A 71,268-nucleotide genomic window follows, 5' to 3' on the forward strand; every position below is an offset into this window, starting at 1 on the left:
CGCTTATGGGCTTCCTTGGCAACCAATACAAGTGCACTTGCGAGGAACCCACTACGCTATAAATCATTGTAATTTTACTGAGACCCCGAGGAAATGGATCATGCGCTTATGGGCTTCCTTGGCAACGAATACAAGTGCACTTGCGAGGAACCCACTACGCTATAAATCATCGTAATTTTTGAGAAGTAGAGAAGCAGGCACTATGCCATTTTTCGTCATTCTACGGAGAGCAGTGGTACCTGCTAAACGCATGTCAGGCATTATGCGCATTTTGTTGGCGCTGTGCCTGATGACGATGAAGAATTATGGCGGAGCCCTTTGTAATGGGTTGGAAGCATTCAACAACCCACTCGTTGCGCTATTCGCATTGTGTGACGCCTGGTTACAGAATTCGCGTTGTGCGACGCTTCGTTCTTATTTTACTCTTCTACGACGCTATATTGGATATGTTAATGTGGTTCCTTCTCGACGTGAAGCCTGTATAGGACCTTTTTGCAAAGCAGTTTCAAGCACCGGCATGGCTCAGAGGTTGAATACTGGGCTCCCACGCAGAGGGCCCAGGTTCGAACCTCGTTCCATCCTGGAATGTTTTTCTTGTTTCGTTTTTTTTCTTATTTCGAGCGATAGTGGTTACGGACACCGGCAGCGGCGGCGGCGGCGGCGGCCAACTACGGCACCAAAAACGGCCGCTGAAATGATCTCATAACAGCTTTCGCTGTAAAAGAACCTTGCGTGTATCAAGACACGTAATAAAATGCTGCTTGTTCGTTTCTGTTTGATTCATGAAAAAAAGAACCTATTTGGCATTGCCATGGGGTACGGCGTGCGTGGTTCAAAAGTTCCGTTTTCGCCGAACTGCGCTTCGCCCGGCGCTCTGCTTCGTTCACGTGGTCGCGTCTCAGTGGCAGTTTCGGTATCGCGTGCTGCCGCGTATGTTTTGCACGCTCGTGAAAGTTGCTTGACAGAAAGTTCGACAAAATACCGCATGCATGTGATGTTGCCGGATGCCCGAATGGTGCACGCCGCCAGTGCACGCCGCCACGCAGTAAAGGCTTTCAGGCGGGTGATTTGAAGTGCGCTAACGCGATGCGGACCACTAAAACATGATTTTATTTCAAAATAAGCACTTCGTTGGCATAAAAGAAGCACTACGAGGTTTCTGGACCGCTATTTCAACAATCAACGTCGACTTAATATTTGCCTTTAGTGTCCCTTTGAAAAAAAATTACACCATCTCCCATTCAAGGGAACCATGAGGAGATGCGAAGCAGCACTGGGGGCGCACACCAAGATTCCGTTACGTTCACTCGGCGTTTCCGTTAGTGTGTGAGGTTCGTATTTATTGTTTGCGTTATCAATACGTTGTGTTTGTGCGTTGCTTTCCGTTAGCGCCGAGTGAACGAGTGGCGCCGACGTTGACGTTACAACTCATCTGAACGGTAGCGAAGAGAGAATGACGGAAGCCTAGCGATCGTACGCGCTTACATACACATGAAATGGGGAGGGAGAGGAGAGAGTGGGTTACAGGCTGTATCTGGCTGCGGTGCGGCTGCATCACGTGGGAGGAGAGGCTGCGCCGCCGCTTCAGCGCGGAGGAGGAGAGGAGAGAAGGCGACCGAACACGTGCGTAAAAGAGGAGAGTGGGAGAGAGAGTAGGCGATTGCGCAGTGGAGCGCAGACGCCACCACCGACGACGAACACAGCCCCGAGCAAAAGCTGCTTCGCACCTAAAAGAAATTGAGGGTGTGCCACGTGCTCAAGAACTGCTCAAGTTTGAACGCCGCAAGATCAATAGAGAGAGACCATGAAAAGGAAAGGCACAGCGGTCAACCAAACGCGCGTCCGGTTTGCTGCCCTGCACTATGGAAAGGTAATGGGAGAGAAAAAAACTCACAGGGTACCTTGTGTACTCGCCTAAGACGACTAGAAGGCGAAAGCCATCTTCTTTTTCATCTTATTCGATGAGAAGGAACAGAAGACGGCTTTCGCCTTCGAGTACACAAGGTACGCTGTGAGATTTTTCTCTCCCATGTCGATGAGAAGAAAAATAAGACCCGATCCGAAAAATTCTGTACCTAACGTGGTTCTGCGCTGCCTCAAAGATAGGAGACCTTGCAAGCTTTCTGCACCCCACCTGGCTTTGCTCGGCCTCCGTGATCGGCCCACTTTTACCAAGCAATGATGTCATCATGTGACGTCAATATATGTGTCGTCACAGACTTTGGAGATCTGTGACGTCATGATGATGTAATAATGATTTTTTCCATCGCTCATGTTGTGTCCGACGCCGCTGTACGCCGACGGTCAATTTCCGCGTTTGATAAAGTATCTACAGCTTTCGCCTTAAAAGAAAAAAAAAACATGGCTGATCCCTCCGTCATAAGAATCGGTATAACACGAAAGTGAAGCGTGTCTTCGCAGTAGTGTTTATTGTGCAAGGATAGATGAAAGCTTGTAAATGTCCATTGGTGTTTTCCAGCTATACCACCATTTGACGTGGATGCACCTACGTTGAGGCCTAGTGGCATATCTCCATTGTGATGAATAACACCTATGATCATGATATAACTGTTGTGGTATCTCAAATCTTTCACATATACCTGGACATATCGTATCGTGAATCCCGCGCAAGAATGACATCAACAAGCACATAATACACACTGGTAATCGACAGGCACTTCTTCAAAGTGTCGTCAATTAAGCAGAGAAACAGCACGGTGTGATCCCGCGAGTAATAGGGTAGCCTGCGCCTGTGCTCATGCATACACTACCAAACTGTGCTTCAGCAGCACGGAAGGCAGAGGTTCGTAGCTTGAGCCGCGAACGCACGCAGGCCTTCCACGTCCCACAAGCCTCTGTCTCGCTCCGCCAAGGCACGGCATTCGCCTGTCGACATTGTTGCCTTTCTGCAGCGCTTACTGCAGCAGTTTTATTAAGCGGTGCTATCGCACTCGAAGTACTCGGCGGCAAAACACCGTTGGTGAATGTGGACGCTGCACTACTCCGACAACGAGCCGTCACACGCTAACACGAAGCGACAGGCAAAGAACGTAGCTGCGTCAAGGAAGCCGACTCCCCAATGCAAGCGCGGTCATTGTTTTAAGGCGAAATCCTTTATTGATACTTGTGGAGTCCGTCCGTGCCCTGGAATGGTGCCAGCTGTGTCCTCTCTTCAGCACACTCTCTGAGCAATCACGTGATGGCACAGCGGCGCATAGCAAGAGTTACGCGTTGCTTTTGCCTACGCGCGTTGCGCAACTGTTGCGCAACGTGGCGGCGGCGTCCGTCCGTGAACGCTCAATAGTTGCGTTTTGCTCCTTCCAACGCGCTTGCTTATTCTCCATAAGAGCACGTCCGTCGATTGAAGAGTATGTAGCACTGCGCCCGCGGTCCCACACCCCCGTGGATATTAAAATCAGTTTCGTAGCAAAGGCGAAGCAGTGAATGCGAAACCAACAAACTGTAATGTTATACGAAGTCAAATCTGCAGCTAACTCTTTTGGATCCGATCTCGCGTAGCTCTTCATAACGCTCTTTTGAGAGAATACGGCACCTCCGGTTTTCGCGCTGTTTGTCTTCTCGACGCGACGCGGTGAGAGCACAGCACGTATACAAGGCGCGTACTGATGTCTGTCGAGAGATAGCGCTCGCTAGAGTTCGCGACTGCGCTATTACGAGCAAAGTTCACAGTTACTCATCGAGCGGCTCAGCCCACCCCCGTCACCGGCGCCCCTCCACGCTTCTTCGCCCGACGAAGGACTGCAGGGGCGTTTTTGCTTTCTTTGAGCAGCCATCGAAGGCAGGCCTCCCACGTGGGTAGATGTTACCGCATGCGCCCTTCGCGCTACGTAGAAGACCGACTGGCGCTCTTTGGCCTTAGATGCCCTTGCGCCAATAAAACGTAATAATAATAATAATAATAATAATAATAATAATAATAATAATAATAATAATAATAATAATAATAATAATAATAATAATAATAATAATAATAATAACTTGCTTCATCTCTGCTTCGGATATGTTCATCCCCCTGCACTCGCGCGCTTTCACTAGCGCGTAGAACATACGATGTGCGAGGCGATTATTGATTTGGACTTGACACGAAACATGACGGCGATGGCATAAATCCGTCGAAAGTGTCCACACAATTGCTATCGCAATAAAACTGCGGGATGTGTGGAGTAAGTGCCAGACCGCGCTCTCTTTCTTTCCTGATTTACTTGTATTCCGAGCAATGCACTGCTTCTCTATCTTTTTCTACTTCGTATCTGTTACTCTCGCCATTTTCGATGCATTGTGTGTACTTACTATATATTCTTCTTTCTCGTTGTGGGGATAAACTAGACATTTTCTTGAAAAAAATTTCAACAGCGTGGAAATAAACACGAATGCACGAAAAAAGAGCTGAGATGAACTACCAACTCCCCCAAACACTCACCTTAATCGGTTAGACATTGTCGCAAAGAATATGGGTCTGTCTCATTCACCATGGCTCTGCGAAGTCGTGACCCGTAGTACTTCGCGGCTCTGCCGAAGTATTTGTGGGGCCATGAACTACAACGAGACGCACCCCAAGATGGAAACTACCGGCACGACCAATCAACATGAGGTCTTGGCGGTTTCCATCAGACTACCACCTTACTGGGGTCGCAAACCTCCAGCCATGTTTCTTCAGGGAATGTCAAAATTTGTGCTTTCTGGCATGCACACGGAACCACGCGAGTACCATCGCGTTTTGGCACTGTCACCTGACATCTCATTGTTTCGGTATTGTCACCGGTCCGGAAAGCAGGTACCCGACCTGCTTTCGGACAGATGGCGCAGAAGCCGATCAGGACAGAAATAATGCGTACTATGTAGTGTATGTCTCTCGTGAGCTTGTCTACAAGCGTTATGACCCCTTCAAACGCACCACAGTAAGCAGCCAAAACCGCAGTGGCCATTGCCATAGCAGAAACCCTCATGGCCCTCACCGCCAGTCGGCCAGCAGCCAAAGCCATTACCACCAGTGGTCCAGGAGCCAGTGCCCTTACCGCCAATGGGCCAGCAGCCGAAGCCATTACCGCCAGTGAGCCAACAGCCAAAGCCCTCACCACCATTGTTCCAACAGCCACAGCCCACACCGCCACTGTTTTAACAGCGAAAGCCCTCACCGCCATTGTTCCAACAGCCAAAGCCAACGCAGCCAGTGTTCCAATAGCCAAAGCTCTCCCCGCCGTTGTTCTAACATCCAAAGCCCTCACCATCGTTCGTTCCCAATGGCAGGAAACTCAGGGTTACCACCGCTCATTACGATACCACTAACAGCGCAGCACCAGCAACCGGAATCGCCTTCTAAAGTTCCGCGTAAATATAGACATAATTTCATTCCACAATACCAGCAACACACACTGAGGCAAATAAATTTTATATCAAGAAATCTTCATTAGTTTAGTAAATAATGCACTCTCCACAGACTACGCCAAAGTATCGGATATTTTTTTGTTTCAGCGTGTCTATTGCACACGAAGAATGACGTATCGCCTCAGCTTCCTGGGCCAGAAAACTTAAATGCAATCGACCAATAATGTTGCGCTTCGTCATCAAGGTTGAGATAACGGCAAAAGCAAATGAAAATATCACAAAAAGGCGGCAAAAGTGATAACGTTTACTACTTTTTCTGTCGCGTGTTTAAGCGAAAGAATGCGATCCATAAGAAATCCTTCTATCCTTCTACTTATCGCAACGTAGGTCGAATTCAGCTGCCTTTTTTGGAGAAAGGAAGCGACCAACTGAATGGGTTACATTTCAAGGATGTCGTTACTATTATTGTCTTTATGTTGATGTTTTCCATGTTCCTTAATGATGCATAAAACCTCCGATCAGGAAGCACTCAGTAAACATTTTTCTATGGAGAAACAGCTTTAGTACACCGGATGTCGTCGGCCAAAAAGAAAATAAAACGCGGTTACTATACATTGATAATCGAATGGATGATCAAAGACTGTTAATTCCGTCTACGCCGGTATATATGCCTGCCGTTCCCATGTGGAAAAATGGATCTGCGGTTGGAGTCATACAAGGCCATGAGAGGCAAACAATGCGAGTGTTTACTTATGTAGTGTATGTCTCTCGTTACCTTCTCTACAAGCGCTATGACCTGTTCCAACGCATCAAAGTTATTTCCTGAAAAATCGTACATTTAGATATTTATAGAGCTTCTACGTGACAGAGTCGCCTTGTAGGGAGTACCTCCGACGTTGCGCTTGATGTAGCGTTAAGGGTAGCGAAACTGCCGAGTGAGACTTAGGGAGGAGGGCGGACCTGTAGTGAGACGACATTCCTGAGCAGGTTTTTAGAGAACAGAAGAGCTGTATTTCTAACGCTCAGATCCCCTCGATCGAGATGTGTATGAACGGTGATTCATGCGTGCATTTGCGCTGCGGGTGTTTCGGTTAAAACTAATGTGGTGTTCCTATTCCGAAGTATTGCTTTGTTTTCGATCACGTACGAGATATTGGAAGTGGGGTACAATATTAGTAATGGAACGATTTGTTCCCTTACGGTGCCATTTCTCCATGGCTGCGAAAAAGTGCCTATTGCATATCCAATTTCTTTGTGACTGGGTAGGTCATTCGAACGCCCATTAAATAAAACTCTTGGCATAATTGGTGAAATAAAGGCATACCATCTCTAATGGGCTTAAACTTGTCCTATCACTCCATAGATTTGGTCTCTGAAAGCAAGCATACGGGATAACAGAAAACAGGTTCACTCGACAGCATGTGAGCATGCAGTTCTCTCTCGACTGCGGATCAGTTTAAGGGACCACCCTGTTGTCTCATGTCTCGCGCTGGCGTCACGCAGGTATCACGTTTGATACACATAAGCTGTACGTTTCGAACGCCAGCGCGCGCTTTCCCGTAGATGCCAGCTTCGCCGAAGGGCTATTTGGTCTGTCCGAGCCATCCAAGTGGCGGTGAAACGCCAGTATCGGGAATCAGACCCATGTATAGGGAAAAGAGAGGCGGAGGCGAAAGATCACCGCCGGAAGTTACACGCACGGCACTCGGAGCAGCAAGAAATAGGAAAACTGAAGAAAAGAGACCGTAGAACATGAAATAAGTAATCGCTAAACAAATGAAATAATCACAAGAAAAGAACAGGAAAGAGCGCGCTATAGGGGGTCCACGAAGCCAAATTTGAGGGTCCGCGACACCCATCCTCGAAAAAAAAAAAAAAAAAAAACACGCGTTTTTTTTTGGAGGCACACTACGTGCCGTGGCAGCAACCCCATTCTAAATTTTGGTATGCTTCGCCGCACAGCAGCTTTGCATTGCGGCGGAGCTTATTTATGTTCCCCCTTCTCCATGAGGTTTCTGTACAGCTTTTGTTGCAGTTTTCTACAACACATGCACGCGAGTATACTCTTTGTAGGCTTCCATATTTGAAGCGTAAACATAGCTATAAACAGGTTGAATGTTGCTGCAGACCGCACAACATATTGAAAACGCTGTTGAGATCGAATTGGCGTGATACTTTAGTTTTGCACATTCTTTGACAAGGAAAAACAAAATGCACCTATTTGACGCTGCATGTTGAGTAACTTTATGACCCCCCCCCCCTTTTTTTTTCTCATTACGTCCACAGGCCGACAATGGGTCCACCAAAATATTCATTAGTGAGAGGCGTAGATGTGGTTTGCTGACGCATCCCCTAAGAACTCCGCGTCTGAGGAAAACTTGAGCACAGAACGAATTTACGATATTATTTAGGACACGTATAATAAATATTGTGGGAGAAACACAAATGCGTTATTTAATGTCTGTAGGTGACGCTAATGCACCACTAAAAACGAAAACTAGAGTAAAAGAATACCGTGAAAGCTAGCGCGTTAGCTTAGCTAGTTTTTCATAGTAATTAAAATACCCGGCTTTTTCATTCAGTTTTGCCTTTCTTCGCTCTGTCTTTACCTCTTGATGGACATCTGCATAGTTGTGTCAGAAAATGGAATTAAGTTGCCACTGTTGGCGGGAAGCGCATGACGCCGTTTTTTCTTGGTCCTACAGTCTCGTTTTCCTCTGCAATACTCAATGCAGCATTATCATGAGGCCGCCACCGACGTCGATTAAGACCGATGCACACTTAATCAGCACTAACGTTTCCAAGATGTATTGGAAAAAAAAAAAGATCCCACGCACATGTAGTTTTCTCCGTTGAATGCCGACGTGATGGCCGCAGAACGCACTTTTTCTCTTTCCGTGAAAATTTTCTCTCTGACCTCGTTTAAGACACTGATTTGTCAAATGTGCCTAAACTAGTGCCATAGCAACCGAAGCTGAAAATATCTTGCCGAGTCACCGCCTTGGTGTGCATGACTTCAACCTTCTCTTATACCTTTGAAAGCTCTGCGTTACTCACGGCGGCGCCCTACATAACCAAAGATACAAATTTGCTCTGGCAAAATGGCTTAACAGTTAGTGACTCATAAAGCCGTTGTCACAATAAGTGAATGATTTACAGGCACTGCAGTATGTGAACTTGCGCAACGTGAACTTCAGTGGTGACAGGAGAGTGCGAACGGTACACTTGTATATAAAAGAGCACCGACACGTACCGGTTGACACGAGGCGTGCGCGCGGAATGTGAAACAATGACACGCAAATTCTTCATTATTGTGCTTATCGTCGCAGTAGCCTGTGTGACTTCTCCGTCTCCTCGTGGACGTGCAGGACGCCAGCGTGAGTGACGTTTCGAAGCTCATTACTGCCGAGACGTTGAAAAGGAAACGAGAACTGGTGCTCCTGCGAGAATCTATGACTGTGATTGAAGTTCTGTGACATTTTAAGCGGAATCGTGTGCCTTAGTACTAATATTTACATCATAAATATCCAACAATACAGCGTAAGAGTACTGACATTCGGGAAATTTATTAAGCACGATATTAGGAAAACCGGGAAAGACTCAAGAACGATAACTTACAGGAATCCATGGCAGACAGGTGAGTTCAGCGGTTGTCCAGTAGCTTGTTCCATTTTTCACCTTTGCCAGTTTGGCAATGTTCTCTAACATGAAACATTAACGCATGTTGCTGGACTAGTTGCTGTATGATTATTTGCAAAAACTGTCGCGCACAGCAAAGTTCGAGCGAGAAGTGAGGCCACATTTAAAAGCGTAAATATCTATGACTAAGGCATATGTCAACGACATGGAAAGACGGGCGAGCGCGCTTGGTCATGTTGCTTCTTTCATTCGTCTTCTGTCGCTGCTCTAGAAATCTTCCATATGGGAATATAGATCGTAATCAGAGCTTGGATTTCAATTTTCCTGTTTCCTCTTATTTTTTTGTCTTTTGTCTCAAATACCAATGTGAAGATAATGTCGTTCAACCTTAAATATTCGGTAGTAATCCAGGGGCGCTGTAATCTGAGAATATGGTGATGAATTCGAAGAGCGCTGAATTCTGGGACACCATTGAAAACTCCTTGCATGGCACATGCAACAGCAGGCAAGTTGGAGCATGCAAGAAAATTTGTCTTCCATGATTAACGTTATCATGTAATTGCTAAAAGTTTATCTGAGAGAATATTTTCCGAGAATGTGAAAATGACAGGTATCTTTATTTTACACAAAAAAGGTCGTAGGAAAGCTGCTTTCATGAACACTGCACATCTTTTTTGGGTAAGACAGCCTTGACAGTCCTGATGGTATGAATGTTGCTTTGATTTTCATGCATTGTGAGGAAAAGTTCGTTTCGATTCTCTGGCTTGTCGCTGTTTAATAGATGGCAGCACATGACGACTAACACAGCCGCAGTCTGAGTTATAGAGTACTTTAGCAAAGGAAACATGACATGTTCACGGCTAGGTTATAATTCATAATAAATCATATTCTGGTCATTATTGGTCAAAGTCCAGTAAAATGGCATGGTACGGAAGATGCTAACGAGATCGACTTGACCGACACGACTCCGCAGGTGATCGCGGTTGGGAGAGTGCCCAAGGTGGAGGCGATGACCTAGTGCAAGAAGAGCAGTTGGTTGAGCAGCAACAGCTGCTGCCGGATGAGCAGCCACACCAGTGGCAACAGCAACAGCAGGTGGTTCATCAGACATTGATTGATTAGTGGGGTTTTTTGGCGCAAGGGCCATGGGTGGCCAAAGAGCGCCATGTCTATTATGTGGTGTTAGCGATGACCAGTGATACGATGATAGGGTGTATTGTGGCTGCAGAGGCCTAAAATCACGCGCTATAAAGAAGCGTAAAAAATGTGTATACAGTCTAAAATTATGGCCGTGACAAGTGGTGTGATCTATGGTTGTGGGATAAATGACGAGTGATCATGGTATTTACAAGTGAAAAACGGGATAAGATCACGAGTGCCTCCTCAAGGCCTTTGGTCCCAAAGGCCGGGAGGCAGGTGCTTCCTTTGATGGAAACCGTAGCAGCAGCCTCAATCATGAGGCCGCGCTACGGAGCGCCTGGAAAAATAACGTTGAAATTATGTACACTTTTTAAAAATTCAAAGAGGGACTGATATTTAAAGAGGGGTTCTCTGCCAATGAACATAGTAGGATGAAGACGGTACTGCAGGTATACAGATGAAAAATGCTTTTTTCTGAGAGCGTCTAGTTCCCTGCATTGCAGTAAGGTGTGGAGTACAGTGAGGGGGTCGCCACAATGGTCACACACAGGTGGATCGCCTCCGGACAAAATGTATGAATGTGTACTGTATGTGTGGCCAATCCTAAGTCTGCAGAGTGTAACTTCTGTGTGGCGTGATTTTGATACTGGCGGCCAGTTACCTATTTGCGCCTTGATAACGTGCAGTTTATTTTGTGTGTGCCTATCCCATGTGCTCTGCCAAAAGGCCCTGAGCTTTCTTTTGAGGAATGGTTTTAAGTCTATCGGAGGGATAGCTACAGATGTATTGGGACTGTTTTCGTGGGCGGATGCTGCTAGCTGATCCGCCCACACGTTGCCTTGTATCTCGCGGTGCCCTGGCACCCAGCACACTACGACGTGTTGTTTAAGTGAGTAGATCGTGCATAAAATAGAGTAGAGCGAGACAAGGACCGGATTTGTGTGTTTTGTCATAGTTTTTAAAGCTTTCACTACACTTAATGAATCCGTGTATATCACTGCCTTTTGTAGTTTTAACTGTTTTATGTGTTTAACTGCCGCAAGTATCGCGTAGGCTTCTGCCGTGAAGATACTGGAATCAGGGTGCAGAATACCGGAATCGGAAAAGGATGGACCAACGGCTGCGTACGACACAGAAGTGTTAGACTTTGAGGCATCTGTAAAGAACTCAGGGTGTGGGTACTTGTATTGTAATTCAAGGAAGTGTGTACGGATATGTGCATGTGGCGCATGCTTGGTAACTTCGACGAAAGAAACATCGCAATCTATAGCTGCCACTGCCACGGCGGGGAGATAGGCAGCGGGAGCCATTAGACAGTGTTCGAGAAGTGGCCACACCCATTTCTTCAGCTAGGCTCCTCACACGAAGTGAGTACGGCTGTCTCATCGAAGGACGGTTGTGAAAAAGTCCAGAAGCAGACAACTCATTGATTGTAGTGTGTGAGGGGTGTTCGTTGTTTGCGTTCCCTTCAGGAAATATACAAAAGATAGTGTAAGATCTCTGGAGGTGTAGCGACCACTCGTTCGATTCGACGTAGAGGCTTTCCACGGGGCTGGTGCGAAAGGCGCCCGTAGATAGCCGAATGCCTAGATGGTGGACAGGGTCAAGCATTTTTAGGGCGCTTGGTGTCGCAGGACTGGTAGATTATTGCCCCGTAGTCTAGGCGAGTGCGTATGAGGCTTTTATACAAATTTATCAGACATTTCTTGTCACTGCCCCACGCAGTGCGTGACAATACTTTTAGAACATTCATTGTTTTTATGCTCTTGTGTTTTATGTACTTGATGTGTGTTATAAAGGAGGGTTTCGTGTCTAGGATAAGCCCTAGGAACTTGTGCTCCGTTTTTGCCGACAGACGCTGTCCATGTAGGCCAATGTCTGGATCGGGATGGAGGCCTCTCTTTCGGGAGAATAAGACGCAAGTACTTTTTTGTGCATTCAGTGTAAAGCCATTTTCGTCTGCCCATCTAGAGATCTTGTTTAAACCTAGCTGGACCTGCCGCTCACACATCGAGAGGTTGCACGATTTAAAGCCGACCTGTACATCATCGACATATGTGCAATAAAACATATTCCGTGGGATGCAAATACGCAAGGAATTCATTTTGATTATAAAGAGTGTACAGCTAAGTACACCACCCTGTGGCACTCCGGTTTCTTGAAGGAATGGTCTTGATAGAACATTTCCTACTCGGACACGGAACGTACGATCCGACAAGTAGCTCTCTATTTAGCATTCTACCACGTACACCAAGGTGGGACAGGTCTCTTAGTATTCCGAAGCGCCATGTTGTGTCGTAAGCCTTTTCCATATCGAGTAACACAGAAAGAACTGCTTGTGGGCGAATGCGTCACGGATTTGTGCCTCGATACGTAACAGGTGGTCGGTGGTGGTTCTACCCTCGCGAAATCCGCACTGGTATGGGTCAAGTAGATTGTTTGTTTCCAGGAAATGCATAAGTCGGCGGTTTATCATCTTTTCGAAAAGTTTACACAGGCAGCTTGTAAGTGCGATGGCCTGTAACTCGCAACGGAGGATGGATCCTTGCCCTGCTTAAGAATGGGAACGACGATCGCCTCTTTCCAAGACGAGGGGATCTCGCCGGAAAACCAGATGGCATTGTACAAGGAAAGTAAGGTTTTTTGCGTTTCGGCAGGTAGGTTTTCAGCATGTCATATACCACACGGTCGGAGCCTGGGGCGGAACTACTGCAGCAGGTTAGCGATGCCTGCAGCTCAGCTAAGGAGAAAGCTCTGTTGTACGCATCGTATTTTGTGGATTTGCGCTCTAACTTCTGTTTTTCTATTGTTGTCTTGTAGCGTTGGAAAGCCTCGGAATAGTGCGACGAGCTGGACACTTGTTCGAAATGTGCGCCTAGAAAGTTTGCTTGGTCTTCTAAGCTGTCGCCTTGTGTGTTTACTAGAGGCAGTGAATGTGTTTGTCGTCCTTGTACCCTACTAATCATGTTCCAGAGTTTGCCTTCTTGTGTGTATGAATTGATGCCTGATAGAAATTTTTGCCAACTCTCTCTTCTAGCCTGTCGGCGCGTTCTCCTGCCTTGAGACTTGATAATCTTAAAATTTGTAAGGTTCTCCGCTGTCGGGGAGTCGCGAAGCAAATTCCATGCTTTGTTTTGTTTCTTGCGCGCATTTCTGCAATCACTGTTCCACCATGGAACTCGTCGTTTTCCAGAGTATCCACTTGATTGTGGAATACATTTGGTTGCGGCATCAATCAGAAATGATGTAAAGTATTCTAGAGCTGCGTCTATGCTTAAGGAAGACATGTCCGTCCAACTTAACAGTGTAACTTTCCGAAACTGTTCCCAATCGGCCTTCTTAATCTGCCATTTTGGAACATGATGGGGACATTCATTTGTAATTGGTGTGTTCAGAAGTATTGGAAAGTGGTCACTTCCATAAGGATTATTGATAACTTTCCATTTAATTAGGGGCTGAAGTGATGGAGACGCTATGCTGAGATCTATGAACGAGTATGTTCTGTTTGCAAGGCAATAATATGTTGGTTGTTTTTTACTCAGGAGACATGCGCCAGAAGAGAAAAGGAACTGTTCAATCAGACGACCTCGCGCATCGCAGCGAGAGTCACCCCATAGACTGTTGTGTGCATTCAAGTCTCCAAGGACCAGAAATGGTTCTGGAAGTTGGTCTATTAAGGACTCGAATTTTGGAGCTGGCACTGCGGGGGTATGTAAAGTGAGCAGATCGTGATCAGTTTGTTGAATAGGACGGCTCGAACAGCCACTGCCTCAAGGGATGTTTGGAGTGGTAAGTGGGTACATGCAATTCCTTGGTTAACTATAACGGCTACGCCACCAGATGACGCCACAGCATCATCCCGGTCCTTTCGGAATATGACATATTGGCGTAGAAAATTCGTGTTTTTGGATTTTAAATGTGTTTCTTGCACACACAGCACTTTTGGTGAGTGTTCATGTAGCAGCTCTTGGATATCGTCGAGGTTTCTTAGTAGACCTCTGACGTTCCATTGTATACTTTGTGTATCCATTTTGAGTGTAAGTTAGTGCTGTGTGTACTGAAAGAACTATTACCTTAGGTCACAGAGCCCTTTCCAGGCCCTGTGATGCGGGCTTTTTCTTTTTTGGCGCGCTCCAACGAGCCGCGCCGCTCTTTCGGCGCCTGAGACGCCGTTGGGCTTGCCGTTGTGTCCATCACCTCGGCAGAGGCGCTGGATGCCCGGTCGCGGCTCACGCGGACGGGTGTCAGTGTTTTGGGGCTTTCTGCCTGAACAGAAGGCCCTGGGCCTGCAGATCCGGAGGCCTGCATGCCCTTTGGTTGCGGAGCAGTACGGGCTGCTTCCGCTGAGGGGGCAGTTGGCGCTACCGCCCGTCCACTGTGCGTGGTACGTGCGGCCGCCGCGAACCTTTGTGACACTGCCCCCTTGTGTGCCACGTCCGCGAATGAAGTTCCCTGTGGAAAAGAAAGGCGTTTTCGCGCCTCCCTAAAGGAGATGTTTTCCGTTACCTTGAGTGTTATTATTTCTTTTTCTTTTTTCCATGCGGGACAACTACGAGAGTAGGCTGCGTGCCCACCTTCGCAGTTTGCACAACGGGGAACTTCTACACAGTCGTCTGCAGGGTGATCGTGCGAACTACATTTGGCACAGGTTTGACGGCCGCGGCAGCTCTGAGAGCCGTGACCGAAACGCTGGCACTTAAAGCAACGCCGCGGGTTTGGGATGTAAGGTCTGACCTTAAGCTTCAGGTAGCCTGTTTCAAGATATTCTGGAAGGGCGCTTGTGGAAAATGTTATAATCAGGTGTTTTCTCGGGATTTCTTTGTCGTCACGTCTGATTTAATTCGCTGCACGTGCGTTACATGATGTTCATTCCAGCCCTCAAGGAGCTCACTCTCAGTCAAGTCCAACAGGTCTTGGTCAGATACTACACCTCGGGAACTGTTGAGGGATCGGTGTGGTGTAATAGAGACAGGGGTGCTTCCAAAAGAGGCAAGTTTTGAAAGTTTTTCATACTGGGTCTTACTTTGAACTTCTAGCAAAGGTCCCCACTAGCCATTCTTGTAGCCTTATAGCCTTGACCGAGTGTGTCGGTGAGGCATTTCGATACAAGAAAAGGAGAGATCGTTCTTGCGTTCTTTTCTAGTGTTTCGCAGTGGATTACGTGGAACTGTGGAAAATTTTCTGTGGGTTTGAACAAGGCATTGAAAGTCTCTTCGGTGCGCCCTCTCTTTGTGAGACGGCGATCATTCAGTGGAGGAAATGAGGTTGAGGCCATAGATTATGTATAGTTTCGGCAGCCATGCCAGCCGCCCACCATGGAGCCCAACATGGGGACGCGACAATACTTATATTGCTATAAAGTATTTCTACGCCAGCTGTACACAGCTACTATAACCAAATATAATGTGCCCAAGAGAGGGCACATACACAAGGTTAACCCTCGCCGCCAAGAAAAACGGAAGTAAATTGAAGAGAGGAGAAGACAGGAAAGATTAAAAAGTAATAGAGAAAGACGAAGATGTGGGGAGAGAAATAGATAGGAAAAGGCGACTGCCGATTTCCTCTGGGTGGGTCAGCCCATGGGTGCCGTCTACGTGAAGCCGGGGCCAAAGGGGTGTGTTGTCTCTGCTGGGGGGCCTTAAAGGTCCAATCACCCAGCGTCGGCTCAACCGCCAGGATCCCCTTTTCCCCGGACACGGCAAAGCCACGCACGGCTAGGCGTGGGAGGGGGTCGAAACCCCCCTGTTAGCTCGGGTCCGTGGTGTCGCTACACACCAAACGCCTGCTTGCGCAGACGCCCCTGCGGGGGGTTCATCAGACACCACAGCAACCTTTGCCGCAATTGAGGCAGCAGCTAGTTCAGCAAGAACAAACGCATATACAGCAAGAACTACAGCCGCCACAGCGGCAACAGTCTTTACCCTCACTGATTGCACGGCCGAATAGGCAAAAACCATTTCAGTCACCAGGAATGCAGCAAGATCAGCGTCAACTAGGGTCACAAAAGCCACTGCAAGCTAGACTCAGTCCAGAGATAGGGCTACCACAGCATTCACAGAGTCCACTGTCGCAACCAGAGCCGCAGCAAATACAGCAGAGGCCCCCGCGCAGTCAGAAGTTAAAGCGCCATTTGGAACAGCAGCAACAGCTACATCAGGAGCAGCAACTCCAGCCGCTGGAATGGCCACGTTCACAGAAACCAGAACTGCAGCAGCAGCAGCACAAGCTGCACAGGCAGCCCCAGCAACCCCTGCCCTCGAACGAGCCATCAGAGCAGTCGCAGCAGCCGCAGCCACAACAGCAACAACCACCACTGAGTCCATTGCAGGTTCAATTCGATATTCCAAACAAGCCAAAATGGCAACATCATGACTGGCAACATCAGGAGTCGTTACTATCGCAAAAGCCATCGCAAAATATATTACACAAGCCATCACAGCTTTCGCAGTCGCGACAGCAACCCTAGCTGCCCCAGCTATACCCATCCGTGAAGCCACTGACAATGTCGCGCAAGCCAGGTCTACAGATAGTGCAAACACAAGACGTAGAGCGGCTGCGAAAGCCATTACGAAAACCAACACAGCAGCTGGAACAGCAGCAACGTCTCCAGCAAGAGCAGCCACAGCTACTGCAGAAACCAGAGCTGCATCACCAGGAGCAGCTTTCGCCTCCTCGGAAGCCAAAGCAGGAACTCCTGCAGTCTCATCACCAGTGACAGCAGCAATATTTGCCACCGCAGGAGCCGTAGGTACACCCTAACCAATCACAGCAGCAGCTACAAATCGCCCAACAGACGCAGTCGCTGTTGCCGCAAAGCGCAGTGCCACATTTACAACAGCCGAAACTGCAGGAGCAGCAGCAACAGCAACGACTGTCACCAAATCGCAACACAGTGCAGCTATCACAAAAATTGGATCTGTAGCGACGGCAGCAGCAGGCGCGACTACAACAGTCACAGCAGTCATCGCAACGAACTGAGAAGAAACAAGCGTTATCATCATCGCAGTCATTGCAGAATCAACCCCTACCTGGGCAGCAGTCACAGAATCAGAGTCTACTTTAGAGGCCACAGCAGCCGGATGAGCAATTACCGCCGCGAGTGCCGCTACAGTCGGTGCAGACTGAGCAACAACAGCATCAAGAAGAGGAAGATCAACAGCAACGTCATAAGCCACGGCGACGAAGGCGGAAAATGGGCAGCGACAATTACATTAAACCCTAAGATAATTTTTTCAGATTGTTTCTGTCGGAATAAATTGCTGGCAAGCGATAGGTTTTAAAAGAAGGGCCAAGAATTGTACTTCGCTCGCAAGCATAGGAAGAATGATTCTTATGTTCCGCTGCATTAGCAACTCCAAAATGAAGCCAGTTAGCTGGTTCAACCTAGACACCTATTTCAACGTTCCTGTGCGCGAAAAAACGCGATGCTAGTAAAATGAATGTCACGCATGATGGATCAGTCCTCTCTGACCCAATGTTAATGATCTTGTAATGTATAGTAATAAGATTAGTATAGTAATAAAGGCTGTCTAATTCTTGTGATTTGAAGTCGCATCTCAATAAAAAGGGGCACTTTTGAAGAACACGCACCAAGCAATAATACTTCCGGGCATAGTTCAGGCAGAAGGACATAAGCAGGATGGGCAACACAGAGTGCGATGTATGAATACACCGTAAGTAGCCATGTAATGTGAAAAGTATTCAAATTGCTGGAAGTAATGAAGCTGAACGGTAATCACTCACAGTTATCAACTTGAACAGTTGCTACGAATGAAACATGTGACTGAACCTCTCTTGATGTAAAAAATGAAAACGATGCACACAGTGAGTTATTACGCGCAATGCAAAATCTACCTGTTGTACAGTTACTGCTAAAGTGGCGAACGAACAAAACGGTAGATGATAATTCACTCATGACACTAAATATTTGCCTAAATAATAAGAACTCAGAGTCGTTAACTCCGGGAAACCATACAGATGGAGAAAACGGTGTGGTGATGAGTGAGGCGGGATGCTATAAAATGTGTGCGTAGCAGTGCTATATATATATATATATATATGTATATATATATATATATATATATATATATATATATATATATATATATATATATATCTGTATATATTAGTGATGTGTGATCACGCACATTACACAAGGAGCATTGTTAGAATGTGCGTACTACAACCGGCGATTTTTAGGCTTGCGATTGCAGGCGATGTGGCATGTTCTTCTGATTAGCGTGCTAGAAAGTTTTGAGAAAAGGAAAAATATGCGAGAGGGCGCGATCGTTGACACTTTTGTTTTCATCCGTGAAGCGAGTGGAAAATGCATTAGCTAACCGTCAATTTCTTTGAGGCTTACGTTGTTTATCTGAGAGGCTTTGATTTCCCTTATTTTGAGCCAGCACGTCTTGATAGTATTTTACATTGAAAACGTTTTTCTGCCTGCCGCGGTTGCTTCGCTTCCTTGCAGTTTGTATACATATGTCCCGCATGTTAATTTTTGACACGCTCTTTCGTGTGAAATTTTTAAAGATTGCTTTTTATTTCTTCCTACTGATTGAATTAGCCCGATCGATATGCCTTTTTGCTTTTCTCACAACTGCGTGATTCTGGCACATATACCTGTACAAGTGGCGGCACTTAAGACTAGTTGTTAGCCAGAGCCCGTACTGTCTACTGTGTTTCTTTGCTCCTTGTTCTTGTGCTGCTTGTTCCTAAGAAGTCCGGCACGAGATACCTCGATGATACACAGGCAAGTTAATAAGCTCCAGTTTTAACAGCGTAACTTTTATTAGTCGAGGTTTTCCCAGGACTGTGGGCGTAACGCGGTAATCATCATGAATGGGTACGTGGCCCTGAAATCGGGCAAGCCCCATTACTCCCCACTGGTCCACTAAAATGAAGAAAGGAACGTATGGATGGCAAATGGCATTTAACATTTCTGGGCAGACGCAACCAATAATTGAGAAAGATTTTAATGAACCGTTCAGATTAACCATCTAACAACCAGCATGCTTGGGCGGTTTTCCGGGGACTGTCGGCGTAACGCGGCCAGTGACATGAAGGGAGTGTATTCTACGCAGAGGAGGAGAGCAAGCGCCAAGCGCATGTGCTACGTAATGGAGAGGAGGGAGAAAAAGTACCAAGCCCATGTGGGCTTTGTCAGGGAATGTAGGAGCGAGCACGAAGCGAACGTTGGGGGAGCCGAGTGTTTGGCATGTGGGGATGTCTAATGGGTGCGAGCGTACCCAACAAATCGTTTGGAAGAGTGAAAATATTATAAAATTTTGCTGGTGTTTCACCTCCCAAAACCACGATATGATTATGAGGGGCGCCGTAGTGGAAGGCTCCGGAAATTTTTACATTCTAGTGCTCCTTAACGTGCACCTAAATCTAAGCACACGGGCCTCTAGTATTTCGCCTGCATCCAAATGCCTCCGCCGCGGTCGGGATCGGAAGAGGTGCGCGCGATCGGCGGTCTTTCCCGAAACGTTCAGCGGCGGGTAAGGTCCCGCGTTCTCCGCAAGAAGTTGCCCATCGCGAGCGTCAGCGAGAACAGACGCGTGAACGGCAACGATGACGCCGTTGCGATTCAGAAGCCCGGGAAAGAGACGCCGAAGCGAAGGGCAAGCGGAGGGCAGAATGTCCAAATCTTCGAGTGATAGAAGCTGAAGTTAAATGTGAACGGCTTGCACCAGACCCTAAGTGCAAGACGAAGCGACAGAGAACGCTTCGCTGTTTCATCAGCCTTCGCGACGTTAAATCAGTGACGCTGGGCTAATATATTTTTTAGATTTCTTGACGCGCAGAACTAATGTGGGTCAACACGTACCAATTATTGTATCGAGAGGTGCATACGTCACCTACATATGCTAAGATAAATGATCTTGCGCTTTCCATTACATCGTGCCAGAACGAAATTATATTATACTGCAGCTAAACACTGCGAAAATACTGCCGTATGTACTCGAATCTAGGCCGGCCCCGATTCTAAGCCAACCCCCAAAATTCCCAAGGTCAGAAAAAAAAAACCTAATCATTGTACTCAAATCTATGCTGAACCCCCCCCCCCTTTTCGCACATCGTTTTTTCGAAAAAAACATCGGCTTAGATTCGAGTAAATACGGTATATGCCAACAACGTCTTTGCAACCACTCGCTTCCCGCAAAAAAGATCACCTTTCATTTTATTTCCTAGAACCTAGGCAAGTAATAGGGACGCGCGTTAAATTCAGCAGTGAATACTATAAGGTGGGATCTTTCCGCGGAACCAGGCCCACACCAGATACATTTTATTATAATCTTGCACTAAATATATATGTTCCTGTATACGCTATGCAATATTTCTTGAGAATTGTTCAAGGGACATTTATTTGAAGGACATTCTGCTGAAGGGTTTTGTCTATATCTGAAGATGACCGCCTTGACAAACTTTTGAATCTCTTAGAAGAATTCCAGTTGTCACAAAAATATTGCGATGATTGAACAATGGGATGTTGTTCTTTATCATCCATTCTAAAGAAAGATTTGATGGCCTCTGTGGTCATGCAAATGATCGTGCGCATCTGTAACTCATTCATAAATTTGTTTTTCTGTAAGGATGACATCGCCTGCGCAGCAGCGTAGACAAGTAATATTTTAGAAACTGTAGATCCCGTTTATATTTCGCGCAAAGAATAGAGGCGCCGGCGCGGAGATACTGATTTTAACAATGGCAAGGTCGTCACCTTTTTTGAGGAGCACATCAGTCAATGTTGCTTTGTTTGGCACTGTTTTGTTCACAAATTGTCCCCGTATGACGCTTAAGGCCTGTCATCTGCCAATAAAACGATAGTCAGTTCAATTTTATCGCCAACTTATATTTCCAAAAGCGCTTGCATATAAATTAAGTGTTCACCATATAGGACGACGATGCCATACATGATAAAATTTCCGATTTTCATATTGATGAATTCTTGAACAGGGGATGTAACTGGTGCCAACGGTTCAAAGAGCAGACTCGTCTTTGTCTGCCTCGACAATGACTCGTTTTCTCCTCGAATATTTGGCTCCGGCGACATCCCCTATTCAACGATTTTTCATCTCTTGAAGCTTCGAACTATCCCGGAACTTCTGCCTGTTTGCATATAAACACATGCAGGACCATTCGGGTCCTTTATAATTGAAGCGCACAGATTTGTCATAGCTTATGCAAGCTACCAAATACCATTGAAGGGATGAGTTTCGAATGGTTAGAACCAGCATGTCTTTAGTAAGGCGCCTCGAATATTTGCTGAAAAGTCTGAAAGAATAAACGAATTAGTCAGCACTCGCCTTGGGCTCAACATGTTTTCTCCTTCGTTTGTTCTACTCTGGTACCGAGGGTACCTAAGTGCCTTGAATGCTTCTTTATATTTCCTTCTTACAATTGTTTTAGTTGCAGCGAAGACTAGCATCTCACGTTTTCAAAAGGTGCCCAAGTATTGAAGACTGTTAGAACACGTTTCTTATTTCCAGTTGACTGAATTTGCAACCACGCTGTCCAATTAACTTACCAGCTTCTTTTAGGAGGGGCACTACTCACCATGTATTTCCTAGAATATACAAATCTGTCTGTAGGCCCTACGGTGCAATAGCACTTTTGGAGCCTTGTTCAATGAATAACAGATAACCGCAGACTTGATGGTTTAAATAAATATTTATCCTTGTTTTTTATCCTTTCAGCAAGTATTTACGTTTCCTAAATGCGAAATAAACATCTACTTCATGTTTATTTAGCTACAACCTTGGAGACTCTGGAACATAAGTTTCCAGAAACACAAAACCCGAAGGAAGAATTGATGGCGGCTAGAAAAACTCGAAAGGATTCTGCAAGCTGGAGCCTTCAGTATCTTGTCGCCCCATCGATACAGGTGCGCAGTGTATATAGATAATGAAAAATTTGCGTCCAGAGGAAAAGAAAAAGGCATGACATGACATCCTAACACACAAAGTAGAAAAACTCTTTTGGGATTAACGTTCTTTGAAAGATTGAATGCGTGCACTAACATCATTCAACTACGCTTGTCGTCGAACCTGGCCATATAGTGGGCATTGTTAATCCATGTTAAGGAAAGTACAATACGCACCACTAAAGGACACCCTTCACTTTATTGTTCTACAGCCTTCACTGTACTGTTTGGAGGGGGTTCCATATAAGAATGACGCTGCTGTTATTACAATGAAGAAATATTTATTGAATCGAGCTAGATCACCGCATGCATAAGATGAAGGGTAGCCCTCGAAATATACTTGGACCGGCACGTAGACACTGCGTCAATGCATATCTCAGTAGGCTATATGTACACGGTAACGCATCAGTTTCGGCAAACTTCTCATACACAGCAGCTGAATATGGCTGAGATTGCTATGCGCTTTCTGATAGTATTGGTCACATGCTCTTCGATTTCCTTCACAGAAGGAGCTCAGAGTATTTCAAGCGATTTTTATGGTAGCAATGGTCTTGAAATCAGCGGGAAAGATTGGTGGCCGCGACCAAAAGGGCGTACGTAGTGTTCTCCTCAACTATGAACTGTGCAATTAGCCGCTTATTAGCGAGAATCATAATGAGTCACTTGCCCATAAGAATATACGACAATTAGAGCGACCCAGAGCCGTATATTCCCTTTGGGAGAGTTCGGCGCTCTTTTGATCTCGCCGCCAGTCTGGCAACAGCGCGCTTCCGCGCCGCCGACGCCATTTCGTGCCGAGGTTTCTCGTGATGCTGTACCCGTGACGTCGCTGTCGGCATTTATGCTTCCTCTGTGACCGACCTGGTGTGTCTTTGCTGCTGTTCGTGCACGTGTCGGCTGCGTGGAACATCGTGGACCTACACGGACGTCGCAATGGGGGCTTGCAGCGCAGTAGCCCGCGGCGGCGGGAGTTGGCGACGCTAGGTTTGTCACGTTACGTTGACGCGAAAACAGAGCACTCTATACTCCCACTTGCGCGACGCACTACGTCGCCTTGACGCATGCGCAATTGAGCGCACTTGGCGTCCCTTCTTCACGTAGAGACACAGACGCACTTCAGTCTGGATAACGTCGCCGGCGTGGAATGCAGCATGTCGCATCTCGCGCCGGCTGCAGCCGGGGCGCGTTGACGGATGCTGGGCGCGTCAGTCGCATCGCGCGTTGGCCTATAGAGTGCTGCACGTTTGTTAGCGTAGCGTCACTGTGCCGAGCGTGCGCGCGCGTCGACGTTACGCTGCAGTATATCAGCCCCTTAACTCGCTGAAGAAAGGATTCGCCAGAGACGGAGCGTTGCGGGCGCACGCCAACGCGAGCTTACAGTGCCGCGGCACAAAATGGCTGGCGGACAGCGCCGCCGCTAAATTTGGATGGTTGGTTGGCTCCGCCCCTCCGCCGAACTCTCCGAAGGAATATACGGCTCTGGAGCGACCTATTGAAGTGGCTAAAATTGTTTTTGAAATGCTTAGTGCTATATGTAGAGATGACAACAGTAAGAAATTTGGTATAGTTGTTTAGTAGTTTAATAATGTTGCCAGTATTCTCACTTTCTGGCGAAAGTGCGACATTTTTGCTTCAATTTCATCTGAAAATGACAAAATGCGTGGCTGCAGCTGGTGGAGCTATCCACAGTGTCGGAAATGGAGGCCTCATTGGCTAATGATGTCATGAAGGATGACAAAAGGCTGTTACTTAAACGTTACACAATCTTAGACGTGCTTCTTGTAGTGACAGATCACACCCCTATCTATCTTGATTAACTGCAGCTCGGAATGGCGCAGTTACTGATAATTGCTGTCTCGACAAGTCAATCCCTGCAATATATGTATGGGTCTCAACTAGCTATGACAAACACAGTTAGCAAGTTGGTTTTGTAGCCTATCGAACATACATCAGACTCACTTTTTCTCTGAGCCGCAGTATTTCCAATATATGCGGTGAAGAATTCAAGCTTTTTGCGTTTTGACGTTAAATGAGTGCAAAATTTTTAGCTGGCACACATATGACAGTGGTGACGTTGACATGAGAGAAATAAGAGCCAAGGTAGTGACTGTTATGACCACCACCTATTCTAAGCGTAAGTATGAGGAAAGTGTACTTGGTGCCGCGATAGTGTAACTCAATCTATTGCAGGTGTTTCTACAGGAACCGATGCCTAATCTTCAATTGCATCAGACAAATTTAAAAAACACTTACAATATTTCACTCCGTCAGGCGAAAATAGTAATGTTGTACTGAGCAATGTGAACTTTCGAGGCACATCTGCTCCTGGGGAAGAATCTGGGCTCGTTTTTTGCGACGATAGGTGTTGACGGCAGTTATTCTGGGTAAAGTAGAATCTCGAATTCCCAATGGCTGAAGCGACAACTTGCTCGCGTTTCATCAACCAGGAATTCAGCGCGCACGGAAGGCGATATTCTGGCCATTTAGCAAACAGCTCAGAGTACGGCCCTTGTTATGATGGTGGAAATAATTTTGCGCGCTATTCGAACTTCTCCTATGTTAACTACTCCTAATTTAAAAGGGACGCGTGTTCTAAATATACGAGCCATCGCAAGAAGCTAATTTAGGCTTGCATTTCTTCAGAACTGAATTTTCTTGCGAGAATATCGAGGTTCTTCGAAATGCAGGTAATATCAAAGCTCACCATATTGCGACAAATATATTGCTACGCTATTAGTTTTCCTTTAGTGCATTGAATCAAGCTGCACGCTGTCCCTGCATTTACCAGCCTACCTTAAAAACAGCACGTAAATATCGAAAAATGGGCATAAATTTGACTGAGTGTAGAACTACAGAGTTTAGTCCGAGGCTTCGAAATTGAAGTGTTACGTGTAATGAATGAGCTGCTTGTTTCCTTGCGTGTAGCCTGCCGGCGAAAAAATGAAGTCCTCAAGCACTGCGTTGGTACGGGCTGCGAGGAGGCCAAGTGTTGGAAGCCTACGATTGGTCCGGTCTGCCACTACGACTGCAAGAGCGGCTGCTTTTGTGCGAAAGGTTTCTACAGAGACTATCGAGGAAAGTGCGTTTCCTGGAATAAGTGCCTCAAGCAGACGTACCCTTGGTACCCGGGTGGGCAGTACTCATGGTTGCCGTCCGCGGAGCCTCTCTACACTGGAATGGTCCCTGTGGCGTTCTAGCAGGCAATCGACATACTGAGCACGGTTGGAAATGCCTTTTTAAAGGCTTAATAGGCGAATAAAGATGACATTGTTATACTCTGGTGCGAGCCAGTTGTTTGCATGAGCACACAGGCGACTGCAAATTGGCACCTGCCAGTCGCAAATGCAGTTATAAATACGTAATTATTCAAGCCACAGGCAAATATGCAATACAGCACACAGTAGAATCATTAACGCATGGTCTCTATACAAACGCGCGTAGAAGGCGAAATCCTTACATATCTCATGCGAACCTGACCTTGAGCGAAAACCCGGTGTATCGTATACAAAAAGTCACATGACCACTCGCGCGCTAAGTGGGTCGAGGCGCGTTCACTTCGTCATTTCGAAAACAAATTAAAAAATGGCGTTCGCGTGGCTCGCCCTGAATTCAGATGAACGTTCGCGCGCCTAATGCATCAGGGCCCGACTTTTCTTTTTGCGGCGTTCGCGCGACTGAAAAGTACGAAAAAGACAGCGTTAGCCTCACTCGCACTCAAGTCGTGCGAACTGTCACTTCATGTTCGCAACGTTTACGTAAATAAGTAAATAAAAAGCTACATTCGCGCGATATAGAATGTGCGGTAAAATGTCCCCGCCGTGTGGCTTTCGCCTTCGAATCATCTTAGGCGACGGCATATGGCACCCGTGAGTTTTTGCTTAATCCTTGTTCCGAAAAACGAGCCCTCGTTCACTTTACTCCGGCTGTTTGCTCCGTTGGCTCCTTTTGTCAAAAAAAAAAAAAAATGTATGCCACGAAGCTTTGAAATGCACCGAATTATCCCACGTTTATGACCCAGCTGCCATTATGGGGTTTCATGCATAAGCCGGCAGTGCCTCTCATATTTTAGCCCTTGAATCCAAGAAAAATGGGTGTTCAAATGAAAAGGTACGAAACGTCGTAACAACATGACCGTTAACATACATGGCTATGCCGCTATGGGAAAACGTAGCGAGGCATCTAGGGATGCGATTGGAGCCTCCGCCGTGGATCTGAGCATGCGAGGGGGGGTGGGTGCGCATGCGCACAAGAGAGCAGAGGCTCTTATAAAGAGCGCTGTCCAAATGGCGCAGCCATGTGTGTGAGGACAGCACGGCATTCACATTGTAAAATTCTACGACTGAGCAGTAGCAGGCGTTATCGAATTTCTTACAGCGGAAGGCGTTAAACCGGCCACCACCCATCGCCTGCGATTTCCACGTGCTCGGTACCCTGAAAAAACACATGAAAGAGAAGCGCTTTGATTCGGACTACGAAGTCGAGGACGCTGTGAAGGGCCGGGTCTCGTAACGGCCACAGGAATTCTGGGAACAAGAAATCTTTCGGATCGTTCATCAATGGGATAGTTGTTATCAGGCACATGACGCATACATTGAATGAGGTCTTCACTTATACCCACAGCGTCGTTTCGTACCTTTTCATTTGAACACCCCTTACAAGGCATGGTGACGGATTTAGTGACAGGCATTAGTGATGGCAGGCGTTGGTGCCCGGCAGTACAACAGCGCTACCTGGGCAGCGCATCCCGCCTACCATGTTATGGCTAAGCGACACATGCCAACGATTAGCGGTGTTGCCAACGCCTCCCGCCTTTCCATTTTTACACACAATGGGACAATATCTCTTTAAGATATGCTGTGAAGCAATTGTGTATATTTACTAGCTCAAACGCCATCTGTTATGTGGTGAATGTGAGTTTCACGCGTGGGTCTAGAACACGCATACGGAAAGTTATTTTCGCTGAGCTCATTGTTAGCGTATATTCTGACGTTTGCATGGGACAATGGTGCCGCCCACGCCCGAGAAAACGCGAAACGTTCCAGAAACGTTCAGGTGCCAGCTGCGACGGAACCTGCTAGAAGCATACTAATAATATCTGATCTTATGCACCAAAACCATACTATGAATATGACGCAACGTTAATTAGAACTAACAGAAAAGAAAGCCAAGGAAAGTACAGAGAATGTTAGCTGTAGTATTTATGATGTAAATGCCAACGATGTAAAGTGGACGAAAAGATAACTTTTCGTTCACTTTATTTTGTCCACATTTACATCATAATTACTACAAATAACATCCCCTATACTTTGCTTTCTTGTCTGTTAGCTCCAGTTCATCTTGTGTCTAGCAAAGAAAAACGGTTAAAATGCCCCTTCTTTCGTTCAATATGATTATGAGGAACGCTGCAGCGGAGGGCTCCGGAAATTTCGACCACCTGGTGTTCTTTAACGTGCACTGACATCGCACAGTGCGCGGGTCTCTGCCAGTTCCCCATCATCTAAGTGTGACCGCACTGGCCTGGATCGAACCCATGACCTTCGGATCAACAGACGAGCGTCGCAACCAGCTTGCGGTGGACTACCAAAAGCATGCGATAGGTATGACGTGCTACGAAGACTGGAATAGCAACATTATACGGCCACTACAGGAGCCACGAGATCAAATGTGTTACCTGAAGAACGTTACTTCATAGGCGACAACAACCAAAACGTGACATGAAGTGCAGCTCGATTGAAAATGCGATAAAAGAAATTATACCCGCGCGAGAAATTTAGTGCTAGCTGTCGACATTCGCTAGCTATATAAACTAGAATGGCACGTAACATTGGTCATGCAACTAAAAAAACAAGTTCTTAAATAAGTCAAGGTGAGGTGGCATTTAGGCAGAATAGACAATCACAAATAATAAACACGCGTTCAGTTTTGTCTGATAGAGGTAAATTAAAAAATTCGACGTCAAGCAATCCAAAATACGAACCGTTTTGCATATACTTTTAACAACAGACCTTGTGAGAGACTCTTCTTCACTTACTCCCTAAGAAAAAAACACATAACAATAGGAACTGAGTGTGAACAACACAAACTTCATCCTTCTCAAAAGCGTGCTCTTAAGCTCCATCAGGAAACAGGGAAGGAAAACGAGAGAGAGGAAAGAGAGGGATGTTAACCAGTTTGGCATAACAGGTATGCTACCCTGCACAGGAGGAAGGGATGGGGGAGATTGAAAGAAGAGTAATGAAAGAGAGAAAGAGAGGGAAACACACACGCACACACCTAACTTCACAGCGCAGAGCGGCAGTCTTGTGCGGTATGCGGCATCATTAAAAAGTCTACAGCCGCTCATGTAAGTCTGTTGTTCTGAGCAATTCGAGCAATGCCTTGGTTGCTTGAATTCCTGATGATTTTTCAGGATGACATTGGGGAATTGTTTCTTGTGTCATCGTTCTGTTATGAAGACGAGCAAGAGCGAATAAGAAGGATCGTCCCTGCGCAGCGTAGCGAGGACAGTCGCAGAAGATATGCTGCAAGGTCTCCTCGGTGCCGCAATGATGGAGTAATCAGGTCAAACTGCTATACTCGTTATAATCACAGAAAGTTGATAATTTTTCTTTTTTTTTTTTGAATATTTCATGGGCTTGTTATTGTTGTATTTTCCCAGCACACCGATCGCTAAAACATAGTTTTGCGGGCTCTACAACCTTCGATAAACTACAACGCTACTAACACCCCTAGCGAGGATTTTTTGCAATATTGGAGCGAAGTTTATAAAATTTTGAAGTGGTGTCGTTACTAATTGTTTTTTAATGTACGCTCCTGCGCGTGCTCCATGCGTGTGCTCTTGCTTTCACGCGAGCGCCAGCCCGCAACGCGAGCAAGACGAAGAGGAAGAATTAGCGTCGTTCTTGAGCTTTCGTGGGTTGCGCACGAAAAGGATTCCGGCTTCCAGAACTACTACGAGCAGCATGTCGAACTGAAAGCCCATAACCATCATAAGCATGGGCGACCTAAATTTGTCGGCAAACTGAGTTCTTCAACCTTTAGTACGAGTCGGGCCATCAACCGTCGGTCGCACACAAGTCCTTCGGTAAGGTTTCTCCCGTTCACCTTCGATTCCTGCAAGCAAGTTCGTGAGCCGATCCATTGAAAGTATGGCCGAAAATAGCAAGGGTGCGTCTAAAAATGTTCCTGAGCGAAAGGCCAGCCCTGGAAGCATTCCGCTGACGTCATCTTCAAGCGACCATCAAGCTCGGCGGGCTTCGGTGCAGAAAGGAGAGAGCAAGAGCCCGACCGGCGGTGCCCATGTTACTGCTGACGTCAAACAGCCTGGTAAGTTGTATGGCGCACGCACAATAACACCTGTCGACAGTGTGACAGTTATGCAAAACCTTGAAGGATCATCATATAACCCATTCCCCAAAATTATTTCTTTATGACGGAGCAAAACTAAGCTTTTTCCGGTGCATAAGCTGACCACTGGTTCAGCCCTTGGAATTAAACGAGTACTAACATAATTTTGAGGCACCGCGAAGGGGAGATTTTGCTTTTTTGCTTTTCCGTGGTATGCTCCACACACCGGAGCCAGAAAACACGCACAATATATTTAGCTTTGAGTTTGAAGTTATCGTCGCCCAGCATCTCCAAGCCAGCACCAACGCAATGAACATTATCATGACGAGTCGACACAGTTCACTGGATTAGCGAACTCTGCGTGCTGCATGCAGCTTGAGCCACATCAATCGCTTTCGGAGTCGCTGGATAAAAATATAGTCGTCGTTTACATGCACCATTTGCGACGGACAGCAGATGACGGAGCTGTTGCTAGTGCGTCGCAAAATTACTGTCTCCCTGTGACGTCAAAGTGCGTTTACACGTCTCTGCATGCGAAACTCGATATCAAGATTGAAAGGGCGATTTGTTTTTAGTTAGCCCTGTAAAATATATTCACTATTTTATCAGGCACCACGATACTCTTCTTCAGTGTTCTGAACACCGGTGTTTTTATTTAGAGCAACAATCCGGAAATATTCGAATTTAGTGTAAGTACATGTTTAAGTGACGCACCCGGGTTCACTTGTTTCTCTTAATGTCAGCTAACGTAGCGTATCGACTACCCTTGTTTGTTTTCTTATCCAGTCTGCTGACTTCCCATTTCGAAATGCTGTGCCTGTATTTTCCGTTCCATGGCACGTTGCGTAGTTGTCTAGCCTTTCTCTTCTCAAGTCCCAGTGTTCTCCAAGTGTCCACCCCATACGTTAGTACTGCCAAAATTAAACAATTGCACGTGTTGCAATTTAGAAACAGGCAAGTTTCTGGTCGTTACATGTTTGCAACTGACACCGCAGGCTCTTCTGACGCCGTGCCTGCGACGAGCCCGTCTCATCACCAGGAGACCGTTTCATACACTTCATCCGACATAACTTCTCCGCCGTATGACGCCTTGACCAAGACACCGACGAGCCCATTCTCTGCCGTTGGATCAGGGATCTCCTCGCTGAGAAGCCCCGAATCACCGAGTTGCATTTCCGACGCTGAACGTCGAGTACGTCATACTTTGCCGTGTACAGGCAAGCTTTGCGGTTGAACACTAATTGCAGTGATAGCGTAATTGCAGATAAAGAAATTTAGATCAGGCTGTGTAATGCTTCGCCTGAATTATTCAGAGGTGAATCGAGCTCAAATACGAGATAGGGTTCTTGGCTATGTGTACCTTTTCAGTGGTGTTCCACAAAAGCTGGCAACGTGTCATATACAAGACGTTGCATGTCCGCAGGCTTTGGAGGCCGTTAAAGAATTAATTCGGGCGTAACCTTAAAGGGGTGGTGCCACGAAATTTGTGGCTTGCGCGTTCATTGCTGTAAGCGTTTCCTATAGCTCCAGGAAGAATGATGCACGCACCAAGATTCATGTATTCTAGCTAAATAATTTAATATCGCCTTTTGATGTTGACAACTTTCGGTTTCGGTTTCTGGGCGCCGAGGTTGGGCAGTGACGTAGAAGTGTAGGAGGCGCAGTCACATGACCACACAAGGCTGTGACGCACTAGCCAAGAAGGGATCGAAACTCGGCGAGTGATGTAGCAACCGATGCTTTGCCGCTACTATAGTGAACTAGAATATATTCTAGTTCACTACAGCCGGTACGTACGTTGCGGAAGTGGCGGAGGTCCGGAGGTCACTCACATTACCACAGTAGATTTGGTGTGACGTCACTACAACTTTCGTTGCCTATCCTACAGATCTACGTCAGTGTTGGCGCGCTAGCGATGGGTTTCGCTCGGGAGAATGGGCATTTAGGTACACTTTGGAAGTGAATTAAACTATATTCTTAACGTTTGCTGTGTCCGACACTTCGTGTGGAGTGTCCTTGCATACAGAGGAAACCCACAACAGGCTTGTTATAGCCTCGAAATTTGATGGCACCACCCCTTTAACCATTCTATGCAACGATATACCTGTCCATGCCTGTACATACACTCTCGTAGTGCGCTTACATTTGTCGCTGCAGGGTGGCAAGTGCGCCTTGCAAAGACCTAACAGATGTTCTTAGAGACTTCCGTAATGATAGTAGTACTAACAATCAATACCTTTGGGGAAAAAGTAGTGCGCAACCCAATGAGAACATTTACTCAGTAATGTAGCTAACTGCCTAATAACTGCTTAAATATAAATAAATGCGTCCCATCTTTGCTTGAGCCGCTCCCGTCTGCAGCATTCGCAAGCTTCCGCTCGCTCATAAAACACACGAAGCACGAGGTTATGTTATCGATTTGGACTTTATGTAGTACGTGAGAGGGACAGCAAATATGCGCCTCGAGTATCTATATAAATTGCTATCGCAATAAGCACTGTATTAGGAACAGCTCTGATGGGCGTGATGGAAACGTGATGGACCTTTGATTGATTGACTGATTGATTGATTGATTGATTGATTGATTGATTGATTGATTGATTGATTGATTGATTGATTGATTGATTGATTGATTGATTGATTGGCATGGGTAACTCATAATTATGAACTGACTACGTTGCAGCTGGCCGACCTGACAGTGCTCAGGGGTCGCAAGTTGCCCCTGAGTGAGAGCGAGCTGCCAATGAGCCCCATGGTGGAGCGAGATCGAAGGTCGTCCAAGGGAAGGAGGGTGTCCATCGACATGCTACCCACCATCGACCTCATCTCTCCGCGGAGCGCGCTCCGCTCACCCGTGCCCGAGGTGAAGTCGCCGACCGAAGAGACGCCCGCCACCGGTGAGTCAACAATCTTCGAGACGCCAGAAAATGCGCAACTCTTTGCAAATATGTAACAGTATTTGCGCCACGTGTCACATAATCGTAAAAATTGTCAATTGAGATGATGGACCACAGCGTAACTATAAAGACATGGACGACAAGAAGAAGGACGAAGAGGCGTTGACTTACACAAGCTTTATTTCCTTCGGCAGGACACGTTGCCTTAAGAAACGCGCATATATAAGCTTGCACACAACAAGAATCCATAAGCGTAGCATCAGTTGCACTAATAAAAAACAGAGTTAAACTATAGACGGAGCAGGCGCCGACATCGGTTAGTGAATTTTCATCTTTTTTTTTCATTTTTTTGCTATGTTATGCCCTTTTGTCGCTGTCTTCAATAATTCGTTCTATTCTTCAATCTTCGTTCTATTTTCCTCGGTGTGAAAACACGCAGTATTGTGTGGAATGTGCGCATCGGAGTATCTATCCATTCTAAAAAGACAGGGCGTGCAAACACCGACACAAGAATGAAGTCAGGGCACCACAAAGTATTAGTGAGTATCTATTGTGAGCGCGCTTTGTTTGTTTTACGTTAATAATATATCACACCCATTGCGCTGCAGCCAATCGTGACCTCTGCTTTCCGCATCATTACAACGGCTGCAATACTTTTTGCTTCTTTATTCCTGCCAGTGGTGCCGGCAGCTCCTCCAGTACCGCCGCAGACATCAGCGGTCAACAAAGGCGATAGGAAGGCGTCGGCCACCGGTATAATACGGTCGTCGCTTTCAAGTCGACGCAAGGGGTCTACCGGCTCCGAGAAGCGCGCCGTGGTCTACCCGCCCGTGCGTAAGATGCGGCCATCCGCTCCTGCCGAACCTCGGGGACCTGGGGGACCAGACACCGGCTCACCACCGGAGCAAGAACGTGAGCGTGCAGAGGGGGTTTAGCTTCTAAACCTATTAAGGAATGCCTCGTGAAACGCGAGAAGTGACAGTCGGCGTCAACGCAAACGGTCCACAGATGACGTGTTCACAGATGACGTCAAAGATTGCCATCGTTTGTGACGTCATCATGACGTCACTTTGACGCCACATGATGACGTCATCCAGGTCATCGCTTGGTCAAACGTGCGCAAATCCCTAAGGTAATGCAACACAACGTCGTAATGCAACAGAACCTGATCAGAAGTTGGTTAGTTTATGGTGCTTAAAGTCGCAAAGCGGTAAGGGCAACGATGTGGGCTTGAAATCGAGAATTGGACGAAATCTCGTCTGGTCAGGATGAAATGGCATTGTATAAAGAAAAAGACAGGGCGCCGACCAAGAAGGTGTCAAAAATAGTTTATAGTGAACAAGGCTTCCGTGTGGAAGCCGAAACGTCACTTTATTATTTTTTACACCTTCTTGGTCGGCGTCCTGTCTTTTTTTTCTACGATGTGGGCTTGTTGCTATGTCATTCTGACTTCGTAATAGCGCAGCAATGAACGAGGACGCACGAGAAAGGTGACATCTGACGACACATAGCGCTGAGTGTCGTCAGATACCTCCTTCTGTGTGTGTCCTCGTTTACTGCTGCACTATTGCAAAGTTTAAAAGCCCCAAAGCCACTCAGGCCGTCAGAGATGCCGCAGTGGAATTTGGAAATTTCAACCACCTACGCTTATTCATAGCGCACCTAAATATAGGTACACGGACCTCTACCTTTTCACGGTATCGAGTACACGTGATCGAATACGCGTCTTTCGAGACAGCAGCCGAGCACCGTTACCACTGTACCTACGCGGCGGCCCTCGTAAGAAGTGTAATAGTTTCTTATATTTAAGTTCTTGTCACGACTGCGAGGCGGTTCACGAAGGAATGTGAGTATACAAGCGCGAAAGACGAAAGTGCATTCGCTTATGACAGTCCTAAGCTGTATACTTGGATAATGTCTCTGCAATGAGACGACACTTAAGCACTGAAATCATGAAATGATTTAGGTCTGGCCTGATATGTGGGACAAAACAGTGTTAAAAGAACGAGTATATAAGTACTTCAACGTGTTTTTTTTTTGGCGCGAAGATGCGTAATTGTGGAAGTCAAACCGGATCGTTTTAAATAGATGTTTATTATTTTTATAGGCGTTCATTGATTGAACGGTTAATCGAGTTATATGCCACACATTTGAGAAACTCAAAGTGAGGGGAAGTCTTAGCAAAAGGCACACGAAATTTATTAGGAAACTTAGGAAATGAAGGCTGGATTGGTTTGAGTAAAAACAAACTTCTCTCTGCAGATTGAAGAGAAGAAGAAAGAAGACAACGCAATAAATAAAGAATAATAAACAGCATTTTTCTGCGTATCAAAAGGCATTACGAGTTCCCTGTCTACTTATCCTTTGTATTATTTCGGCTTAAAGTTGTGTTTAAAACATAGGCTTGATGCCTGTCACTTTGCTTTCAGCTAAAGTCACGAAACACCTTCTAGTGCTTACACGCCAAGTATTGGAAATATAGAAGAGATTGAAATGTACTTGAATTGTACGGTGGTAGTTTGTCCCTCTGTGAACTTGTAGAATTGATTAGTTTTGTTATGAACCAACACAGCTACACGTGAAAAAAAGGTCTGTGCTGAATAATATGTGCAGCATCCTATGACGACTAAGAGCCCTGCAGTTTTAGAAAATGCAGTCAGTGAACTAATGAGCTGACCTGATACTTGCTAGCTCTGCGAAGTGCACAAAAGAGCCATTGAGTCAAGGTAAAGGATAAGGTAGGTGACGCAAGCGTCACAATATTTCGCAATGTTGTGTGCACTGTTGGGAGAGATTTCTCCGCAATATGCTTTCGTTGCGGAGCACTCATTAATGTAGGGCAGACATGTTAGCCAACGTGCTACAGTTACATGACATGAGTGCCCCCGAGTTCAAAAAAATATCCGCCTCCACGACTTGAGAGTATGTATTAAGGTACCAACAAGTGATACATTTTGCTATATATTTTAGCTTTGCATTCCTAGAGAAACCGTACGACGATTCTCACAAGCCTAGGTTAAACTTCAGTATGCGTATTATGCGGTCCTTAGTGGTTAGCCCTGCTGCATAAGTAAAAAACGAAACTACGAGGGGCACGAGACGTCCACACTGCTTGGACAGTTTCAACCCAGACGCACAGCATGCAGCGCATATCACCTTCAAACGCTAAGTAATCGGCTTAGAATGAACTTGGCGTGACACGTATTGAGCAAGCTCATGAACACAACGAAGATGCACTCGAGGTCCCTTTGTCGTGGAACGCGTTATTTCCAAATATAGAATACATAAACGTTGATAACAGTCAGCGACTGCAAAGATTTTCAGAAGACAAGCTTCTCCGGTATCCACAAAATCAGTGCCGACAAGCGTGCAAAATGTGTTCTTTCGAAGCGTATATATGAGGCTACTGCTGATAAATTCTCCTGTTAACGCGCACACACTACCAAGGGACGAGATAATCCGCTCGGCGAACCGGAGATATGATGTCCGTAAGCCACCTACAGAAGAGCTCAGATAGCAGGATGGACTCTACGCTGGAGAAGGTTGGGCCGTCAACTTCAACGTGTTCTTGTTTTGGAAAAGCTGCCGTCTTTATCGGAGGACAAACTTTACTGAGAAGAATAAGGCATCACACACTACGGGCGGCTCTGTTACGGCTGAATGAATGATCTTCAGTATGTTGGTAATTTCTCCTCACCATGAAAGTACGTTTGGCCCCTTATTGTAGTCGACGGAATGACAGATCTTGAATTAAAGAGTTCTGGGGCTTTACGTGCCAAAATCACGATATGATTACGAGACGAGGAGTAGTGGATAACTTCGGGTCAATACTGACTACCTTTTTTAGTTTAACATGCGCCTATTCGCAAGTACAAAGCTGTACTCGCATTTCACCCCCAAGAAATGTTGCTGCCGGGGCCACGAATCGAACCGGCCTCCTCAAGCTAAGCAGCGTGACACCTACTTTAATTGCTAAGCTAATACGGTAGGGTAGTCGTCAGGCTTTGCTGAAATGAGATGCATTAGGTGTTAGGTCTATTCTGGCGTACGCATACCATGGGCTTGTCTGCGGAACTCAAAGTTTTCAATCGTTCACCAAGTACTTCCACCACAATATCATATTCTTTCATGGTAAAAACAGTGCAAAAAGATGGCAACACGAGACGAAGAACGACACAGGTCACTTCAGCTCTGTCCTGTGTCATTTTGATTCTCGTGCTGTCATCTGTTTGCGCTGCGTTCACCGTGAAGACCAACCAATCAGCCCAGTTTCGCACAGTATTGCAGTTCATCATATTTGTTTGCCCGCGACAGAGCCAGATTTCAGCTTACCAGGTGAACAGCAGCCAAGCCTTACAGGCGTCTCGGATTCCTTGCTGAGTCCTGGAACGAGTGGGATTGCTGCCTTCTACAACAACCAGATGACGCGCGGTAGCCGGCCTTCCCTGGAGCGACGGAGCAGCCGACGTAGTTCTTTGCAGAGGTTTCGGCGGCGACGGTCATCTTCGCTCCTCCGAAGGCGTGGATCGTGGGACAGCCTAACGCAAAGGGTGAGCTACATACCCTGCTATGTAATACAATGTAAACTACAGACTGGAGAATGCCAAATAAGGAAGAAGTTCAGCGGAAGATTGAACCTTCAATAAACGAAAAATTCTTGGAACTCGGGGTGTGACTAAAGCCAAAGTTTCGACACTCGATCTTGCATTCTTCAAGGCTGCAACTCCAAGAATTCGAGAGTTGCAGCCTCGAAGAAGACAAGACCGCCTCTCAAAATGTTGTCTTTAGTGACACCCCGTGTTAAGAATTGTTCAGGCTTGAAAACGGCGTGACAACAAATACATAGACGTAAAGGACCAACCAAGTATAAACTTTCAACTGACTTATTCACGAAGACACCTATGCCAAGGTCAACTTCAGGTGCTTCATTATATCGTGTAATAAGCAAAATCACCAGGAAAAAGACACATAACTTTTACAGAGCCCTATGTAAAAGCTTCTCATTTACAGAGGCACAATAACAACACTAACTCACTGCGCGGCCTCCTTAACTGTGTGAAGCGCTTTCACCAACCTTCGGGTTATCTGATCGCACCTTTTCCCGAGCAATCTAGTATTTGCGAACAAAACTGCACTTGCGCTTGCTCTACTGCGTATGGACATGTGTGCAGCTGATACATCAACGAATCTTGATTTTCCCTTAGTCTGAACCATGTACAGTACTTACGGATGGGAACATGACAACTTAGGGCTAAGTAACGCACATACGTTCGTTTCCACCGCCTTCAGTTCGGGTCTTATCGGCCTAATTTGGACTCGCACACGTAGATCAGAGCCGAAATTATCTTCAGAGATCAGATTCGTCGCGACATGACGTGGTTCTATCATATAATTCGTTATAGTAAAAAAATTGATGTCTCGTTTGAATCCGTGAGTACTGTACCATCGGTGTCAACAAAAAGCGAACCGCGGGCTGCAGGGCTGAGCACTAGCAATGGTACAGTACGCACCGTCCAGTCACCATTGACAGGCGTGCACGGCGGTTTGGGAGGACTGCGCGATCCACGTATAGTTCAATATTTTGGCTTCTGCTCTAGATCCAGTATTTGAAACAAAGAAAATAAGAAAGAAAAAGAGCAGCTAGAATGCCGTAGCTGAAGTCGAGTATTTTAGCACACTTTACCAAAACCGTGAATGCTATCGGCGCCAAACGAAACGCAAGTAGTGGTGCAGTTTGCACCCTCATGATTTGAGAGAGACACTGATCTGGTTCCCCGCTCTTGTACCGCATTCATGACTTCGATGGCGCAGTGTTTGCGAACCAGATGCGTTCGTGTCAATGGCGATGACTGCACGGCGCGCATTAAAACATGGCTCATCCTTGGGTTACGTGCTCCGCTGTTCGCATTTCATTTGACGCCGATTTTAACAAGCCGAAAAGGGCATTTTAAGAAATAAACTTGAATACGCAAGCCCACCAGAGGAACGCTGCTGATATCATCATTACCTACCTCTCTCTCAGCCATATGGTCCGGCCGAGCAACTCTCTGTAAGCGTTGGCAAGCGCAGCGTCTCCAGTGGCACCATGACGTGCGTGGTGTTCGTATTCGTGATGGTGTTGCTGGTCCTGACAATGTACATCGCGAACCAGTTCTTGAAGCCGCCGTTCGTAGCCGACCGACGCGTCTGCGCCACCGACGACTGCGTTCGCCACGCTTTGCACATTCTGCGTACTCTCAACACGTCGGCTGATCCCTGCCTCGACTTCCACGCGTATGTCTGCGGCAGCGGCGATGGTAAAGGCGGGGAGGCGCAGTCTGGCAACAGCGGCAAAGATCCTGACGAGAGGATCGGAAGCATCGACGAGATCGATCCGGCCTGGAGGTGAGTGAAGCAACACTTTCTAAACAATGTTTCGTTCGTATTCATTGCAAAGGATGTTAAGGCGTGCACATGTGAACACAAGAAAGTAAAGCCACACAGCACAAACACCGACTATCAACTACGCGGGCGCACTGATGCGCAAAAAAAGAAGTAAACTCAAGAACTTCTCTGCGCATTCTCAGCTATGGTAATGTCACCTATCAATCAGGCACAAGTGCGGATTTACGCGAGAGGTAACCATTTTGGGATGTATATTTTTTATGCAAAACAAACGAAGGCTTGTTCACGCACGCGCTTCCACTAATATGGCAGGCCTCATAGCCTCAACCATTAGACGCTCTTCGTTTTGTGCCCGAATAAAAAAACTGCGCATTCGTCGACTATTGGCGCGCATTTGTACTATATTGACAATGCAAAGAAAGATTAGATTATGCACATCCGGTTAAAGAACGTTTACACTTCGTTAACGACTGATTAACACAACAGTCTCTCTGCCCTCCGTCAAAGCTGAGGTTGTTGAGTGTTCGTCTTGCCCTGGTTGTTTTATTTATGGCGTTAAAAACGTCCCAAAGGGACCCAGACTGTGAGAGTCGCCGTAGTGGATACCTGCGAATACTTTCTACAGCCTGTAGTTTTTTAACGTGCGCTGACAGCCCACAGTACAAGAACCTCTAGCACGTCGCCTCCACAGAAATACAACCGCGGTGGCCGGGATCGAACCCGCACCCTTCGGGAGAGCAGCCAGGCGTCGGGACCACCGAGCAGCAGCTACTGTTCCTGACACCCTCCCATTTCATTCGCAACTCTCTCAGTTTATGACGTCAAAAATCCTTGAGCAGGGGCGTCTCTAGAGCCAACGTTCGGACAAGTCATCGTGTCTGTTTTAACGCAGTTGATAACTGGAAGAACGCAATAGATAACTCGCACTGACGTCACAGAAACAGCCATACCAAAGCACCAACATGATGGGAGGCGAACTTCGTGATGTCACTTTAGTGTTATCAGTACATCGTATGCTGGTTCCTTCGTTATTTATGCGCAGAATTCCACTAGCTTTCTAGCGACGTCGTTACCACACCGAAGCAGGTTATTCGCAGCGTGAATAAAGTGCTTTGACGTCATCTAAGCCGCAATGTTGGAGCCATGTTGTGCATCCATGACGTCACGTGCAAGCTACCTATACCACTTTTGGAAACGCTGGCTCTATTGGCACCCCCTGTTCCGTTCAAAGATCTTTCATATCTTCAAGCCTACACGTTTCCTTCAGCTTCTGCCATATTTCGATTTCTCTTAGTTGATATCACTCCCAGTCAGTTGTCTTTTCGATGGGGGCAAAATGCAACAACACACAATCAGTTACATTTCGGTGTACATTAAAGAACACCAAGTGGTGACAATCTGGATTCTCCCGCTATGGCGTGCCTCAAAATCACGAGAGCGTTTTTACCAGTAACACTTTAGAAATTGAATAATGCAATCAACTTGTTCTCAACCACTTTTCGTCCGACGCTTCACGGCCATGTGAAATGACCTTGTAACGACTGCGAGCTAACCCTTCCGACGCGACGCTCGCCGCGTCTTCATGCAGCGAACCGAGAACTCTTCATTATACAAATAACACATGCTTCACTCCATGCTTCGGTCAGACGCAGGGCGTTAGTACGTCACTCCGTCGCATCTGCTTCAGTTTGTACGGGTAAATTCGCAGACAATTCATGGAACATAACAGGCTTTAAGTATAGGCACACACCTTTGTTGTATTGGCGCAGTCGGGCGAAAGAGAACAATACTTATACAGAGGTCAACAAGCTTCTGTAGAACGCCGGCGCGTCGAACTCTGGGCAGCATGGCTGACACCTGCAGATAACACCCGCTTTAAGGCAGGCCACGTATGAGCACTCGTGTCCTCAAGGATTCCTTGGTTATCGCCAGGGCTACAACTGTTTTGGCCGTCAGGAGCACTGACGATGATCCAGTGACGGAGAAAAAAATGCGATATATGTGCGATGGAGTAGCTGAATGATGTCACCGCTAATCGAGAGTAATCTTGCAGCATCTCTTACATCGGGCACCAAGCCGGGTGATTGCCCGCGTTTTATTTTTTTTTCTGCGGCGCTACACAACCAAAAGTGCTGCTGACGGCCAGAACAGTTGTTGTAGCCGCGGCGATAAACTAGGAACGAAAATGCAAGGCAGGTACGTCATTGAGGGCCGTGCATGCTCAGATGTGGCCCTTCTCAAAACACGCGTTATTTGTTGATGTCGCTCGTGCAACATCGAGCGCGACGCTCCACCCTTCCTGATAAGGGTGTTGAGTTCTGTAGAATCCATACAGCAGTATTTCTAAATCGCAGTACCGAGGGTTACGTAATACAGCTTTGAGCCGTAATGAAGCAAGTTATACTGCGACAGTTTTTGGGTCGTTCATTAGTGTTAAAACTTAAAAGAAGCTTTGCTAAGTTAAGCTTTGCTAAGTTATAAAGCTTTGCTAAGTTAACCTGAAGAAAGAAACAGGAAATAAAGCATATCTTGTATGGTTAATGCATGACTATGCGTTTCTTACTCATTTTAGCTCGCTCCTTATGTTTGCAGTGGTAGGCTGAGAGCCGGAGTTGCCACTTCCGCTTATAATAAGTGGATTTAGCTTCTTTTTGGCTGAGTTACTTGTAGAATTTTCCAGTCATTTGTCGCGTCTTTGGGCTTATTTGCGTTTCTTCAGCAATTATAGTGGTCACGTTCACCAATAGCGCGCTTGCCTTTCATTAATAGCATGTTTGTCGATTACTTTAATATTTGAGTGTTGTAGTCAAACATGGGTTGGGGGAATCAGTAAGTAACGTTAATCATACGATGGCAAACGTGCAATCATCTGAATGAAGGCTATCCTGGAAACAATGTTTAAAAGTAAATATGTGCTTTAGTTCATGGTTGCGCGCATTTTCGCTGAACAAAATATTCAATATTTAAAGTCATTTTTTTTTCAACTCTCATTCGTAATTGAGTGACATTCTTTATATTTTTTTTCAAAAATGGGAAAATTATCTTCCCGCTTCTTCTGGGCTGCTTCACGAATGTCGCGCCGCTTTTTTGGAGCCTCTATTGTGGCGATTATTTGCTTGTTAGCTCGGTGGCATCTGGCAACTCTGCTGAGAGCTTAAAATGACATGTTTGGCAGGTTAGGCGAGCTGCTACATTTTGACTTGAAGTTAAAAAAAATCGGAACAAACAGCGAAAAACATTCACACACCACTTCATGGGCAGTCGTGATCTGCCTTCGATTATTGTTTGTTTTAGGTGCTACGTACTTAAGCTGAACAACAAGTGCTGGTGTATTCGACAAATTTCCGGGATCGAGGTAACATACTCGCTTCTCATCTCGCAGGTTAGCTCGGCTCTACACTTATCAGGTGAACAACATCCTCGGCAATCTTCATCAGCTGGTCACCATCAAGAGGACTTCGGAGACGACGTTGAAGGCACTTGTAGCTCTCTCGCTGTGCCTGCAGAGAGAACGCAAGCGGCACTCCAATGCCTTCGCGGCTTTCATGAAGCAAAGAAAACTTCCATGGCCCGCGAATTCATCGGAACATGTCGCGCTCGTCGATGTCGTAGACGTTCTCCTGGATCTGAGCATCAACTGGAGGGTCTCTATTTGGGTCGACGTGCGACTGTGGCACATGGAAACGCGACCTGACATGGGCCCCGTGGTAGTACTCGATGAGCCCGGCCACGTGCCTCTGATTCGAATGGAACAAGTAAGCACGCTCAATGACACGGAATATGCGAGTGCGGTTGAAAGAACGGCGCAGTTCATCGGAGAGGTCGGAGAAAGCAGTGACACTGCAACACGAGGTTTTCAGGATTCCGTGGCGATAGATCAGTTGAAGCGTGACGAAACGGACTTCCGCGAGGCTATCTTGTCCGCACTAAGAGGAGGCGATTCATACGACACGCTGATACCCTTGCACGCGCTGCGGTTAACACGGAATATCACGCTGGATGAATGGACGGAACTTCTCCGGAAGTACCTCGCGCCTGCAGGGCTCAACGTTACAATTGACACCGCGCTACTGATACTGAGATATCCTCACGTTAAAACCCTCACTGGTATGATGAACAAGATTTCTCCGCCAAGGCTGCTCAACGTACTGGGGTGGATGTTGGCCTACTCGTACTCCTGGTTAGACAACGCCGAGTTCGATGTTCTCAGCGATCAAGGCGGGCCAGGCAGCGGCAGCTTATCGGGGAACGGCTTGTTTGTACACGTTCTCTGCTTCGTGGCCGTACACGAATCGTTCGGCCCGGCTCTCGAGGTGGCTCTGCTCCTAGACCGCCTACCGAGTGAGGAACGGCTCAAGGTGACCGAGATCGTCAACGCCACAGCTGGCGCCCTCGTCGAAGCAGTTCGCGGATCTCCGAGCGTCTCGACCAGTACGAAGGCTGACGCGGAGAAGAAGATTTCGTTGGTCGCGTCTCGAGACCTGTGGACGCCCAAGCCTTTGCTTAACCTCAGTCGTCTGGACGCCCTGTACACTTACTTCCCTTCCATGCGTGCCAGGAACTTCTACGCGTCCTGGTTGGAGTTGCGAAAGGCTCTGAGGGTTTCGCTTCCCAATCGTTACCACGGGACTGTGATGACGGCCAAGCTGATGCGGTATGCCGGCGACATTCTCTACTTGTACTCTCTAAACATGTTGTTCCTCAACATTCCTGCCGTGTTCCCGCCCAAGTACCTTAGCGACGGCAACTCAATCATGGCGTATGCGGGCCTGGGATTCCAGTTGCTCCGACAGATAGTGAGAACCGTCGACGAGCGTGGGAGGCAAGTGGAACACGCGACCGCTAAGAAAAGCTGGTGGGAGGAAAACCGGGTGTGCAAGATCAACGAGGCAGAGTCGGCCAGCGAAAGAAGAGAAATCAAAGACCTCTTTGCTCTCGAATTAACCTCGAAGGTGGCGCAGAGCTCAGCGGCCGTCGACAGGAAGCCTCCGAGGCTCAAGCACCTAGAGAAGTTGACTGCCGTGCAAACGTTTTACGTGAGTTACTGCAGCCACTTCTGCGGGGAAATCGGAGAGCAATCAATGTGCAATTTGGCGATGAACAACTCCGAGTTTGCGCATGCGTTCGCGTGTCAGTGGCGTGGCACACAGCCCGGCTGCATCTTTTTTTAGCACGCTATCAAGACATCGTAAGATATCGTGAGCATCGTTTCCGCGTGTTTTTTTTTCGACTTAGCGCTACTATTCCAGTTTGTCGTTCCTTACCTCCAAAACCAACCCCATTTGCATAAGAGTTCTGTGAGGGCAACCTTTTCGGACATATAGAGAATAAGATTTGCATGGAAATCGGCAATAGTGCGTGTGGATACTCTAGCCTTTTATTTCAATTGTTCTTCTAGCAAAGGGATTCATGAGAAGTTGGCTGTAGACTTTTTTTATAAACATGGCCTTGTGCTGAAAACAGTTTCCATGCGCTCCACTGGGCTGATACGCACGTTTTTTGTCGCGTATTGCGTAGCGTTCAGCGTACTACATCGACACGAATACAACTGCACAAACCTTCTGTTTCTCTTTTTGCGAATACTGATGGCGCTCTGTGCAGGTGGCATTAAAAGAATCTAAAAAAAAAAAAAACGTCTTGTCCTATTTGGCGCCGTACAATGTAATAAAGAACACCTCGCTTCAACCCTGAAATGCTCGCTTACCGCTATAGGAAAATGGAGGTCATGAAAAAACGCTCGATTGGCCTCGATGCTACCACTATTATTGTTATAGTTTTGAATCGCAAGATGTGTTGCTTTGTATTTCCAAAGAAAACATTGCAACGGCACGGCGAAATAAACGTAGCTAAGTGCAGCCCAGGTAGCCCTAGTCTATCTATTGAACTTTAAATATTGTGAAAGTGATATATTTTATTCGTGTGTCCAACTTAAGAACTATGAAATCTCTTGCACCATGTTTCGTCTTGCTTTGTCCTGCTAGGGATGTTGCCCTCCAACAAGGAGCCATACACAGATGCTGCCAGTAAGTTGCATTGATATTACAACTTGGCATGCTCACTTTCTTCAGGAGAAAATAACGAAAACAATCCCACTCTAACAATATACCTCTTTCGCGGTCGAGAAGGTAAGTAGGTACCTTTACCCCGCCGGCTGCTTATAAACGCGTTAACGTCATTACATACAGAATAACATGCAGGACACAGTATAAATTTCTAATGATCTCAAGCTTACTGAGAGTATGTAAACATGATTTTTCATGACGCCTGCTTGATTTAAGAGTCTAGATGCGTGCTCTGCTTTGATATCTTTGTTAAATAATTAGTTTGACTGATAAAGCAGAAGCGCTGCAAAAATAGTGCAATACAAGAAAATACCGACTAAGGTAAAAAATTTAGAAGTTGCTTCGGTGTTTCCTAAGCTTTAACGTGATAGCGTTGAAGAGCTCGCTTCGCTGAAATTCCGGTGTCGGCGTCGTTGGTTGTGAGCGAAAAATCTTGTCCGTGACCAAAAAAATCGCGAAAGTGGACATAAAATATACAATAAAAATCTGAGGTTCGAGTAAAAATCGAACCCAAGCCATTTGCGGCGCAAGCAGGTGTTCTACAACAGTGCCACGATATTGCTTGAAACTACTTCGAAAAAAAAAGAAGCACCACATGAATGTCATCTAGTGCAAGGAGTCTCCTTAAAGGGCCCCTCACCACTGCGCGTTCAAAGACGAGGGAGTAGCATCTTCCTCGCCTTCACTACCCTTCCTACAGGCCATATCTCCCCCTCACCACTTATTCCTAAAAGCACGTGTACCATGTCAGCACTAAGCGTTGACCCTATCGAGATTTACCGATTTTCCGCTGCACGCTGTTATCTTGGTTTGCGCAGTCGCAAACGTAGACAATGAAGTGAAGTCAGTTGATCGTGAACGATAGCCACGCGAGGCAAGGAAGAACGGCTGCGTGGCAAAGCAGTGCAGGAAACAATTCACGTCTGATATTTCGCGTATATTGACCAATCGAGAGTATGTACTATATAGAAGTCACGAGAATCGCTGTTCTGCGTCACGAAGTGCGCCAGAAAGACGAGACAGGCGAGGAGAGAATATTGCGCTTGTTTTTTTGTTGTATTTTGAGAGGCTGGTGAGAGGTCCTCTAAAGCATGCAATACTGCGTGGCAAAAGCGTAGAATCGCCCCGGGCGTCAAAACATGTGAATTGCGCAACGAGTTGGTGTTTTATAGCCCCAAACGTCACAAAGCGCTCAGACATAATTATTCATCATCGGCTGCAAAGGCATCAACAAAGTGAGAAGCTGCGTAGGTTCGCGTGTTGCCTTAGGGACGCGTAGTCGCCCATCGCTCATTCGCAAAAAGGAAGAATTATGGTGTTGTGGGCACTTAACAACTATACTTGCAGTAGGCATTCTAGGATAGTTTGAAACGCCTAATGTTACGCGCACAGTCAATTGTTTCCTCACAGCACGGTTGAGGCATGCACCGAGAACCGAAGCCACGCTAGTAATGAGAAGGCGATGCGCACGGGGCCCGATTACGCTATCGCGTTCTACTCTTGAAGACGAAGCTCGAACGTCCTTCAAGTTTTATTTCTAATTCTATATTCTAAACTTTACACTTCGACTACCCCATTATTAGGCCTCCCGCTGTCGCTAAACATACCAGACAGCACTAGCGACTTCTACAAGACGTCGAAAGCAGAGCGCTAGAAGAACGTAAAAACGAAAAAAACTTGCTGAATCATTTTTACTGCATGTAGAGTTATTCGGCTTGTATGTCCAGAAATTTTAATCAGTGCTTGCCGCGTGTGTCTTCGCTTCTTTAATTTCATTATAACAAATGGTGAGTGGTGGGGCTTCCCTAATTTCTGTGGAACATTCTTCATCGGTGTTTTCAGGCACATAGGATAAACAAATTTTGCTTTCGTCTAGACACATACACCTTCGCCGTAAAAAATAACGCAGAATAAGCATAGTGTCCTAACTCTGGAACATCGAGCACGAGTATCCTGAAGTGCTTGTAAACATGTGAAAGCGTCCCGTTTGTGATTTGTAGGAAGCCAAATTTAATTTATGGTCCGCAGACGTCGACGAAAATCTCTTCGACTGATTCTTTGCTGACAGCATAGTACGAACCGACTACGTAAGATTCGTCAAGAAGTGAGTTTGTCAAGCAGGTTAGGAGGAGTTCACTGTTTTTTTTTGTTTTTTTTTGGGGGGGGGGGGAGGGAGCCACGGTTATAACAAAACTGGCGCAGCCGTAGTAGATGGCCAAGTTGTGAACACCATCATGCTCGTAATCATAGGCGTGCGCAGGGTTTCCCATCAAAAGGGGGGGAGGTTCATAACAGCACCCCCCCCCTTGCTAAGTGAATCTACGAGGTAGAATTTGCGCCCCCCCCCCCCCCCGTCTTAAGTGACCAGGGGGGTCAATGTATGGGGTAGATTGTGCGCCTCTACCCCTCATGGGTGACTAGGCGGGGGACGCCTGCCCTGACCCCACCCTTGTGCGCCCGCCTGTGTTCGTAATTACCGAAACCAAAAACTATGCCCCAAGGAAACATTGAAGCGGCGTATGGAGGGATGACGTACGATCAGTAAGGGTGATTGTACTTAATACATGACATTGCAGTGGCACTTTCCCTTTGTGCGCATATTAGGGGACATTTCATTGTTCTTGAGTTGCGAAAGCAGACGCTCTCGAAATCTTTCGCTGGTAGCCGCCTGGAAGTCGTTCAGGTTCACTGCGCAAGTAATTTCCTATGTATTCAAGGATGCTGCACGGTGCAGCGGCTCATGCGGAACTTTGCAAAAAAAACACCATCTGTTTGGACTATATACGTAAAAGAAGAAAAACGAGAATGGAGCTTCATCTATTTGAGCGTCTATTAGACATCGCCGAACAATGCTTTCCTTCACGATGCCATTGTTTTAAGCTAGAGGTTGCAACTTTTATATGTATTTAAATCAATTCATAACTTTGATCAATCACCCCCCAAAATAACTGCGTATCCGAGCTAGAGAGGAATATACTGTGAAATGAGGCCGCGGAACAATGTTTCGCATAAAGTAGAAAAAGCGGGCACTGTTGAAAACAGCGACGAAGTTTTAGGCGGCGGGTAGCTCGGATTGGGTATTGTTTGAACGAGGCATAAAAGCCCTCCCAGTAATCGACAAGGGCCCTCCGAATCATACCAGTTGGTTTCAATATGGCGAAAATTATGAGCCTTAGTCTACTGGCGCTCTGCGCGTTGCTCCTACCTACATATGGACAAGCAGAACCCCAAACGGCGGGCCTAAAAACGGGAGACGCAGGTGCCGGATCTCACGGTTCGGATCTACATTGGCTGCCAAGACCAGGTCTCGGAAGACGTAAGCGTAAAAACATTTTCTAGTATGTGCACTTATTTTGACAAAACTTGAGAGCTCTCTCCAAACTTAGATATTGAACTGTGATTGCACGCTACGGCGTATCCGCACAATAGTAAGAAAAATACACCGAGAAAGTTCATTGGACAATTGGTGAAACAATAAATGTTTACAATGTCATCGAAATCACATATTCACGTAATAAATACATACGTTCGCAATCGTCTAACTTAAGTCCTGAGCGCGTCAAAGTCGTCCTAGTGATATTCAGAGGAAGCATTAGTTCACGAGCCCCTATCAGAATCCATTGGAACGGTCATGTGTTTTTATCAGCAGACACTACAAAGAATTCGATGACATTTTCGTATTGAACTAAAGAAGATACAACGTGTACTGATTGTTGCAAAAATCTTCGTTGTTCAGGTTATGAATATAAGGGAAAGGTTATAATTTGAAATAAGTACATAAACTAATTTATCACGCTTCCAACTTTATACCTCTACCGTATGTGTGATGTTAAAATTTATAACGCGTGCTTTCATTAATCATTTTGTTGCAGACTGAATTTAGGCACTATGCCGCGATATGAAATAGAGAGATAGGTTTTTTTTTGTTTTTCTGAAAGTGCCTTGGGACGCTACGTAAGTAGATGCAACAGTTCTTAGACAGCAGTTATGAGTGCGCCGGTATGTTATGCATGTGTTAAATGACAAGTTTGCTTTTTGAGCTAGTTGGTTAAATGTATCAAAATGCATGATAAGGCTAGCAGACGCAGACCAGAAAGACACCATGGGTTGAGTGATAACATTCAACTCAATGTTTATCATCAGAAACAACAGTATATGTAGATCCCTGCAAGGAAAAAAAAGGCCCAATCAACGCTCATGAAACCCCGCCGAGTCCAGAAAGGCGAATTCATTTGCAGTTAGAAAATGTGTCACCAAACCGAAGAGCTGCTGACACAGCTAATACTGGTCCGCGCTATCAGGGCGCCTTCAACAATTTCTCGCGTATTTTTATATGTATTCCTATACATAACCGTGTACTCTTCCAACAAAGCTTCGCACATGCACTAAAGTGTACAGACACGGGACCATCACGATATCGGCTTAATTTCTGCTTTTGTTCACTTAGCCTATCACTCAGGCGACTATTTGCTCATATTTGTCAAGAAAACGCATTATTTTGGACAAATAAGCCCACCTCATCATGGTGAAAATGTTTTATTGATGTACGGCGCTTGGTAGGCTCACAAAAGCATGCGAAATATATTGCACACTGAGACTCAATTGATGAAAAAAAAACACTATATTCAGGGCAGGCACGTAGCCAAGATTGTTTTTCGGGGGCGGGGGCAAGGCCCTATTGTTCGAAAGAAAGTCTTTCCATGGCAAAATAAAAAAAGTTGCTCGGGAATAGGACGAATTCCGGCGGGGGGGACGTGTATATATATATATATATATATATATATATATATATATATATATATATATATATATATATATATATATATATATATATATATATATATATATATATATATATATGTAACGTATGAACAAGGCGATGGTAGGAGAAGGCGACGAAGAAGAAGTGCGCGTGCATTAGAATAAATGCATGGCAACTGAACCACGACGCGTCTCTGTTTTGTAACGTTACACAAGCCGACAGGATCGACCTCATCAATCTGCCATGGCTAAGCCGAAGCCTCCACTCAACATACCGAAGTACAAGGGAACACCAGAAGACGTCCCCGTCGACAAGTGGCTTCTTCTTTTCGATACGAAGGCGGTCGAGGCATCGTGGACACACAGCGATCGGGTCAGTCACTTCAGCGAATACATCGAAGGGGAAGCGTTCAAGTGGTACCTAACAGAGATTTTCGGCAAAGGCGAGACATGGGACGATATCAAGAGCGGCATGCAAAACCGCTTTGCTACGACCGACGGAGATGCCTTTCGTCTCTTCATTCACTACCGGCTGAAAGGAGGGCAGACCATCAAGGACTACTACGACGAGAAAAAACGACTGGGCTCCTTGGCCGACCTTAAAGAGTGCCACATCATTTCTGGACTGACTGACGGTGTTCCTCCTGATGTGGAACTAGCACTCGCCGGACTGTCTTTCACCTCGTCATCAGAGTGGCTCGCCGCTGCTCAACGGGTCGAGACATCCTTAAAACGGGTGAGAGGAGTTTCTTTTGCTCGTAATCCTGGCACTACATCAGGAGCTTCACGTCTCTTCAGCAGACCGCAGCAGCCAACGTTGACTTCTCGACCGCGTGCCCCACAAAACGAATGTAGATATTGCTCAGCTGCTGGCTTCCCACGGCAGTTTCATTGGCACAACGAATGTCCGCGCCGTGGCAACGTGTCCGCTATTGAGACTAGACCGGGAAACGAGGAGAGCGACCCAGAGTTTCATTAATACGCTTCAAAGCTCTCATCAACGGAAGGTCAGTAACTGCAATTCTTGATACAGGAGCCACCATTACTTGTATCAGTGAGGATGTGTACAAACAGCTCAAACTTCAGTTGATGAGAGACTCCAGCATCGCTGTCCAGCACGTTACTTCAAGCATTCGAACTTTGGGTCGCGTAAACATTCATTTGCAAATTGGGAATGTAACAAAGAAAGTTTATGTACACGTTCTGCGAGGCATGAGAACGCAATTAATTCTTGGCCTAGACAGCGCTTCGTACTTCAATCTTTCTGTAAATTTGGAAAGCAAGTCAGTGACGCAAGGACGTCAAAATTTGAACCTACCGGATCATAGTGAAAAGCAAACCATTGAAGCCCCACTGATGAACACCCTGACTTCGGAAAACTTATCAGAGCGTGAATCTGCGGTGCTCGACTCTCTTTTAAACAAGTATGACGAGATCTTTTCGAAATCCCAAACAGATATTGGATGCATCACTACTGAGCAACATAGGATCGCACTTACCAATGCTGTCCCAATTCATCGAGCACCATACAGATGTTCACAGGCAGACAAAGCGGAGATTAACAAACAAGTTGACGCCCTCATTAAGCAAGGGGTTGTGAGGCCTTCGTTGTCCCCCTACGCCGCACCGGTCATCTTAGCGGAAAAGAAGGGCGAAGGACGTACTCGGCTATGTATTGACTACCGCAAGCTCAACGCCATAACGGTACCCGACTATCAACCAATTCCACGTATAGATGATATTCTTGACCACTTGGGAAAGGCGGAGTTTTTCACTACGTTGGATGTAACGTCCGGATACTGGCATGTCCGAATGCATCCCGATGACGTTCAGAAAACTGCGTTTGTCACGGCTAATGGTCATTATGAGTGGTTGGTAATGCCGTTCGGGTTAAAGAACGCTCCGGCTACATTTGAAAGAGCCATGAAATCAATAATAGCCAAACATCAGCTCACTAATGTTAACAACTACTTTGACGATGTGGTCGTATACTCGGAGACATTTGACGATCATATACGACACCTTGAGGCTTTATTGAAAGCTCTTAAAACCGAGAACGTAAGACTAAAACGAAAAAAGTGCCAGTTTGCAAGATCCAGCATTGAATATTTGGGCCACAAGATTTCACATGGAATAGTGACACCTAAGCAAAGTAACGTGGCTGCAATACTCAGGTTTCCGACACCTAAACGAGAGAAAGATCTCCAGCGTTTCCTGGGCACTGTAAACACTTACAGACAGTACATCCCTCATTTCAGCGATATTGCTCTTCCCCTCACGAAGCTACTCTGCAAAGGCAGCAAGTGGTCGTGGACAGAAGCATGCGAGCAAGCCTTTCGGGAACTGAAGGAGCGAATGACTGAAGAACCGGTGCTTCGCATATACGATCCTTCTATACCATGTACTGTGTACTGTGACGCGTCTGCCGAAGGCATTGGTGCAGTGCTGAAGCAGCCTGACGACAAAGGCAAGGAACATCCCATTGCCTATTATTCCCGCAAACTACTGAAGCATGAGATGAACTATGCTATTACAGAGAGAGAATGCCTTGCCATTATAGATGCCATTGATAAATGGCATTGCTACCTTCACGGAAAGCCATTCACTGTCGTAACGGATCACTCTGCACTTCAGTGGTTGAAGAATGTTAAGAATCCGCAAGGTCGTCTCTTCCGGTGGTCTTTAAAGTTGTCAATGTATGAAGTCAACATCAAACATCAAAAAGGCGTAAGCAACGTAGAAGCGGATACACTCTCCAGAGCCCCCGTAGTTCAACTTCTGTCACACGACGAACTTCAACGATGCACCAATGAGCACCCAAGAGGACCGTATTCATTGGAAAACAACATAGTCATCGTCAAAAGAAAAGGACTAAGGAAGATATATGTGCCACATGAACTGCGCCCTACCATTCTTAAGAACGCACATCAACATTTTGGGCATGTCGGAGTGAAGAAGACACTGTCACTCCTGTCTCCACAATACTATTGGCCGGATATGGTAACCGATGTTGCCACCTATATTCGGCATTGCGATACATGCCAGAGATGCAAGAAGACGAAAACAAAGAAGTATGGGACACTTGAATCACTGCCTCCAGCTGAAGAGCCTTTTGACCTCTTCGCAATGGACACCATTGGAGGATTTTCTGGATACGGCTCATCAAAAAGTTTTATCCATTTGGTTATTGATCATGCTACTCGCTACGTATGGGCGTTCGCTCATAAAAGTGAAAACAGTGACGCCTACATCTCATGCCTGAAAACCATTTTTGCTGCGGGAAAACCAAGGAAGTTCCTTTCAGATCGCGGAACGGGATTCACTGCAGGAAAATTTAAGCAGTTCCTAAAGCACAACCGAATACATCAACTCTTCACTTCATCTCATCATCCGCAATGCAATGGTATGAATGAGCGGACAAACCAGACCATTGTAACCAGACTTAAATGTAAGATCAATGACGAGCCACAGAAGTGTTGGACAAAACTGCTCTCGGAAGTAATAGACGAGTACAACAGAACGCCCCACGAAGTTACCGGCTACGCACCTTCATTCCTGATGTATGGAATTCCATCGTATCCAACTATTCTGGAACAACGAGAAGAAACTGTTGAAGAAGCGCGGAAAGCTGCGGTTCACAATTCCATCGCCTACCACAATAAGAACAAAATCATCTATGATAGGAAATTTCTCCCGATTGAGTTCCAAGTCGGTGACTTTGTCCTTTACGAGACACCATGGCATCCCAACAACGGCAAACTGAGTTCCATCATGGAAGGTCCTTACAAGATTCTACGCAAGGTCTCACCAGTGAACTACGAGATCGACCGCTCTGTGTTTCCTTTAGGTAGAAACTCTGATATTGTTCATGTTAGCAAACTGCGGCGTTATTTTGTACCTTCTGAACTGCGACTTTCTCGGGGGGAGGGGGAAAAGTGTAACGTATGAACAAGGCGATGGTAGGAGAAGGCGACGAAGAAGAAGTGCGCGTGCATTAGAATAAATGCATGGCAACTGAACCACGACGCGTCTCTGTTTTGTAACGTTACAAATGAATGTTTACGCGACCCAAAGTTCGAATGCTTGAAGTAACTTGCTGGACAGCGATGCTGGAGTCTCTCATCAACTGAAGTTTGAGCTGTTTGTACACATCCTCACTGATATATATATATATATATATATATATATATATATATATATATATATATATATATATATATATATATATATATATATATATATATATATATATATAGAATGATGGCGCCACCCTGTTTTTTCGCGGTGCCTTCATTGTCAGCTATAGTATTGTCGCGCTCTTACCTGCCTGGTATAAATGCAACAGGTGGGGTTTACAATTGTGCGAAACACACAGTGTTGTAGTGCTGTTATTGAGCGTTCTCTTATTTTGCACTGAGCCGCAGTGGTTACGGTGCTCGGCTGCTGACTCGAAAGTCGAGGGTTCGATCCCGACGGCAGGGGTCACGTTTCGATGGAGGCGAAATACTGGAGGCCTGTGTACTTATCTTGAGGTGCACGTTCAAGAACACCAGGTGGTCAAAATTTCCGGAGCCCTTCAATACAGCGTACCTCATTATCATATCTTACTTGAGGCAGCTAAAGCCCCCCGCCCCCTAATTATTATTATTATTATTATTATTATTATTATTATTATTATTATTATTATTATTATTATTATTATTATTATTATTATTATTATTATTATTCAATGACACACGATTTTCTATTTCAGGTTGCCCACGACGTCGTGAAGTCGTCAAGAGATGTGTGAGCAGCACTTGTGGCGAATACAAATGCTCAGATCTATATCGGTTCCGCCAGAGAGTGTGCACAGCTGACTGCCGGACGGGGTGCTTCTGCGCTTGGCCCTTCTTCAGAAACAATGATGGACGTTGCGTGCACTTCTGGCGGTGCTATACTTACAGACGCCCCAGCTGGTCTGCGCTTCGCCCCTCTGGTGCTTCTGATCAAGGTGCTGGAGAATATCCCGCTGGCTCGGGCTCAGCATCTGTGCCTGGTAGCTGGGGCGGTGCTGTGTCTGGAACGCAGCCTGGCTCAAACCAGTGGGCTGGTGCATCGGCTAGTGGATGGCCTTCGGGAGCTGTCTTGGTGCCTGGTGGTGCCTGGAGCAGCGTGAATGGCGCACCGAGCGGAGGCTGGGGCTCTGGAGCTGCGCAGTATCCTGGTTCCTGGGGCGTGTCGACATATCCTCAGTATCCTAATGGCTGGAGCTCCGGAATCGGCAATGGAGTTTCCGGAGGTAGCAACGGCGGTTTAGTAATTGGCAGTGGAGGTGTCGGAAGTAGCAGCGGTGGTTTCGGAACTGTCAATGGTGGCTTCGGAAGTGGCAGCGGTGGTGTCGGAAGTGGCAGCGGTGGCTTCGGTGTCGGTAGCGGGAGCTTCGGTGTTGGCGGTGGTAGTTTAGGAGGCAGCACTGGGGTTTTGGGAAATGGCCTCGGCGTCGGTGGTAGTGCAAGCAGTGGCTTCGGAAGTGTACCTGGCGGCGGGGCTTTTGGAAGTAGCACTACGGGCGTAACCAATGTCAAAGCTCAAGGCTGATGAGTAGGAACACCCATGTGTTCAGTGGTCGTGAGGAGCTATTATATATCTTTCAAGTACATTACCAGCGCTGCGTAAGCGCTGCCTTGCAACGAAACTTGCCGCTGCGAAAAATAAATTGTGTCATTGCAACAAAAATTATTCAAGAAGTGTGTCTTTCTTGCTTTTGGAAAGCACAGCTTTCGGCAAAAGAAAAGCTTGAGAGTCAGGCCCGTTAGCTCACATCATAAGAGAAAGTAAGTGCCGAATAAATGGGAAAGCATATGATATCGAAGAACCTCGTTGCGAGATAGATAAATAGGTTATGACCAGTGTTAAGAACAAAAAGGCTACGTTGAAATTGTAAGTGCAATTTCTTCAATAATTCAGCTACATAAGAAAGCGTATTATACACTCTGCGTGAAAATCATTCTGAGGCACATTTGAGTACTCCGCAGTAGATTCACCAACCGTGGGATTGATATTGCCAAATTACTGTGCCACGCGGTTTTTCCTGCGTGCTGGGTCCGGTAATTTGACCTCATGGGCTATTTCTAGCTGATGGCCAAATGTGAAATCAGTAAAGTAAAAAGTTGGGCGAGTTGGTATTTGTTCATGATGACTGAGGGGCGAGAAAAAAACGGCACACAACGAAAAGAAGTACACGGGACGACGCGCTACTAGCAACTGGAATATTTTTATTCAGGAAAGACATATTTATAACGCAGTGAAAACAAATTTAACCCAACGAGTCGACCAAAAAAACCATATGCTCAGCATGCATGCGTGAAGTAACGTTGTAGATAGGCTATCTCCTCTTCCTGCAGACTGATAGAGGGGTACGTGACTGATGCAATCCGGCCCTTCTCTCTGGATAAAGAGGGCTTCTATAATCTCCCTCTCCGCGGATCCCCTGTGCCTGTAGATTACAGTTGTCTGCTCAAATGCAGGCTTGCAGCTACCCTGATCGCATCCTCTGCAATGCATCGCCAGATGCGTGAACGGCCTTCCTATTAAAGAGCTGCTGTGCTCTCGCAAACGCACGTTGAGGCATCTACCAGTTTGCCCGATGTATGCCTTGCCGCACGACAGTGGTATTCTATACACAACACCACGTGCGCAAGGAACGAACTGCCTTACGTGCTTAACGGCACATCCTCTTTTTTCACACTGCTTTTGCCTGCCTATCTTCTTACCAACCGCTGCGCAGATGCGGCCCACCTTGTTTTCTGCGGAGTACACGAGATCCACCCCATACCTCGAAGCCACTCTCTTAAGGCCGTGCGACAGCCAGTGGACATACGGAATTTTTGACACTTTTTTTCTTTCCTGCGGGACGTTCTTGGCTGGAACTGTCCCAGGCCGTTGCTTAATGGACTTTTTTATTTTTTCGCAAGCAGCAGCTATAATAGCATTATCAGGAAACGCGGCGTCTCTTAGTCTTTCCACCTGCGCAAAAAAAACTTGTCTCCATAAGATGTGGGCACGACCTGTCCAACGCCGATCTTAGGCAAGTCAGCGCAATACCATTTTTTACCAGGCGAGAGTGCCCAGAGCTGTAATCAAGAAGCGGCTTCGCCGTCCTAGGGGAAAACATCCAACACACGTGCTTTTGTTGGAATGACAGCTGCAAATCCAAAAAAACGCAGCTGTCCATTCTTCGGCACTTCGCACGTGAAAGTCAAGCCCCGCCCCTTGTTACCAAACACACTGAGCACTTTATGAACCCTGCTATCACAACTCACTGAATTAATCAATATAAAGTAGTCGTCTACATACCTGTACACTTTCTGGACCAAACCATCCAGGCCAGTTACAAGATCTTTATCAACTCTGGCCAAAAAAATGTTGCTCAGGACTGGAGCCACTTTCGACCCTATACAGACCCCTGATCTCTGGACAAAGTTCTTGCCCTCCCAGCCTACGTACGTGTGTTTTATATAAAAGAACAATAATTCTAAAAAACTTTCAACCGAGATACCACACTTGGTCACAAACTTCACTTCATCATTGCTGCATATGCACTCTTCTACGCTAGTCATCAGTTCATCATGAGGCAGTGAATAAGTCTTCTATGTCGATGCTGAATCCCGAAGTGTTCTCATGGCCGTCACCTTTGAGGAAGTTGACTACCGTTGACGAGTTCGGAATGATGAACGGGTCATCCACTTGCAGTGAGCTCAACTGCGACTGTAGATACGAAGACACCGCGAGACACCAAGTGCCTCTCTCGGACACGATCGCACGAAAAGGAAAATCTGGTTTGTGTGTTTTCACTGAAAAGAACGTCTCCAGAGTTGAGCCTTTCATCCTTTTCACTTCACTGCACACTTTTTCCAAATTCAACCGAAGTAGGAGCTCCCGCACTTTTTTTCCTGCCTCCGGTGGCTTCTCCGACACTTCGCGAAAGTTTTTACGCACCGCTGCACCTGCTTTTTCACTGAACACTCCAGCAGGCATAACTACAAAGGATCCTTCTTTGTCCGACAGAAGAACACGTAGGCCATTGGTGGTAAAAAAATCAATAGCGGGATCGAGACTAACGCCCCGCTTCTTCCTACCTTCAGACCGCGGTAGAAGTTCCACGCACTCTGTGATACACCTATACTTGTCTTCTTCCTCGACCTTGCGGGACACCGGCCTTGCCAAGGCGACCTTAACAACGGGCCGTAGGTTTGGCTCGAAACAAAACTTTGGGCCCAGCTGAAGCACTTTCTTGTGTTCCTATATGTCTTTCCTGAATAAAAATATTCCAGTTGCTAGTAGCGCGTCGTCCCGTGTAGTTCTTTTCGGTGTGTGCCGTTTTTTTCGCGCCCCTCAGTCATCATGAACAAATGTGAAATGACATTTACTGTTATTTCCGGCTCCTAAAGGGCCCGACGCATTCTCCTCGCCGAGTGCCTAACTGAACAGCTACTATTAAAGACACTAAACTGAGGATCAGGTATCACGCCAATGAACGTTGAGACCAAGAGTGACATGCCGTTGTGACACACTCTGTAAAAGAAAAGATTTAAAACAATCTAGATCTGGGCAACACATGTAGCCCTGTCACAGCGTCAGCTGGATGAATGATCCCCTTGCAACCCCATCGTATACTTTTTGAAGGTGTTTATAATACAAGTGCAGAGAATGGTGGCATCAGCTGGACACATTTATCGAAATATTGTTTAGTGATCCGAAAAGTCGGTTGCGATAAGTGCGCGGTTTGACGCCACGGACACTTTGCTGTTCAGATAAAACAAACTCAAAACAAGAGACGGTAAACGACAGTGGTGAAAGACTGTACATTCTCATCGAGGCTAAACAAAGTGTTATAATTAACTGGGTCATAGAGGAAGCTGTGGGGACAGTGTTCACGGTCACCCGAAGAGCAGCCTTGTGGCGCCGCGTAATTAAATGCTGCAAATCCCCCTAAGCTGTTTTTTACTTCATTATATATAGCCTTCATATGGTTGTGTCTAACAAGAAGCTTGCCATCAGGTTACATTCATTTCTTTCCTTCCTACGTGACTTAATGCATTGGTTCTGACGGGAATTGCATCGCCACAATAAAAAAAACACCATTTGAGCTCCCCGTAAGAAGGAAATGAAATATCATTGTAAGGTCTGGTGCTGCGACAAGGGAGTTGACGACGTCTTTTTCTGCAGAAAAAATCAGGGCAGTGTTCCGCGCTCCGCCGGCAGCATCAGCGGCAGGCACCTGAGACCTGTGCGGCACCTTCGGGGGACGTCCCCTGGGGAAACTGCTTGTGCAGCTGTCTAGCGTGAACCACTAGTCGAGAGCAGAGAATCGTGTGCAGCTGCCATGAGACGGTACGCCGCCATGTGCTGATTGCGATGAGCCCGCTTGCTAACCGGGCGCACAGATGAACATGACCGGGGGAGCTGGACGGCGCCACTATTGTGCGTGATAGAGTGCTTTCGAGAATGTCGTTGGCCGGCCGTTCCCCTCGTCTCTCTGACGCATGTGGATGAAAGACTGGAGAAAGAGAGAGAGGGGGTACTGTCGGCAGGAAAAACTTTGCCGGCCCAATCAGCTCACTGAGTGTTCTTGATTTGCGGTGGGGAGAACGGGGAGGAGTAACCAAGGGGTTAAAACCTGGCGCTCTGCTCCCCAAGGGTGTTCTTGACACAGGAGCAGCGAAATGCCCTTTCGGCTCTGCCGAGTTATGCTCCGCAAGTCCAAATGTAAATAACTGCCTATGTAACCTTGTATACATGTGGCACATAAAGTCAAGTTGTTTTGCTAAGAAAGGACTCCAGCTCTGGCAAGTGACAACACCAACGACGAGACAAGACAGCCACAAAGGACTTTCCACTCTCTTCTGCCGCGACAGAGGGTATGCCAGCTCAGAGAACTGTGCTCTGAAGGAAGAGATGGAGTGGGGAGAAAGTTGTATTCACTGTAATATGCCAGGAAAATACCACACTCATTCGCTGAATGCGTAGCGTCCTGTATTGACAGACAGCAGGACGACGCCGCGTGAACCACTGGGCTTCGGACAGCGATATTAAAGCTAACTCAATTTAGTATACACCCAAACGCAATCTCATGGATTAACGGATTCCTTTCACACAGAACACTGCTCGCAATTATTAATAATTGTCATTTTTCTTATGTGGACGAAACATGAGGTGTCCTTGAGGGTGCTGTTGTAGGCCCGTCGCTTCTTAGTGGTATTCGCACCGAGCGACCCTAGTGGCACTCTTGTTTCTATTCCAAGCATATCCTGTCGAGCACTTTCAGTTTCACGAATATTCTAAAATGTCGTCTAAACACTACAAATATGTTTTTCTCGTTCATTTTAAGAAATATATTGAATACATAAGACATCGGAGGTTAACTGTACTTAAGACAAGGGCCGAACACTGTCAGGAGAGTTAATGAGCATGATATGGTAATTTCACTGAGTGATTGTCTAAAGACAAGAAGGAACACTTGGGTTACTTGTTGATGGTTCAGTTTGAATAGTTCACAGCGCTAAAAGGACGAGGACAAAGTACGAAGACAGTACAAACCTGTGGTTCTCTCAGGCGAGTACACAGCGCTTGGTTGACTCTGCTGCACGCGTGCAGTCGCTCCGCTGAGGTGTGGTTGGCTTTTGTATTGTATTTATTCGTTTCGTTCCTTTCAATAAACTTTGGTTGTGAGTCAGCGCTCATGTCGTCGCCTTCTTTGCACACTGTCCTCGTCCCTTTAGCGCTGTGAACAAAAATGTGTAATGACAAAACTGAAAGACGAGGGCCAATTAGCTGCATGCCAGGACAATTTGAAGATAACTGATTGATTTCATTGAACGATTGGGAGTTCCTCGGATCACTGCGACACCTTGCGGAGCAGATTTCGGCTACGCGCTTCTTTCTACTGGCCTCCGAGATCCGCTTCAATAAACCCGTACAAAATCTATGGTTCTAGATCAAGGTAAGGCTTATATTGAAAACATGATATTGGAAGCTTGAAACTTCGATGATAATAGTGGAGCATAACATTACTTAAGATAAGGGCCAATTACCTGTAAGAAGAATTACTGAAAGTTAGTTGAGTTCACTGAAGAAGTGAGAGTACGAATGAAATATTTATTTTATCATTCAAATTAGTGGATTGGCGAGTGAGATCCTTAGTCTGGGATCCCGTAGGTCGCCAGTTTGACGATCCTATCCGCTCACACTCCTTCAGTGAGAGCCAAGAAGCCCTCACTGAGGGTGTGTCAGCAGCTAAGATATTTTCCCCACTTGGCGGAGCAGATCTCAGAAACTCGCTTCTTTCTGCGTGGCCTCCGAAATACTCTTCGACAGCGCACGAAACACGGAGTTAACACAAGGAATACACCAGGGCGTACTAACACCGATGTGCGTTCTACGCGAGAGATAACTAGTCAGGCATTTCAATTCATCTTTATGCAAGTTAATCGACGGCTGGCTAACGCATGCGCTGAAACTACTGTCGACATGCCATGCCTCGATCATTAGACTACCCGTTTACTCAGTCCTGTACAACACTACACACTGAACGAATTTTTTCGCGCGTTTACGCTCCCGACAATGTAAAGATAGATTGCAAGTGAGGCTCCGGTTAGTGACGTCCTATGCCCCATTAATCTGGAATTAACACAGCGGCACGTCGGCCCTACGCAGAAGTGACCGCAGCTAAAAGAAACCGCATATACCAAATCTGTACGGAAATCAGAAAATTGTTTGAAGTGCTTTACGAAACAAATGTCAGTCCACCTTTCGTCTGTTACTTCCTTATTATTTTTTCGACGGAGGAAACTATACTTAGCGAGTAATAGACAAAATGACTTCATTGCGCAAGTAATTTTGAGCTTGTCCAAGGAGCACTGCAGCGGGCAGCTCGCCCTGCAATTTGCAAAAATACCGTTTGCTACGACTGTATACAGTATAAAAAAACTAAACGCAGCTTATTTTTCTGGTATATTTGACACACCGAACAATATATTCGTTCACGAATTCAGCATTTTTGCATGAAGGGCATAACGCTTTTATTTATTCAAATCATTTGACAATTTCCATCAATCACCCAAAAAAAGCAGTACCCTTCCGAAGTCTACACCAGTACATTTAGAAGTAAGGGCATGGAACAATGTTTCTTGTAATGATGAAAAGGCGGGTACTAAGAAAACAGCGACAAAAACACTGGCGGAAGGTAGCTCAGGTTGGGTATTGTTTAACCGCGGCATAAAACCCTTGGAGTGGTCGACAAAGGCTCCGTTTCATCAAGCGCGACTTTAGAATATGGCGAAAATTTTCACTGTCAGCCTCCTGGCGCTATGCGCACTGGTCTTACCTACACACGGGCAACAAGCGGAACCGTTATCGGCGAGCATAAAAACAGGAAGCGGAGGTTCCGGATCTCAAAACCCGGATCCACAGTGGCTCCCAGGGCCAGGCAGTGCTCCACGTTCCAGAAGACGTAAGAACACACATATTTTCTTACCATCTGAGACAAATAGCAGTCAGTTGTATTTAAACACGAAGCAAATGATACTCACCTTTATATTTGCTAGTTTAAATAGTGAAGATTGATTTAGCTGGCGTTCAATTGTCTTTAATTGTCGGCTTTTTGTCTGCTACGTAGGTCTCCCAGATGAAAAAGAGAATACAACGAAGGCTACAGGAAATCATGAAAAAGAAAGATGCATTGGAAGTGCTTGTCTCTGTAATTGACAGGACTATTGCTTGCGGTTTGTTTAAACACATGTCAGTGGTACGCATAGGAAACATAATTATTGACCCTGAACTAGGGCAAGTTCAGCTACTTGGTTGTGATCCGTAGCACTTTACGAAACAAAACGCTAGCACTACATAATTTTCCTTCCTTCTTTCTCTTATCACAGCACTTCATTCGCGACGTTGAGTTAAATGTCTCCGACACAATGTCTAACAACGTTTAGCGGACACATCAAATGCCTGGGTAATTGAAGAAGTTTTGCTTAGGGCCATTCATCTAAGACAATGAAAAAGAGAGATTACAAACGAGTTTAGATTTTGAAAGCATGCTATCTTAACCATTCCTCCTTCGAGTGTACACGTGGGTTTCCTGCAATTTTTTTTCAAGATATGTGGTGATGTTTTATTTGCGTTATATGGTCACATGAGTGTGGGGGTTGTGGTATTTATCTGCACATGTGTTTTCAATAAACCTCCAGTTGCAAGTTGAGCACTGTAGTGTGTTCATTCCACTTCTTGGGGCCGCGTCAGCTTTTCGCGCTGGTTTTTCATGTTGAAGAATTTCTACCAAATACCCTAATTTTCAATTCTTCTGGAGTGAGGAGCCCTTTCAGCAGAAGCGTCCACGAAAAAAGCGACCCTTTTGCCTTGGGCATGATTTACCCAAATAGGAATAATGCCTAAATCAGTAAGACCCGTGGAACAGTTCAAGTAACATTATTTGTAAAAATCACTGCTAGATCCGTTCAGCATGTAGTGAAATCGAAGCAATATGTTCGACGTTCCGTATCATCCTTTTTTTTATACGCACTCACTTTTACAAATGTGTTCTGGAAAATATATTCAGAAACCTGAATATCCTTGGAAGCCTTTTAGAAAGTGTGACAAGTAAGCGACGCAATAGTTTTTTTATAATGCTTCGCGCTATACTGCACTAAACCGCCATGTCAAATTTCAGGTTGCCCACGTGGTAAAGTCTACAAGGAGTGCGTGAGCAGTACATGTGGCGAGTACAAGTGCAAGCACCTTTATCGATTTCGTGAGAGAAAATGCACAGCTGACTGCCGGTCGGGATGCTTCTGTGCCTGGCCCTTCTTCAAGAACAATGACGGACGCTGCGTGCCATTCTGGCAGTGCTATACTTACACATTCGGCAGATGGCTTGGACGACGTCCCTCGGCTGGCATGGACCAAGGGACTGCGCAGCCTGGCAGTTCGGGCTCAGCGTCTAGACCTGGTACAAAGGGTGCAGTGTCAGGACCGCAGCTTGGAGGCTCCACTAGCGTGGTTAACCAATTGCCAGGTGGGTCAGACCAATTGGCTGGTCCGTTACCTGGTAGCTCACCTACCGTACCTGGCTGGCAGCCTCAAGGCGACTGGGGCAGCACGAATGGCTTGGAGAATGGAGGTTGGAGCTATGGGCCTAACGAATACCTTGCTAATGTTTGGGGCGTGCCGACGTCCGGATATCCCGATCAGTGGAACTTCGGAAATAACAATGTAGGTTCTGGAACTACCAGCGGGAACTTCATAGGTAGAAACAGTGGCCCCGGAATCGGCCATGGGGGCGTCGGAAATGGCATTAGCGACGTCGGAAGCGGAAACGGGGGCTTTGGAAGTGCCACCGCGGGGCTCGCCAATGGCAATCCTGGCTTAGCAAGTGGCGTTGGTGACGTCGGAAATAGCATTGGTGGCATCGGAAGCGGCGGATTCGGAAGAGAGAGCATGGGCTTGGCAGGTGGCAACACTGGCTTCGGAAGTGGCGACGCGGGCTTCATAAGCAGTGGCCTCGGAACTGGCTCGGCTGGTTTCACAAGTAGCAACGGGGTCTTCGGAACTGGCAACATTACCCCAGGCACTGCCAGAGGGCTTGCATAGACTAGCTGTTTCGAGTGCCTATTCCCTTCAGCCACAGCGGCGACGCTAGATTAGAGCATAACTACTAAGAGATGTGACACTGTATTAAATAAATTCTTCGATTGCTGGAACAAGTACTTTAATAAATGTGTCTTTTTTGCTTGCTCGACCTCCGAAAATAAGAGGTTTTAAGGGATAAAGCGGCAAAAGCTGAGCTCTCTCTCTCTTAACTTTTAAGCGAACATAGCGAACAGTGATTCAACGATATAACAGGTGTCATCGAAGAACGTGGTTGCGTATGAAGACGGTCAATTGCGATCAGCTGTGAGAATAGAAGTGTTTTGAATTCTAACGTGCACTTCCTTCACTAATTGGATTATACCCTTTGTACCTTAATTTTGTGTTGATGCTTCAGTACAAGCGCGTGACTAGTTAACAGTTTATTTAGCCCTGCTATACATATACAGCTATAAGCTATAATAGTTATTTTATAATGAGGTGTCATTTTCTTATTACCAAAGGCCAAAGTATATGCATCGTTATTTTCTGCATCCTAAGTTGGACCCATTTTCCAAATAAAAGGACTGGTTCAAAACCTTCAAACTAAAACATTACAACCCTCGAACCAACCAACTAAAGGTAGGAACAAAAGCCCTACATCAGCCTACAGATACTACACTAGACAAGGAACAGTATATAAAAAGCCTTTCTAAAGGCTTTTTCATACTGTTCTTTACTTATACTTTCTAAAACACGCAAGGAATTGTAATTTTGTGAGTGAAGCTTGTGGAGCAGAGTAGCTGTTTCAAACGTGCACTCTATAGGCTTGACTGCGTGTAAATAAAGGGTCTTCGTTGTGAGGAAGGGCACAACACCCCATACATCTTCTATGCTGTCGGTGACAAAAAACGCATTGCTCTATCAGTGAAGCGCAGATTCGCACAATTGATTTCGTAAAACATCGAAATAAATAAATTGGGTGCAATGTTCTCACCCTATACGGTTCTATTTCAAGGACGAAGAAGTATGTTTTTCGTTACAAAAACCGGCCCAAGATTAAATTTCCACGTGATCATTAGTGATGTCTGCTAAGCGTACCTCGTAGCTAAAACTTTCCTGCGTGCCCCCTTGCTTCTCGTTCAAGCACGGCTTATCCGTGTCGGCCTCCTTGTGCTGTTTCAATGAGCGAAGAAAGCCGCCATGCTTTTTTAAGTAGTCCAAGCTGAGAATGTACAAATACATCACACGGTTTGCAGCCATGAGCTGTCTCTACAGAACTATCCAGAGCTACTCGCCAGGTCGCAGAGGCATACCCACAGGCGAGACACGGAAATCACAAATACTCAAATCGCGAATCATACAACAAGATGGCTTACAAGACCTTTCGTTCATACGCCATACAAATCCTACTGGGCAGCTTGATTATTTAATTTTTATTCATATTTTCTTATTTAGTGCATAGAACAAGCATTTATTCTTATTGTCATCGATTTGATAAACGACACTGTTGTTATGATCTATTTCTCGTGTCTAAAGAAACAAGGACGTAGATATGTACTTATTTTGCTCCACTTTTTGAGTTTACGTAACATAGAAAAGAGGACAAATGAAGACTACCTAAAACTTGGAATGGTCACGTTTGTACAACCCTGCCGAACTCATGTAGCTAATGGCTTGATTTTGATTACCAAGGTTACACCTTGTGTAGTCGTGAGATTGTACGATTATTTAGGTGGCTATGTAGTTGCGCTGCTACGCACAAAATCGCGGAACGAAATTTCTGATGTCCTTCTTCTTCTAATGAGGTCAGCCTATAAGATAATCAGCGTGAGCTACCAGAGCCAGGTGGTCAAGAACAATTCATACTACACACCTACGGCGTCGTCGCTATCACTTGATTTTGGCATGCAAAACCACACAATTTAGGTTTCTTACATCGCCGGTGAAGTAAAATTAAGGCGAAAGCCTTAGGTGTCTGATCAAACGCGAAAATTGATCGTGGGCGTCGACCGCCGTCCTGCGGCGTCGGCGTCAACACGAGCGAGCGAAAAAAAATATCGCGTGGTGACCTCACCATATGACGTCATCATGATGTCACAGATCGCCAAATGTGTGACGTCAGCATAAAGTCACTACGACTTAACATAATGTGACGCCACATGATGACGCCACCACATGACATCACTGCTTGGGCAGAGGTGGGCGGATAACGAAGACTTTGAAAACCCGGGTATGGTGCAAAAGCTAGCAATGCCTCCGATCCTGGAGGTATTGCAACCTTCAAGATCGGAGGCAGTAAAAAACCGCCTTAGGTGCAGAAAGCTTTCGGAGCGGGCGGGGAAGGATCATTACATCGACTGAGAAGCAAAAGAAGATAGCTTTCACCTTCGAGTCGTCTTGTACCGGTGTCAGACGGGCACTTTTGATCGCAGTCAGGGCCGATCCGGATCGAACTTCTTGATCGCGATAACAAGTTCGTCGCTGCTGCATGGTACAGTATCCTGATCCTGATCGCGAATGGTACGGGGCCTGATCCGGATCGAGTATTGCGCAGACGTCAGCTAAATTGCGATTTCTTAGCCCGATCGCGATGTACAGATTGCGATCAGCTTGATCCCGACCGGGCCGGATCGCGGTTAAAGATGACCCTGTAGCTGCGACTGATACGGATCGAGTCTATTGTTAGTCTGCCCTGATGGCGATCAAAATATTAATGATATCTTGGGCTTTACGTCCCAAAACCACGATGTGATTATGAGAGACGCCGTACTGGAGGGCTCTGGAAATTTCGACCACCTGGTGTTCTTTTACGTGCATGGACATCGCAAAAAACACGGGCCACTACTATTTCGCCTCCACCGAAATGAAACCGCCGCGGTCGGGATGGAACCCATGACGTTATGGTCAGCAGCCGAGACCGTAACCACTGATCCACCGAGATGGACCCTTGGATGGACTCCCAATCAAAACTGCCCATGTGACTGCCGCGCATTAGGCAATTGTATGAGGTACCCTGTAAGTTTTTTTTTATTTATTGATTCCTACAAACATATTCCAAGTATAGTCGACGTGCTCTCCAGCTCCTCACAAGTCGCTTTTACGCAGTTCTTATACGGACGTAAGCGGCGTCCTGCAAGCTACTGTGCGTATAGATTGTCATGACAATGACACAATATTCGCAGCTGCTACTTTCCTTCCGAGCAGAACAAAGCCAATGCTTACGTATTTTCATCGTCAGAATGCCGCTGTTCCTTAGCCTGGAATAAGCATTTCATGTTTCGCGCGCGTGCGACATTATCGGAGGTATCGGAGCAGAAGTATATGAACAAACTAGGGCCGAAACATTCCTATTTTCTTACGTTGCAGAAGTATATGAACAAACTAGGGCCGAAACATTCCTATTTTCTTACGTTGACTCAGCCAGTTTATATATGTTGGCTAATCTTCACCAAGACTGAAACATGAAGCTGGCAGAGTTCGCAGGTTAACACCACTGGCGTAGCAGCACGAAACACAAAGTGAAGAGGGTTAGGGAAAACAAACTCGGAAGGGTGACTCGTAACCGTACACTTCATTGTACTGGAAAAACTCATAACCAGTCTACAAGGGCACGCATCGCATTGCGCATCAGAGCAACGTGGCGGTCATGACTATATGTTTTAATTTACTAAGGGTGATAGCCGTTTCGCGAACCCATGCGGCAGAACTTTGTGATTTAATATGCTTCAATTATCTCGCAGTTTACTTGCTTTTACAGCGAAAGCTGTTATGAGGTCATTTCACCGGCCGTTTTTGGCGCCGTAGTTGTCCGCCGCCACCGCCGCCGCCGCCGGTGTCCGTAACCAGTATCGCTCGAAATAAGAAAAAAAAAACTAAATAAGAAAAAAATTCCAGGATGGAACAAGGTTCGAACCGGGGTCCTCTGCGTGGGAGCCCAGTATTCAACCTCTGAGCCATGCCGGCGCTTGAAACTGCTTTGCAAAAAGGTCCTATACCGGCTTCATGTCGGGAAGGAACCACAGCATATGCACTATAGCGTGGTAGAAGAGTAAAATAAGCACCAAGCGTCGCACAACGCGAATTCTGTAACCAGACGTCACACAATGCGAATTGCGCAACGAGTAGGTTGTTGAATGCTTCCAACCCATTACAAGGGGCTCTGCCGTAATTCTTCGTCGTCATCAGGCACAGCATCAACAAAGTGCGCATAATGCCTTACATGTGTTTAGCAGGTACCACGGCTCCCCGTAGAATGACGAAAAATGGCACAGTGCCTGCTGCCCTACTTCTCAAAAACTACAATGATTTATAGCGTAGTGGTTTCCTCGCAGGTGCACTTGTATTGGTTGCCAAGGAAGCCCATAAGCGCATGATCCATTTCCTCGGCGTCTCAGTAAACTTGCAATGATTTATAGCGTAGTGGGTTCCTCGCAAGTGCACTTGTATTGGTTACCAAGGAAGCCCATAAGCGCATGATCCATTTCCTCGGGGTCTCAGTAAAATTACAATGATTTATAGCGTAGTGGGTTCCTCGCAAGTGCACTTGTATTGGTTGCCAAGGAAGCCCATAAGCGCATGAGCCATAATTCTTCATCGTCATCAGTCGTCGCGTCAACAAAGTGCACATAATGCCTTACAGACGTGTAGCTGGTGCCTCGCTTCTCCGCAGAATGACGAATAATGTCTCAGTAGGTGCTTCCCAACTTCACAAAAATTGTGATTTATGGCGTAGTGGGTACCATTCTAGTGTACTTCTATTGTAGCGCCAAGAGAGCTTACAACGGGCTCTAGAAACGCCGCTCTTCGAGCTTTCGCTGTGACTGTGCTGCGATTTCAGCGCAGGCCTGGCGTTTTACAGCGAAAGCTGTTATTAGATCATTTCACCGGCCGTTTTTGGCGCCGTAGTTGTCCGCCGCCGCCGCCGCCGCCGGTGTCCGTAACCAGTATCGCTCGAAATAAGAAAAAAACTAAGTAAGAAAAGAATTCCAGGATGGAACGAGGTTCGAACCTGGGTCCTCTGCGTGGGAGCCCAGTATTCAACCTCTGAGCCATGCCGGTGCTTGAAACTGCTTTGCAAAAAGGTCCTATACAGGCTTCATGTCGGGAAGGAACCACATTAGCATATGCACTATAGCGTGGTAGAAGAGTAAAATAAGCACCAAGCGTCGCACAACGCGAATTCTGTAACCAGACGTCACACAATGCGAATTGCGCAACGAGTAGGTTGTTGAATGCTTCCAACCCATTACAAGGGGCTCTGCCGTAATTCTTCGTCGTCATCAGGCACAGCATCAACAAAGTGCGCATAATGCCTTACATGTGTTTAGCAGGTACCACGGCTCCCCATAGAATGACGAAAAATGGCACAGTGCCTGCTGCCCTACTTCTCAAAAACTACAATGATTTATAGCGTAGTGGGTTCCTCGCAAGTGCACTTGTATTGGTTGCCAAGGAAGCCCATAAGCGCATGACCCATTTCCTCGGGGTCTCAGTAAACTTGCAATGATTTATAGCGTAGTGGGTTACTCGCAAGTGCACTTGTATTGGTTACCAAGGAAGCCCATAAGCGCATGATCCATTTCCTCGGGGTCTCAGTAAAATTACAATGATTTATAGCGTAGTGGGTTCCTCGCAAGTGCACTTTTATTGGTTGCCAAGGAAGCCCATAAGCGCATGAGCCATAATTCTTCATCGTCATCAGTCGTCGCGTCAACAAAGTGCACATAATGCCTTACACACGTGTAGCTGGTGCCTCGCTTCTTCGCAGAATGACGAATAATGTCTCAGTAGGTGCTTCCCAACTTGACAAAAATTGTGATTTATGGCGTAGTGGGTACCATTCTAGTGTACTTCTATTGTAGCGCCAAGAGAGCTTACAACGGGCTCTAGAAACGCCGCTCTTCGAGCTTTCGCTGTGACTGTGCTGCGATTTCAGCGCAGGCCTGGCGTTTTTTTTATTACGACATAGAAATGAAGTCTCACTAAAAAAAACGCAGTGGCATAGCTCTTCGTGCGTGACCTGACTCGAACTTGTGGGATCTTTAACAGTATCGTAGTATCTTAGGTGAATTATGAGACAGCGGGAGCTGTGGTCACGGCACTCTTTTTCACATATCAATGATTTCGTTTGTTACTTTCGTAGAACAAGAGACTGCTTACTTAATATACATCACGTGCTTTTGTAGTTTGGATGCAAATTATGAGCAGTGTAATTTAGGACTTGTGAATCCACGCTGGTGTTGTCGAAACACCTGTCCTATGTTTCCTCTGGAGTGTTATTGCAATTACCTCAGCAGGCGTTCAAATAAACGAGAGCACGATAACGTAAGAGATGCTTTACGTAAATTGCAAAACCGTAATTTCTCAGTACACCATAAACTTTGAGATAAATTTCGTGGTTCCTGGCGGGCGCGTCACCAGCTTCGCGAACAACGCACAGTCGCAAGATCTTGCCCGTATCCCTTAAGCTTAAGCTTGGCCCCGCTAAATATAAGTTGAAGATAGACTACCTAAGCAACAATTTTTGTCAAGTGATGCAATCGCATGATCAATCATTTATTTCGTACCCCCGTTTTGCCTTTCAGAAGACTCAACTGGAAAATTTGGTTGTACACTGAAGTACGTGCAACGCTGTGTAAAGAGCGTGTTGCCGAAAGGATAATAGCAATATTATCTGGGGATTTACGTCCCAAAACAAGTATATGATTATGAGGCACGCCGCTGTGGAGGGCTCTGGAAATTTTGAACATCTGGTGTTCTTTAATGTGCACTGACATCGCACAGCACACGGACCTATAAGAATTAGTTCCCATCTAAAGCTGACCGCGGCGGCAGGGATCGATCCCGCGACCTTCGAGTCGGCAGCCGAGCACCGTAACAACTCTACCATTATGGCGGGCGAACATCAAAGATATTTTCATATTGGGTAATTATTTGAGGAGGCTAGAAACATTTTCACTGCAATGTACTTGTCAGCGCTTGCAGAACCAAACCATTCACGCTACGCGTCCTATTTGGTTTTCATTACTGCCACTTAGAGAAAATCGTTTAACCCACTCGTACTACTCAAATCGTAAGCAAATGCCAGCCGGTGCCTCTAGAAATAAAAACAACGCAAAGGACAGAGGACCAGTAAAAGAAGGGCACAGGCTAC

The 71,268-nt window shown here is 46.3% G+C and overlaps 4 protein-coding genes and 1 long non-coding RNA gene across 6 annotated transcripts; all 5 read left to right on the forward strand.

Moving 5' to 3' along the window:
- The first annotated feature begins 22,396 nt into the window (after positions 1-22,396).
- On the forward strand, positions 22,397-25,323 carry LOC119400324 (uncharacterized). Of its 2 annotated transcripts, XR_007416994.1 has the most exons (3): positions 22,398-22,454; positions 22,564-22,650; positions 24,983-25,323. It is a non-coding gene; the product is annotated as an uncharacterized LOC119400324 (long non-coding RNA). The 2 variants fall into 2 exon arrangements; XR_007416993.1 differs by having other exon boundaries at positions 22,397-22,650.
- A 3,882-nt stretch (positions 25,324-29,205) lies between these two features.
- Positions 29,206-32,357, forward strand: LOC125759162 (uncharacterized). The gene is made up of 3 exons (XM_049417564.1): positions 29,206-29,383; positions 30,400-30,596; positions 32,088-32,357. The coding sequence occupies exons 1-3, from the start codon at positions 29,206-29,208 to the stop codon at positions 32,355-32,357; spliced, it is 645 nt and encodes a 214-aa protein (XP_049273521.1).
- A 76-nt stretch (positions 32,358-32,433) lies between these two features.
- LOC125759163 (endothelin-converting enzyme 1-like) lies at positions 32,434-43,856 on the forward strand. Its single transcript, XM_049417565.1, has 5 exons — positions 32,434-32,500; positions 32,980-33,213; positions 36,616-36,851; positions 38,324-38,685; positions 42,068-43,856. Exons 1-5 carry the CDS (start codon positions 32,434-32,436, stop codon positions 43,854-43,856), a joined length of 2,688 nt encoding a protein of 895 aa, XP_049273522.1.
- A 3,931-nt stretch (positions 43,857-47,787) lies between these two features.
- LOC119400325 (uncharacterized) lies at positions 47,788-55,226 on the forward strand. The gene is made up of 2 exons (XM_037667356.2): positions 47,788-48,063; positions 54,262-55,226. The coding sequence occupies exons 1-2, from the start codon at positions 47,901-47,903 to the stop codon at positions 55,086-55,088; spliced, it is 990 nt and encodes a 329-aa protein (XP_037523284.1). The 5' UTR covers positions 47,788-47,900; the 3' UTR covers positions 55,089-55,226.
- A 6,530-nt stretch (positions 55,227-61,756) lies between these two features.
- LOC119400326 (uncharacterized) lies at positions 61,757-64,169 on the forward strand. The gene is made up of 2 exons (XM_037667357.2): positions 61,757-62,001; positions 63,217-64,169. Exons 1-2 carry the CDS (start codon positions 61,824-61,826, stop codon positions 64,134-64,136), a joined length of 1,098 nt encoding a protein of 365 aa, XP_037523285.1. The 5' UTR covers positions 61,757-61,823; the 3' UTR covers positions 64,137-64,169.
- Positions 64,170-71,268: the final 7,099 nt, after the last annotated feature.

This window comes from Rhipicephalus sanguineus, chromosome 7 (assembly GCF_013339695.2).
Source record: "Rhipicephalus sanguineus isolate Rsan-2018 chromosome 7, BIME_Rsan_1.4, whole genome shotgun sequence".
NCBI classification, from domain to species: domain Eukaryota; kingdom Metazoa; phylum Arthropoda; class Arachnida; order Ixodida; family Ixodidae; genus Rhipicephalus; species Rhipicephalus sanguineus.

Bases quoted from the DNA above. Each gene is read 5' to 3' on its own strand.
- LOC125759162 (XM_049417564.1), top strand. From the start codon at position 29,206: ATGGCCGAAAATAGCAAGGGTGCGTCTAAAAATGTTCCTGAGCGAAAG. The intron at 29,384-30,399 runs GTAAGTTGTATG...CTGACACCGCAG, and splicing joins TGCTGACGTCAAACAGCCTG to GCTCTTCTGACGCCGTGCCT. The intron at 30,597-32,087 runs GTACGTCATACT...ACTACGTTGCAG, and splicing joins TTTCCGACGCTGAACGTCGA to CTGGCCGACCTGACAGTGCT.
- LOC125759163 (XM_049417565.1), top strand. From the start codon at position 32,434: ATGGACGACAAGAAGAAGGACGAAGAGGCGTTGACTTACACAAGCTTT. The intron at 33,214-36,615 runs GTGAGCGTGCAG...TGCCCGCGACAG, and splicing joins CTCACCACCGGAGCAAGAAC to AGCCAGATTTCAGCTTACCA. The intron at 36,852-38,323 runs GTGAGCTACATA...CCTCTCTCTCAG, and splicing joins GGGACAGCCTAACGCAAAGG to CCATATGGTCCGGCCGAGCA.
- LOC119400325 (XM_037667356.2), top strand. From the start codon at position 47,901: ATGGCGAAAATTATGAGCCTTAGTCTACTGGCGCTCTGCGCGTTGCTC. The intron at 48,064-54,261 runs GTAAGCGTAAAA...TTTCTATTTCAG, and splicing joins AAGACCAGGTCTCGGAAGAC to GTTGCCCACGACGTCGTGAA.
- LOC119400326 (XM_037667357.2), top strand. From the start codon at position 61,824: ATGGCGAAAATTTTCACTGTCAGCCTCCTGGCGCTATGCGCACTGGTC. The intron at 62,002-63,216 runs GTAAGAACACAC...GTCAAATTTCAG, and splicing joins TGCTCCACGTTCCAGAAGAC to GTTGCCCACGTGGTAAAGTC.